This window comes from Carex rostrata, chromosome 25 (genome assembly GCF_964058835.1).
Source record: "Carex rostrata chromosome 25, lpCarRost1.2, whole genome shotgun sequence".
NCBI classification, from domain to species: domain Eukaryota; kingdom Viridiplantae; phylum Streptophyta; class Magnoliopsida; order Poales; family Cyperaceae; genus Carex; species Carex rostrata.
In genome coordinates, this window is record NC_135942.1 from 6642589 (window position 1) to 6713282 (window position 70694).

Sequence of the window (70694 nt, forward strand, 5' to 3'; positions counted from 1 at the left end):
TCTCTTTCTTTATTGAGAGGGGGAGGGGTGGTGGTAATGTGTGTTAAATAATATTTTCTTTGCTGCATATGTATGAGGTTGCCACTTTCCTTTTTCTTGCCTTAATATTTTTGATTCATTCATAAAGTTTTAACTGCATTGGCTACTGATAGGTTCCGAGGAAATTTGTAAGCAATGTTGAAGGAAAGATGGGTTATGAGGATTTTGTGTACTTTATATTAGCCGAGGAAGACAAACCATCTGAGCCGAGTCTTGAGTATTGGTAATTTTATGTTCTAACAATAATCTTTGTTAGCATATTATCAAGGGTTAATATATGATCTTCTTTATAGTAGGCTCAGTACTATGATATCCCTGAGCTCACTTTCAGTAAAAATGTTCTTACATATTTGGTTTCGCTATTCTGTGTTTATTTAGTTTGCGAGTATGAAATTAACTGGGGCTTAAGGGAATCTCTAAACATGGCCTTCTGCTAATAAAAAGAGAGAAATCCAATTATTACATAAACCTACTCATGTTGTGGAACTGACCTCTATGTCTCGTGTATTCACTTGCAGTTGTTTCATAGGACTCTGTAATTAGCTTGATGTAATTATAAAAAAGATATTTCATGTACATAACAGTAACACTTTTGATAATTTTACAGGTTTAAATGTGTAGATTTAGATGGAAATGGTATTCTGACACCAAATGAATTGCAATTCTTCTACGAGGAGCAGTTGCATCGCATGGAGTGCATGACTCAGGAGCCTGTACTTTTCGAGGACATTCTATGCCAGATGATTGATATGATTAACCCTGAGGTTTACCTTTTTTCTTAATTTTGTACCCATATTTTAGTTCCCGCCCTTTCTCTCCTACTATCTTGACACAACAAACATGCACATACATCTAAAGAAATTATTAAATTTTGGCAGGATGAGAGCCATCTCAAATTAAAGGACTTCAAGAGATGCAAGCTAGCTGGGCACGTTTTCAACATACTCTTTAATCTCAATAAGTTCATGGCCTTTGAAAGCCGTGATCCTTTCCTTATTCGGCAGGTTTGTGCTCAGATATGTGCCATGTGTTTATTTGCTCCTTTACTAAATTATGGGTAGTTCTTTTCTATTTATCTGGTTTTACAACCATTGTTTACCATTGTGTGGTTAATCCTGAATATGCAGGAGAGAGAGGAACCGACACTGACAGAGTGGGACCGTTTTGCCAGAAGAGAGTATATCCGTCTTTCTATGGAAGAAGATGCCGAAGATGCCTCCAACGGAAGTGCTGACGTCTGGGATGAGTCCCTTGAATCCCCTTTCTAGTCTTGAAAGGTCTGTCTTCTACTTTTGCCATCTAAACTCCACATATATACATCTTCTAGTAGTCGTCTAGTCTGATATTTGGATTTTCCTTTCAGAGCATTCCATGAAGCAGCTAGTTTAGATGTGTGAAGTATCTTGAGGAACCTCTTTTTGGTGATGATAAGGATGTGGTATACGGATATTGATGATGATTTATACATTACATATTTTCCACATCAGGAGTTGCTTTGGATCAAAACACCATACTGGTACAGGAGCAAATTTATCATAATCTGCAAGGTACCAAATGTTTAACAAGGTGAGCACAGTTGAATTTAGTCTTGAGAATAATACTCTTTATTTTATTTATTCGCTATTTATTTTTTGGGGTTGCACCTTTTGATTGTTAGGTATATCATTCCTTCTGTAGTGTTTTGGTTAGACAGTTGCCTTACAAGTACTTTTCTTTGATTTCTTTTTCTTTTCTGATTCTATTTATGGAAAGCAAAGGAATGTTAATTTGCTATTTGTTATTTAGTTCATTGTATTGTCCCTAGGGGAAACTAGTCTTCACTTCATAATTAAGTATACTGTGTAAATTATAACATATGCTGTTTGCTATTTATTTCATTATATACAAGTGTACTGTGTTAAACTGTTAATTAAGATCCCGTTTGGTACATGTACTTGTTTTTGAATAAGGTGAAAGAAGAAATTTTCTTTCGCTTTATGTTTACTTTTGAAATGTTTGGTATTAGCTATTTTGTAAAAAAAGTACTAAAAAAATCGTAATTTACCTTCTTTTTTTTGTATCATCGTCATGGTAATACAAAATACTATTATTTTATTATTATATTATGACAGGAAACTATAATATAAAAATTATTAATGCATAAAATTAAGCCAGACCAATTAAGCATTGTTTGTTATTTCAGCTGATTTTTTTTTTCAATTTGAGCCTCTCGCTAATAACAAAAGTGAATAGGTTCACATCACAGAAAATTCCAATTTTAAATAGGTTCACATGACAGAAAATTTGTTTGGAGTTGATAATTTGAATTTTGCATTTGGAATTAAAATGTGGCTTCTTTTTAGTATCATGCAGACAATCTTTTTCTATATCACCAATCAACAAACTATCCTAGTGTAGGGGTGCAAACGGATCGGATACGGATTGGATAGTGCTCAACCTATATCCGTATTCGTATTTTTTTTTTGGATAAGGATACGGATCGGATATTAAATGGATACAGATACAAATCAGATATTTTCGGATACGAATACAGATACGGATATGATTCGAATTTCTAATTCAAAATATATATCTAATTAACTTGTTACACTATTACAAAATATATATCTAATTAACTAAAATTCACCAACATAAATATAACTTTAATTAAAAATACCAACACAAAAGATCATCTTTAAAGATATTTTAATACAAAAGATAAATAGACACAAAAAAGATTCTCTCAAGTCTTAACATATCCGGATATTCGAAAAATTAAAATATCCAGATCCGGATAATTATCCGTATCCATATCCGATTCCGAAACTCAACCTGTATCCGTATCCGAATATCCAAATCCACAAAAATTCGGATACGGATCTGGATTCGAACGGGTAATATCCGACCCGTTTAGTGCTTATTAAATTCCAAATTCATTAAAAAAAAATGTAGGTTTTGGAAGGTCAGGTAAACCCGGAACCAAAAAAGAAAAGAAAAAGGAAAAAAAAGCTGGCGGTAATAAGAAAAATGGGAAGTAGCAGGGTCAAACCCCTCACGCTTTCATAACACATATCTTTATTTTCGTTTTTAAAAATTCAAACAGTCAATCAAAGAAGCTCACATGATTTTCATATTAAAATCTACTTACAAATTAAATTATTATTTTACAAAATCACTGTTTTTGAATGATACAAGACTTTTTTGTAAAACACTATTTTTGTATCTATTTAAATATAGTAAAATTTAGTCCTCAATACATTTTAATATGGAGATTATATTGAGCAGTTTAAATCAACTATTTAGACTTTAAAAACTAAAAACGAAAATAAAAATGTGAGACACGAATAAGACATAAAAGACACGAGCCCTTTTAAATCCTACTCACTATTAATCAATGATTTCTGATGCTATGAATAAAAGAAAACGGAGGATAATGAGACCACCAAAATCAGAAATTTCTATCTCAAATGCAACATTCCTCACTGCATCTTTCTAGGTTGCTTTCTGAGATTGAAGAACTTGGTGCTTTAATTTCTCATGGCCCATTTGATGTGCTATAATAATCACCAAGTCAGTGCACCTATTTTCTGTTATCATAGTTAGCTATACATAACACAATTTAATTACCTATTAACTAGCTCAACTGAAAAAAAAAAAAAACTAAGGCAGTGCACCTATATAATAATCTAAAGAAGAACCAAAGAACAATTTAAATGCTCTATAAAATACCCAGTAAAATTTGTCCTCTTTTCATATATCCTGCCAACCTGAAACTTAATTTGATCAAAAGCGAATAATGAGACAAGATATGTTGGATTTGCTCAATCTAGTGATAGCCTCCTCAGCTAAACACTCTGCTGCCTTTTGAGCATCCTCTATATGGCCTAACAAATGCACTGCTTCTTGGTACCCTAGCACCTGTATGTACACAATATCAAAAGGCAATTAATACTTAGTATTGTAGTTTTTTTTGTCTCAAGGTTTGAATACAATTTCTTGTGGAATTTACTTTTTTCTATTCTAATTTAAAAATTTTGTTTTACCTCCCATATGCCATTACTAGCCAGTATGATAAAGCTGGTATCAGGCTCCAGATTTCTAGTTGTTATCATCAGCTTTTCCTTTGGTTCCTTGTCTGCTTCTTTATGCACAATGCACGGCATCGGTATTAAATCTACTAATATATCATGTTTTAGGTTTATTTCAAGTTAGTTTCAAAAGATAAACTAAAGAAGTAACAGGGAATGCGGTAAAAATCAAGTTAGTTTTATGTTTAATTTGATTTTTAATGCTAAAATTTATTTAAGAATCTCCTAATACGACGTTGGAATGGTTCTGTTATGTCATAAAATATCAATGTTTTTTGAAATGGATATGATCACCTGACACCGACTTGAGTGTACCAACCGGAGTTGCTGTACCGCCATTGCATAGTATAATTTCAAATCCACCTGAAGTTGCTACCACAATCTTTCTATTGCTTGACAAAAGCAAAGTGGCAAACCCTCCATTTTTATTTCCCTGCTTTGCCTTTGATTTTTTGTAGGCATTTTTGATTGCTTTTTTTGTGCTTCTCCTAATTTTGCTCTGACAATGTACAAGTCAAACTGGTACCAGTTAACAAACTATAAAAAAGGCAGGTATTGGTTTTTTTTGCATGCAAGCACCCTTATAAATTATCACATTATTTGGAAGAAAATCAGGTGGTGCATATATAGGCAGCTAGAATAATACCAGCTTTAATTGTCAAAAAAAAAAAAAAAAAAAAAAAAAAGCAATCTCAAGAAGTTGAAGATCAAAAGCAAAACAAAAGAAGTAAAATTTGGTTTCAATTAATTGGGTTATGAGAATTTATCACAAAGTAAAATATCTAGTGAAGAATAAACTGCATGCAATGGAATTAAAGAAAGAATTAAGAGAGAAATTTCTAATGGTTTACAGGGGATATTTTGGGGTTATCTAAGATTCCATAAAAACTCATCCCTGACAAGAAGAAGAAAAGAAGAAAAGAAAAAAAGAAATAATAGCAAAAGGATTAAATTTTGTACCTCATTAAGATTCTTGGTGCTGGAAAGAAGAAGGGACTGGAGATGACCAGTACTGGTGAGACCTTCCATTTGTTGATCAAAAACACCAAACAGGCGCATGGATATGCTATCTGTCTCCACCTTTTGCGCCACCACAGATCCTTCACAACCGTCCTGGTTCTCTACACAGTAAAACCCATATGAAATTCTTACACCTCTCCTACTTTTCTCCATCTCATTCTCACCGTGCTTCTTCCTCTTCCAAACCAACCCCCCGACCTTAAAGATTTGCATCATGATTTCCAAGAATAAGTGAGCTTAGATTACTAGAGATTACACTGGGCAAGAAAAGAAGAAAATATAGTACCTTCATCAAATGGCGGAGAACCATGGAAGCCATAATTAATAGCTTAATTTGTTTGCATGCTTTGGTTCCTACTTCCTACTCTGCTGCGCTGCCACAGGATATCTTAATTTATTGACCGAAGAAAAAATAGGGAGAATAATTTAAGGGGAGTATTTTGGGCTTATTGTTTTCTAATTTTGGGCTTATTGTTTTCTATTTTGGGCTTTTTGTTTTCTCATGAGACTTGAATTTGCCACGTGGCACTCACTCCGTCGCCAGCGCTCATTTCACATGTAACTGCCCAAAAATATTTCCTTCTTTTTATGATTTTTGTAACTGCCCAATTGTAAGCAAGAATAGAGTGGGCCCGGATTGTTGAATCCATTTTCTCTGAGGTAATAGAATATCTGTGTTTAGATCAGGGCTGTTCAATTGGCTTTAATAGTCGTGCGGAAAACACAGATCGGCTTTAATAGTCGTGCGAATTCTGATTGAACGGTCCAGATCCAAACAGAAATATTCCGTTACCTTAGGTGATATGAATTCCATTAGCACTATTGACCTCTCGTGACTGGGTCGCGCTGTTAACATCTAACGGTAAAATTAAAGAATTCATATCACCTTAACTCAAATTTTGAGTTTGAATTCGAATTTGCTTTGATACGAACATTAAAAGAACTTTGAACACTTTAGAATTAGTCTGAATTAGTCATTCTAAAAACTTCCGTTTAAAATGATTCTTAATTAATAATAGAAATCCGTTGTTCCTTCAACGCTTATAACATGGTCATTTTTAGAACTTTGAATTAAACATTGGTTATTATAAAAAAAAAATCTTAGTTAAATTATTCAAAATTATTGAGTGTAATAGAGCCATAAAATATCCAAAATTATTCAAAATCAGCTAATATGTTGAATTAAATAGAAAAAATATTAACGATCTATTTATGACTCTCATCTTATCATATATTTGTCTCTTTATAAATTGAGATATCAATTATAAAAAAAAATTAAAACAAAAGCATTGAGTGCTCATGTCAAGGAATATATGTTAATACTTTATAATGATATAATAGTATGCTTCGGATTTTTTAAATATTTTTTTAAAACGTAAACATAAAGAAAATTAATACACACTTATAGCCGCACCATACCGATTTTTTTATTTATATCCATAAAATAAAAGGAATTTAAAAAAATAACCAAACGGGTTATGAAAATCGAAAAGTATCCAAACCGGTTAACGGTTAACCGGACCCAAATCAAATTTCCGGTTAACCATTAACCGGAATCATTGAAATAATCCGGTTAACCGTTAACCGGACTTTTTTTTTTTAATTTTTAAAGGTGGGGGTCATGCATTGGGGTGTGGGCACGTGAAAGAAGGTCTGGTTAGCAGTGAACTGGTTTTTTTTTTTTTTTAAATAGAAATTTTTATTTTTTGTATTAAAATATTAGAAATATTGAATATATTTCTTTGAAAATAGATGAAATACAATATAATTTGATTTATTAGAAAGACTGCAACAAATAGCCCGGATCAATATTTTTCAGATCGGATTTTTCGCGGCTGTAAGAAAAATTAATATATTTCTTTATGTGTTATTGAAAAAAAATAAAAATGCTTAGATTCCGAGTTATTGATCCCGGTTCAAAAGTCACTTCTAAGTAATCTAGAAAATATTATGATATTTCTAGTAGATTTAATTTATTAAAAGTTGTATCTATTTTGAAAAAAAATAAAAACTTCAATTTATTTAATGATTGTTATTCAAAAATAATTCTCAAAATAGATATAACTTTTAATAAATTAAATGTAGTAGAAAGACCATGATATTTTCTGGATTACCTAGAAGTGACTTTTGAACCGGGATCAATAACTCAAAATCTAAGCATTTTTATTTTTTTCCAATAACACATAAAGAAATATATTAATTTTTCTTACAGCCGCGAAAAATCCGACCTGAAAAATATTGATCCGGGCTATTTGTTGCAGTCTTTCTAATAAATCAAATTATATTGTATTCCATCTATTTTCAAAGAAATATATTCAATATTTCTAATATTTTAATACAAAAAAAAAATTATATTTAAAAAAAAAAAAAACCGGTTCACTGCTAACCGGACCTTCTTTCACGTGCCCACACCCCAATGCATGACCCCCACCTTTAAAAATTAAAAAAAAAAGTCCGGTTAACGGTTAACTGGAAATTTGATTTGGGTCCAGTTAACCGTTAACCGGTTTGGATACTTTTCGATTTTCATAACCCGTTTGGTTATTTTTTTAAATTCCTTTTATTTTATGGATATAAATAAAAAAATCTGCGCACCATATCCTCTTGTAACAAATAATAGTTACGTTCGTACAGTTTGAGTTTTGATTTTGTTTTGAGTAGTATAAAGAGTTTGTAAAAAATACATTAATATAAATAAATTTTGCACGTTAAATTTTTAACTTATTGATTCATATAAAATGATAATTTTTTATGTACATGTAGAAAAAATAATATATATTACATTAAAATTTTTAATTTATTGACTCATATAAAATGATAAATTTTTAACATAGCTATAAGGATTATAAAAAATTAAGAGTACATTGAATTTGAAATTAATTAATCCGATAAAATTTGAATTCGATATTTATTTGAATATATATATATTTTATTTTTTTGATAAAAGTGGATAAACCACCGATTTCTTATATAAAGAAACCTATAATGTTATAGGAGTCGGTATCAAATATCTGGTACCAGATCCTATAAGAACAAGCTACAAATGTAAAACATATATCTAAAACAATACCAACGACAACATAGCATCTAACCTAGAAAACAAAGATCTCCAACTAAACACACAAAACTATAATATTGCAAAACAACCCTTTATAAGCATAAATCACCAAAATCAAAACCAAACTGAGGCTACTCTTCTGTTACTTCACTTTGATGCATGTTTTGGTCGGATCCAACAATAGGCAGCAAACCCCTGATTACCTCTTCCTGCCCATGCTGCCCCACCTGTAATGATGTATTCACATAATATACCACAATTTGATTAATATTAGTAGGAAGCAATAAAGATAACTTCAATAGTGAACTAGAACACTTATTCTTCACCCAAAAATACGCTAAAGCTATAATTTGAGCCCCTACTAATTTGGAATTTGTTGTAGCCCCTTGAAAACATAACTTATTCCTAGCTAACCATACTGACCATAACACAGCTCCTCTAAGTAATTCTACTAAGAGCCTATCCGTCAAGGGAATATCTTTGTCAATAAACCATAATTCATCAATAGTTGAATAATCAAAAGAAAAATTGTTAAAATTCGCTATCCAATTCCAAATACTTCGAATAAAAGGACACTGCACAAACAAATGATCTATAGTCTCATCTGCACCACAAAACACACAAGACACATCCCCGTGCCATCCTCATGTACTCAAAGTCACCCTAGTAAGCACACTTTTTTTCTTAACTAACCATAGAAAAATTTTGATCTTAAAAGGAATATTGACCGTCCACACAGTATTGTAATCTCTATTCCTAATTCCTCCAAACTCCAACCACTTGTAAAAAGAGTGAACCGTAAATTTACCTTGACCATCCCATCTCCAAAAAAGTCTATCATTTCTATCCTTAAAGATTCGCACCTGACCTAACTGATCACACAGCTTCATCCATTCTTCCCTAAAATCCCCTACCAATCTTCTTCTAAATACCAAATTTACAGTACCCTCAGCACATGCATCGGCCACTGAAATGGTAATATCTACAACTATTGAAAATAGTTTTGGAAATAAATTACATAAAGCACAAATCACTTAACCATCTATCATACCAAAACAATATATCAACTTCGTTATCAAGTTCTTTGCTAAAACCTAAGTCCACTGTATGCTTACGTTTACACACCCCCGACCAAAAAGCAAACATAATAGTAATACAACATAACAAACCATACTTTAATTTTAGAATGCATCTAATACATCTATTTTCGATTTCACATGAAGAAGGTGTTGTCTTTAAAGTAAAAAAACAGGAGTTATGTCCATATTAAATTATCAAAGAAATAGTTACAAAAATGTTTGTAACAAAAAAATAAAAGTAGTTATGTCAACTTCTAGGACCACAGAAGATGATGTGACAAAATTCTGATATTAGATACGAGTAAGGTTATAAGTGCTATGGGTTGCATAGAGAACTACGGTGCTACAAGTCAATATTCGAGTTTTCAAAATCCTAAAAGTCGATCCGAACCGTTCATCTTATTCTCCATATTAATATGTGTTTGGAGATCAAATTTTACATTTTTTGAAAATTTATTATTATTTTTTTAGATAGATAGAAAATCACTTGATCTAAAATTTTTTGCATCATTCATTTATTTAATTTTCTACCTATCTAAAAAAAGTAGTAAAAAATTTTCAAAAACAATATAAAATTTGATCTCCAAATACATATTAATATATATTAATATGGAGAACATGATAACGATTTGAATCGACTATTAGAATTTTAAAAACTCAAATATTAAACCGTAACACCGTAGCTCTCTGTACAACCCATAGCACCGTATCATTAGGTATTCTTCTCTGTGCCAGATAAAGACTGCAACCATGTCGGGCCAGGTGTACATGAATTAGTTCATCTCAGTTCTGTTCGTAGAAACCTCCAAACGCAGAAGGCCCCAAGTCCAGCTCGTACGAAATTACATCTCCCCAGTCCCAATTGGGAGTCTGTGTTGCCTCAGGTACCTGAGATACAATTTTAAAAAATGGACGATCCAGATTAATCCATCTGGCCGAACTCAATCCGGATCCAGTTGGAACTTTACGGGTCTGCTTTGAGATTCGTGAAACATAAAAATAACGGTCCAGATTTATGGCTTGTACCTCAGGTACCTGGGGTGATACGGATCCAATTTTGGTCGTTACTCTTCCCTTCTCCAAACGCATCTCTCTCTCTCTCTCGAGAATCTCACATGATCTTTTCATCTTTTCTTCGCATGACCATTAGCAAAAAGCTAACCCTAGATCCGAACTAGCAGATCGAACAAGCTACCTTTCTCCTCGAACCACAATAACTCGTTTGAAGCGCTTCTTCCTTGTCCGAGCTGATTGGAACGGAAGCTGGGGCCTGTCGGGTCCTCTGGACCTCCGTTGTGGTTTGTAGCCGACTCGTTGACCTTCTCTAGGTTATCTTTGTTCTTCCGAATTTGTTTACTTAACAATCTTTGATAACTTAGTTGAGTACGTATTGGGAACAGCTTGTTAGTGTATTACAACGATTAGGCCTAAAGGGAACTATGTCTTTTTGTTGAAATGTCCATTAATGTGCTTAATTTGTGAAATTAGGAAATCATGATTGGTCAATTTCATGTTCTAATATAAATTGTTTACTGGGAGTTAATTCAAGCGGGTTTAGGGTCTGGGGGAGTCAATGTGCTGGATTCACTATAGTAGCACCTTCATTTTTCCAATAGTCAGGGATACTTTCTACTTTTTAATTAAATTCTGCTTGTCAGCCTTGATGTTGGTAATATCTTACGGTAAAACAAAAGGGTTTATGCTACCTGAGGATTGAATTGGATTATTATCATCTTTTGAACATTCAGAGATAAAAGTTAGAAGTTGGAACTTTGGGAACCAAACAAAAAATGGACGATGAATAATTTACTCAAGAAATATGAAAAAGAAAAATTGACCCATATTCATCCTGGAAGGCTCAAGTACTTGAATCGATCTGTGTAGATACCTGAACCAATAATCTGATAAATTTTCTTGTAGTTCTACATGGCTTCAACAATATCTACACCAAGAGGCATATCACAATCAGGTCGTCTTGGATCGTTGGATTCACCACAGTCATGGCCATCAGTAGTTCCTTTCAATGAGCCTGAAATTGACAATATAAGTAACACTGATGAAGGAGCGGAGCTGTTGTCTGTTTCCTGGAACCAGGATTACGGATGCATTGCTGTGGGGACAACCAGCGGATTTAGGATCTACAATTGTGATCCCTTTAAGGAAACATTCAGGTGCTCTTCATTACGGGATTTTGCAATTTAGGCTTAGTGTCCCTCTGATAGTGTATTTGCAAGTAATGTCAGGTGCTTTTATATTTTTTGCAAGTATCATCAACTATTAGATTCCATTGATGGACAAATATTTATTCTACTAAAGGTGAACTACATTTGTGCAGCCTTGGTGATCCTTCTTTTTTCTAAGGCCTTACAAATGTAGGTTGTGGTTTTCTTTCTTGGATTAAGTTCTGAACACTATATTTGTAAGTGACCAGAAATTGTGGAGTATTACTGTCAAATGGGAGATTTTTTTTAACCTGCTTACATGACAAAAATGTGGTTATAATTTACAAGATTCATATAGGGAACTATGCATGCTGGTTTTAGCATAATAGCAAACCAGTACTGTTTGCCTAATTACCCAATTGTGGAATCATTCCAACAGGAGGGACCTGCAAGGTGGTGGATTTGGAATAGTTGAGATGCTGTTCCGTTGCAATATACTTGCCCTAGTGGGTGGTGGGTCCCATCCACAGTACCCACCTAACAAAGTGATGATCTGGGACGATCACCAGAGCCGCTGCATTGGTGAGTTTGTGTTCCGCTCTGAGGTCCGTGCTGTGAAGCTCCGCCGCGACCTTATAGTGGTTGTCTTAGAACACAAGATCTATGTATACAACTTCACCGACCTTAAATTGCTTCATCAAATAGAGACTGTGGCAAACCCGAGGGGTCTGTGCTGTCTCTCATATGACCCCAACACATCAGTTTTGGCATGTTCTGGGTTGCGCAGGGGAGAGGTGAGAGTAGAACACTTCGGACTGAAGGTCACTAAGTTTATCAGTGCACATGATTCGAATATTGCTTGTGCAACTTTGACTGTCGATGGGCTCCTTCTTGCTACTGCGAGTACTAAGGGAACACTGATTAGGATTTTTAACACCTTGGATGGAACCCGGTTGCAAGAGGTAAATTTTTTATTTTTTATTTTGCCCTTCTATTTTATTTTGGGCATTAAATATGCAAAGTCCTAGTTTATGAGCAAGTAGGGATGAATTGTGTAATGAAAGGATTTATCTTACTAAATTATCTTGTTATTGTATATTGTATTATTGGGCAGCAACTTATTTTCTGTTGATTTAAGGGCTTATATCGGAAATCATCTATTACAGGCTTGACGGTTAAGTAGTTGTCTGAAATTGAGTTAAGGCCTGCTAAGTGGATTTGAATGGTACTTGGACTTAACTAACTCTAGTACCTTTCTCTAATGATTTTTTGAATGACTAAACTCCATACAGGTAAGAAGAGGATTGGACAGAGCAGATATATATAGCATTGCACTGTCTCAAAACGTGCAGTGGTTGGCAGTGTCAAGTGACAAAGGAACGGTGCATGTTTTCAGCCTCAGAGTCAGAGTAGCTGGAGATGATGCATCTAACCATAATGCAACTCCTACCATGGCTCATTCTCCACAGATGACTCATCAAAACTCCTCCAGTTCACTTGACGCTCTCATGCCTCAAAATACCGGGACCAATACCAGCTCATCCCTGTCCTTCATGAGAGGTCAATTTTTGTCTTAATGCATTTTTTCGTATTTGAGGAAAATTTTGCTGGATGGATGTCTTGTGCCTGAAAACTATTGGTCATAAAAAGGCAACACCTCAAAATATTAAAAATTCTTGTGTCAATTGTGGGGTACAGAGGTAAGTACCCTCAATTTAGGGATCTTGTATGCTCTTTTCTGTTTTCAATGCTATGCCGATAGTTTTCAGCTGCATACCAGGCAACTTTTCTTTCTCACATATTTAATTAAGAAACTTTGGATGTCTTGTTTGATTAAAAACTTGTAATAACTAATTTGAAATTGCAATCTCTCTTTTACAATATGTTAGGTGTATTGCCGAAGTATTTTAGTTCAGAATGGTCCTTTGCACAGTTTCACTTGCCAGAAACTACACGGTATAAGACTGCTTTTGGAGCTCAGAACACTGTGATGGTCATTAGCATGGATGGAAGGTACATTTTATCTCAATTTTACATACAACCCAGTACATTCTTCTAACAGCGCTTTCAAATACTCGGCCAAGAACAACTAGCCATTATTCTAAAAAATTACATGATGTGTGCAAGACTCCCCACCCTGAACCTCAAAGAACCCTTTCTGTTGTCATAATCCATTCAAATGAATGAATTTGAAAGTATTGTTACTTTGAATTCAAAAGTACAGAGAAAGAATATTAGCTATTCTACCCGTAGTGACAAATGAATTATTCAGGTTCGGTTCGGCGAGGTTAAAAATTCGTGATTCGGGAATAATTCGGGTATAATATGGGAATGATTTGGAATTATCCGGACCAGAAATCTCAAGTCTTGCAAGAGAGCCAAAAAAATTAGAAAAAAAAAAAATGTTCTGGAAACAATCCGGGAAAAAATTGCGAATAATTCGTAAAATTTGCAAATTATTCGGGTTTAATTCGGTCAACCGAATAATTTGGCGTTCGGTTCAGCATCTCCCGAAAAACGAATTATTCGGGTATAATTCACGAATTTGATTCTACCCTTTAGGAAACATGTGAAGTTACAGGTACCTTTCAAACTATATTGACTCCATTGATTCATTAAATTTTATTGGTTTATTATTTAATTTACAAGTCCATGTGTTTTTCCACCTCCAGTTTCTACAGATGCTCTTTTGATCCAGTGAATGGTGGGCAGATGGTCCAGAGAGAATTCATCAGGTTTCTTAATTCTGACATCCAGCGACCAAAGCCTATGCCCTGATATAAATTCAATATCGGATGCATTAAAATCCTTGTAAATAGAAAGCTGAATACTAAGTTTGTGTACATATATATTGTGGTTGTGGATAACTGTAAATTACCTGCATCAGTTTATTGACTTGGTATTTAGGTTCTGGGAACTGATTTAAAAATCCATTTGGTTGTTTGTGGTGTCTTTCATCATCATCTCAGGTCTTTCTAAGATGCGAGTCAGGGGCTTAAGTTTGACAAATTCAGTACATTATCGTATCAACTGATTCACGTTGGTGATACACGACGTAGTGATTAAAAATTCAAGAGGCAATATTTCGGCATTTCAATGTGCAACTTAGTGTAAATTAAAATCGATCTAACGTGTCAAGAGAGCTCAGTGTTTAGATCTACTTCAGTTCAACGTTCAATTCACAGGTAATAATCAGTTCTTCTTGATAATGATATGTTAAACGGGATACATAAAAATGTAACTGTCAAAGTGTCAATACATTATACATTCAGTCAATCTGTCGCTCTCCATTTTAATTGAACCGCGTGAAAACTTCAATTAATTTAGATGACTAGACCGATTGCTATAAGTGGTGTTACTGGGTTGATAAGACGCGTTTACTAAAGATCAGACAGTGCGAAGTTAAAAAATTGATTATGACATGTGGTTCTGATTCTGAATAACAATATATTGCTATAGAGTAGAGTATGACTAATATAACATCAGTGTCATTTCAATCTATATAACATCAACTTCAAAACTTATCAAATTAAGTTCAAATGGTGAATTCAAACCGTTCAAACTAATTTACTTTATGAGTGATGCGTTTACATGCAAACTTTTTATATTTTCAAGTTATTTTAGTATCAAATCAAGCGGCAAAAAATTTGAAAAATGAATACATGTAAACGCACAACTAATAAAACAGATCGATTTTATTTTTACATAAAAAATATGGAGAATCTTTTATTCATAAAAAAATATTATAAAATAAGAGAAAGAAATAGTAACTCAATTTTTCGGACTGTAGAAAGACTGGAGGAAAATTTTCCATTTAAAGTATTTTTATTTATATAAATTATTATAAAATAAGAGAAAAGTGTACCTCAGATTTTCGGAATATAGAATGACCGGAGCAAAAAAATTCCGATTCAAACAGAAAAAATTCCTCCGTTCTTTCTAAAATCCGAAAAACTGTGATACTCTTTTCTTCTCTTATTTTATAATAATTTCTATGAATAAAAAAAATCTCAACAATATGGTCTAATTAATTAAATCTTCGTTGCTCTTTTTTTCTTTTTAAAAGCTTGCTAACGCTGTCAAGCACTCTAATCTGGTTCGGTTCAGATGAAAGACCAGATCAGTGTTGTAAATAATGGTATGCGGCCGTTGGACAGACTGGGTACCGCCAAACAATTAATCGGTATCTCTTACATTAATCAGAATTATGCGGAAAATTTAACGTTTTTATTAAATTTATGTATATATATTAAAATTTATTAAAAATAATTAATTTAACTCATTAAACTTATCGAATAAACTTAATTTCATTATTATAACATGACACTACTCTTGTTTTTTTTAACGCATAAGCACTTTACATGTGTCAGTAACACATTTATTTAATGAAAAAATAAATTCAAGAGTTAAACTTTTTTCAAATACTAATAACATATTATATGAAAGAAATAAAACATTCCAACATAAAATCACTAAATTTAGTTTATAATAACAACTTAGTTTCATAAATGAATATGTCGTACTAATTAAAAAAATTACATCAGTAATTAGTAAGAAAAATATATGATAAATAAATAGAAGAAGAATTAATCAACTTTAAAGTAAGTAAGAAGAAAAAACATATATAAAAAATATTGATGTATGTTCAAGCACAAACAAAACTGCAATACATGATTTATAAAACTTATTATCACACACTATCACATAAAAAAAAAAGTCAATGTGAAAAAAAATATTTACTGAAATAAATTCAAATAAATAGAAATAAACAAGAATAAACGGACGATTAAAAGGAAAAACGGCCAATTAATCGGAAAAATGACCGATTAATCAGAAAAATCCGCAAACAGTCATCCGTTAAGTGTATTCATAATGGTTTAGCAGCCGTTAACGATTAAATAGCCAATTAAACGACCGTTAAGACCGTTTTTTACAACACTGGATCAGACAAGCATGTGACCCCGAAAAATATAAAAAAAAATCAGTCGGTTTATGCAGAAAACCAATGAATCATTCAAAGCATGTGTCCCGGACGGATTCAAATCAGCTGAAATCCCAGATGCATGAACAATAACCCTGAAATTCTGAATCCAACCGTTGAACTGTTTCGAGATGCGTGCACAAAAAAATCAGTTGTTCCGAGATCCGTGCACAGAAAAAGTTGAACGGTTGGATTTGGAATTTCAGAAATTTCAACGGTACTGTTCATGTATTTGAATTTCAACTGATTTGAATCCGTTCCGGACTCATGTGGCTCATTTATTCTTTTGAGGAGAAAAAGGTACTGAGCAAAGATTGTAGTTCACAATTATATACAATTATTTGTATTTTTGTAATATTTTTTTTTTAAGCAATCACGTTTGAGCATTATTATTTTAAAATATTTTTTTAAGCAATCACTTGTTGTACGGTAATCCATCAGGTCAACTCTAAAGAGCAGCACGAGACAACGCATAAGACTTTTATCATGATTTTTAATTATAAAACTTATGGTACAATGAGATGCACAATTTCAAATTACTTGGAAAGTTAGGTAAGTAGCTAGCGAGAGAATGAATTAAAAAAATAATAATAACTACCGTGCGATTGCCCGATTTATGTTTAGTCAATGAATTTTGTCAAACAATTTCACGAATAAGTGAAATAATTTCGCTACATGCATTCAGCGCAGGATCGGTCTTGAAAATTTTGAAATTCATATTAGAAAAAAATTTGAACTCTTTATATATATAATTTTTTTATTTTTATTTTCATGGGTCACAATTTTTTTTAATTGATTCATGTCCTTATATATACAATTTTTTATTAATATGCTTTATATATATAAAATTTGAACCTTAATATTTATTTATTTTTAACATATACAAATTAATTTTTTTAATATATAAAAATTAAAATTTCTTTTGGACCTCTTTGGATTGTTGGAGCTCTAGGCCATCGTCCTGGGTACCCTGCACATGAGCTGAACCTAATTCAACGAATAAAATTGTCTGAAGTTTATTGTATATATTATAATTGAAACATTTTTAAAGTGACATAACCTATAGCTAACTAATGAAGAAATTTAAAAAAAAAACTACAAGACGTAACAAACATATCGATTAAATTCATTTAATTGTCTTCATCAAAATGATAACGAATTAACCAAAACTTTCACCATGATAAGATATTTAGGAGTAAAGGTAGACATTTACAAGCTCTTACATTCATCCACACTCTCAGCTTAAAATTATGACACGAACGAGACTTTTTTTACTACACTAACTCTTTCAATAATACATATGCAATATATTGAAGGATATCAAGTGCATCTTTTAGTCTCGTTAATTTGGAAGCATGTCATGCTTGAGAGATTGAAAAAATGTTAAAGCCTATAAATATAATTCTTTACGCTTAAATATCATATAATAATGGAAGTTTTGGCTAATTCGTTGTCCATATGGAGGAAGACAACTAAATCAAAATTAATAAATTTAATGAAATATTCTGTTCATGTGACTCACATACTCATGATATTAATTTTTTTTTTATGAATGGTTTTTTATTTTATATTATATCTTTCCATTTGTTACTAAAATTAAAATTGTAATAATTGCACTCTATTTTTAGTGAAAGTATCAATTCCAAAGTCAAATCGTATAATGCTATTACAAAAATTGTTTATCTGAAAATAATCTTCAAGATAACAAGTTCTTCTCACAGAAATTGTTTATCTGAAAATAAAAATCAAATCGTATAATGTTATTACAAAAACGAACTAAATAAGTCTTAGAACGTACTATCTCACAAATCGCAATTAATGTACAAAAATTAATACATTATCATAAATAAAATTTCATGTATGTTTAATGATTGTTTTGAACTCAACTATTTTTTTTTTTGGGTATAAGTGAAACTAACAAAAAAATAAAAACATAAAAACATAGAGGGTTTTTCAATCAAGAATTTCACTTACTTACTGAGATGGGAATGAGATTCTGTGCTCTTCAAATCTCTACTATTCCTTGCTCTTCTTTCTATCTCTCTCCTCTTCTTTAAAGAGAGATATAAAGAAAGGGTCCTGCTATGCACTTGGAAAAAGCAGTAGATCGTGATCCACTGGGATTGAAAACTATGATATCATTGACGACAATCCCTCCTGCGTGGAAAAAATAATCGAGGTTTATTGGATTAGGATTATGGTGGAATTACAAGTAGGTATGAAAAATTTAAATTAGTGGAGAATGATAGGTTTTAGAACATGGTAGAGAAATATTGCGGCGGATATATTAGGGTTGATGTTTCCTTTGGAATATATTGACTATTTATAGATGAGCGATAATAGGTTTAACAATATAAGAATTTGGCGGCGGATTTTCTAGGGTTTGGACATCGATCTCTACTTTCTAAAAGAATGCTAATAAAACATAGGCAGTAAAAGGAAATAAAAAGATTAGGGTTAGATTTACATAGCTTCTAGAATAATCGATACAGTCGGAGATAGATTTTTGTGGGCCTACTATATATGCATGAATAATAGGTTGTTGTGGGTAGTCTAGAATTAGAGTAATTGACACATCTGGTGTATGTTGGGTTGGGCCGATTTTTTTTCTAAGCGTGAGGCTTGCCACTTATAGTGTGATTTAATTCAGATTTGGACAACGTTTGTTGTTCATTAGGCTGGACAGTGCAAAATTTGTCTGAGAATATATATATATATATATAAGGTCTGTCTAAATTGCTGCTGGCAGCATTTCGGCAGAGGTGCTGCCGGGGCTATATTTAGCCGTGTGATGTCCAAACAACAAATCCAAACCGTTAGATGTTTAATCTATATTATAATCTACTTGGAGACCAAATTTTACATTTTTTGGAATTTTTTTACTATATATTAAGCTGGTTTGAAAACCGCTGATTTCAGTAAATTTCTGCAGCATTGAAATCAGCGGTTTTCAAACCAGCTTAATATATAGTAAAAAAATTCCAAAAAATGTAAAATTTGGTCTCCAAGTAGATTATAATATAGATTAAACATCTAACGGTTTAGATTTGTCGTTTGAACATCAAAAAATAGAAAAAACAATGGTAGCACCGCCGGCAGAAATGCTGCCGGCAGCAAATTAGCCACAGCCTATATATATATATGCTCTTTTTTATTTATTTATAAGCCTATTTACATAAATTTTAACAAGTGACAATCAATTCAAATAAACTCATCTCTTGAAATTTCTTTATGGAACTTTTTACTCATTTACTTACCTATTGAACGATGTAGGTTTAGTTATAATATTGATACACTTGTCTATTATTAGATTTTGATTAAGTCAAAATGTATTTTAATAGGTGTCAACAATTGTCTTCCTTCTCCATATATATTTGTGGAATTTCATAAAATGCACATTTGACTAACTATCTCAGACATTTTATTTGAATTAAAGGTTATGTTCTTAATTTGTGTTTTTATAAGGGGTAGGTTATATGCTTCAAAAATCACTGATTAGCTGGTAATTTGGTTGAAAATCTCTCTTTTTTTTCAAAAAAAAAAAAAAAAAAATTGAAAGGTCAAGATAAAATCTTCATATTGAAATTAAAATATAAAAAATATTGTAAGATTTATTATTATTATTTAGATAGAATAAAAGTCATCATTATTCTCGGATAGTCAATTTTTTTTTTAAATTAATGAATTTTCTTTCTGTCTAACAGTTAGTACGAAAATAAACAGTCAATAATAAAAATATAAATTTGCATATACTCATTTTTTGAAAGAATTTTGGTATTAAGTTTATGCTTCGTTTGACAACAACACAAGTAAAAAAGTACAATTTTTTAAGTTATAATTTTGAAACATGTATTGATTGAAAATAATAAGAAATAGATCAAATTGGTTTGCAAACAACGTGCTATCTGATTTTGATTTTCCAAAAGTTCAATAGCAAAAATCTGCAAATTAAGTTTTTGTTTCCAGATAAATTTTGTAAATTTCGATAGAGCAAAATTATTTATAATATTTTAATTTAAAATTTAAATTCGACAAATATGCAAACATAAATCTATGACCAGTCAATTTGATCGAATCCTTAATTTAAAAGTATCGCTTTGAAAAATGGTGGATCCATGACCCTAGAACTCCACTTGGTAGCAGGTCATCCGATTAGATTCGGTCTTTTTAAAAAGTAAAAATAAAATATTATTGAGTCGGTCAATTTTTTTATGATAGTGAATGTGTTCTTATAATAATTATAATTAGATAGTTCAAATCAGATTTAATACGAATTCTGATAGTGATTTTAGTCGACTGGTATAAATATCATTTTCCCTTCCATCACAATGTTGCCACTGCATACCTACTTTTATTATAATACAAAGGGTGTATGCAAGTGGGCCCATAAATATATCTCACACTTTACTAAGCCACAGAAGATCTCTGTAAGACTGTAAGGTCAAGCGCAATCCTCTGAGATATCTCAACTTTTGCGTGACCGACGTGTCCGGTGCCTATTCGGGGGTGATGTAGGGGGTCAGTATTATGTGTGCTTCGAGATTCGTGCAGAACGTATTTAAACGGTTGGGATTTTTCATAAAGTCACGCAAAGTTTGAGATATCTCAGAGGATACGAATTCAAGCGGAAGTGCGCAACGTGGACGGCAACAGTTTCCTCTTTTCCACCCGGAAATCATAATATCTAAGGTAACTCAAATTTTGAATTTAGATCAGGACTATTCAATCTTTGTCACGATTGTGGCAATTCTTATCGGACGGTATGGATTTAAAATCAAAATTTGAGGTACCTTAGAGATTGGACTCTTCCGGTCCGGACAACCATTATTTTTCTCCTTTTTCGCATTTCTTTCCACAATACACGGTAGAAACTAGAGCCCGCATCGTCTGCATTAACTCAAAAGAGCATTTTTGAGTTAACGAATCTCGACCGTCTGATTTTGAACGGAACTAATCGGGTCACAATCTATAATTCGGGAGGTCTTTAATATTAGCGTAGATCTAGTCAGCACGGGCTTAAAGTAGATCGGACGGTCCAGATTCATTAACTCAAAAGATTCCTTTTTGAGTTAATGCAGAGGATCCAGTGAATTCCGTACGAGGGGAGAAGACCTGAAAGTCTGATGAAACATTGAATTCGCTGCCACCGTTTCTGTTTTCGAGTCAATTTCGCTTTATCTTTTCGAATTTTTCTCGTTCTCGAAAAAGAATCGACGTGTACAAGTAGTGGGTCTTGTGCGAAGTCTTTTCCCAAGCACACATCACATCCTTGCTGAATCCGTGTCCCCCCAGGTACCTGAGGTGCAATTGATAAAAATAGACGGCCCAGATTAATTCCATTCGGGTCAGCTGTTGAGGCTGTAGGGGATTCACTTTGAGATTCGTGCCAAGTTTAAATGAACGGTTCAGATTCACCACTTGTACCTCAGGTACCTGTGGTGATACGGATTCATCCATGCTCCCTACACCGAAAGAGAAACAAAAAATTAAATCATATAAAATACCAGGGATTCGCGCGAGGGAGGGAGATTCTAGACCTATCTACCCTTCTTTCTAATATCCCTTTTGCTCGTCTCTCTTCTAAGTTCTAACATATAATTCTTAGTTATCCCCTCCTCAAATTAAGAAATAATCTGTCATCTCTGCAAGCCTTTCAGTTTGTTTGGAGGTAAAGTTTATGCTTTTTTCTTTCTTTTCTTTTCTTTTTTACGTCTCCATTGGAAAAGAATCTGTTTTACTAAAGAAAGCATATAACTTCGTAGTAACAATACGACTAGTGCATTCACTAACTTGTGTTCTTATTTCTGCCTTTTTGTTTCACCTTGTAATGACACTTGGGTTTCTCTTTCAAGTATTTTCTAGAAACAGAGAAGAGAATTCGGTAAGGGAATTGCCATTGATGGGATCAGAGGAACCAGAGGGATTTGCGCTTGCCCCCTCTTTGGAGGCGGCGAAGTATGTCAAATCAGAGAATGGAGAGTTGCTGACAAAACCATTCCTTGATGTGTGCAGACTTCTCTTCCCTGTCATTGGTACGATCTTTGGTTCCAATTTCATTGTTCCTTTTTTGAATTAGTAATTGTATGATGATCATGTTTGAATTTGTGGTTGGGTAATTTTTTTTTTTTTTTTTTGACAAAAGTGGGTTACGCCCACCAGTTTCATTAAGAAACTAATACTGTTTTTTACCAGTTCCATGGTCGTTATTGTAGATTCATTATTCTAATTTTTGTTGTGTATTAAACAAAGAATAAATTACTCTTGCTAGCCATGTAGCTTGCTTGTTGATAAGGATTTTTATTGTTATCTAAAAGTTAGCTTTTGAAGAACTTTTTTGGCAGATTCCCAAATTTGATCATCAAGCAACTTATGTATCATATTTCATTGATCAGGATAGTTTTGTTTGCCAACAATTTTAGTTATAAATTAGAAAAGCTGGTCATCATAGTAGCTTGTACCAAATTAACTGCAGTTTTGTTTTTTTCTTTGGATTAGAATGATATTTGTTTTGTCAGATCAATAAATTATATGTAGCACGGTCTCTCTTGCAATAACTATTCAATGCTGACATAGCTTGTACCCATTAATCACATCTTAAATTCAGCTCTTTTTGATATTTGATAAATTAAAAATTATAATTTTTTAAAAGAAGACCTGAAAATTGGTTCATTATTATGTGATAATTAATTTTTCAAAATTTGAGGCATGATTCCACCTTCCTTTGCTTTTGTTAGTTGGTACATCATATTTTGTACATTTTTAAATTGCTATCCAGTTAAAAATTTAAATTAACTAGCCAACATGATACTTCTCTATGCAATTGTGTAAACTCAATCATTATAGTGATTATGCGATTGATGAAGATTCCTTTATCTAGATAAGCTTGGACCAACTTTGTCTGCTGTGAGGTGTGATGTAGGAAGCAACCTATCGGTATGAGCTCAAAAACACATTTGCTCTAATAATTAATAATTTGCTCATGTGATGATGCTATTTAGCAACAGTTGTTTAAATGGTACTTTTTCAGAGGCTGGATGCGTTATACACTTCTGATCCTTTAAGATACACATACCTACAAAGTATCGTGCAAGCAGAGATTCAGGCCAAAACAGCCAAGAAACCATCCAGTTGCAGTAATGGACTGCTCTGGTTAACAAGGTAAGACATCGAAAGCATATGTTGCTTGGTTTTGAAAGGTATTTTGTTGCATAGAAGTGGAAATGTACCTCAGATTCAAAAAAGAAAGATTTAAGAAATGTACTTCAGATATAATAAATAAAGAAAAAAAAAATTTCTTCTCCATACAATTAAGTATTACAGTAACTATGTCTGTGCTGATATATGCTGGTTATAATCTGTCTTATTTGTCAAATTGCAAAGCAGTTCCTCAATCCTCAGTGCTCGTAATTCACAAGTAATTTATTTGGACTTTTCAAATTGTTCCTGTCGTTCTTTAGCTTAACAGAATTACAATAAATTATTCTGGTGAAATAACAGAAATGAGCTGACTATGTACTTTGAACCAAAAATTTAAGAAACTAGACATATAGATTCCACTTCTACAAGGATTTTGTTTTGCAATTTTCTGGAGTATGCTGAAGTGAAATCATTCAAAACATCAAGATTTTGAATTGAGTTCAGTTTTATCGTCCAAATGATTTTTTTTACAATCTTTGGAGGAAGGATTCTCCTATTAGTTTCTTGCAATTTGGGGAATTCAATTAAATTTCTTTTATGCAAAATTTTCTTTAGAACAAACATTAATAGTTGCAATTTGGATCATAAAAAGCTTGGTTCTGTTGTCAGGGCAATGGATTTCATGGTTGAGCTTCTGAGAACTGTGGTAGCAAATCCTGAATGGAGCATGACACATGCATGCACCATTTCTTATAACAAGACTCTGAAGAGGTGGCATGGCTGGTTGACAAGTTCTAGCTTTATGGTAAATTATTTTTTGTTAGGGTTCAAATAGCTTCACTTTGCTTCCAACCCTTTTGGTCTACTAGGATTAGTTATTGCTGTGATAATATGCTAGTGTTACACAACTGATGGTATAAAGTATAAACAGCCAATTCTTTGATTACTGTACACTTTTGGTTGGATTAATTACCAGTATGTATGCAGAAGTTAATTGCTTGGCTGCAAGCTTCTCTGTGTTTTTTTTTGTATGGTTATCTGTGCTTGTGTGCATAGTTTAGTGCACATGTCAAGGAATAATTTCAGAATTGTGGCTCCTTGTGTGCAAGGATTGATCTGATTAATTGCACAAATTATGAGTTTTTGCATGGTTCTTTATTGCAGCGAATCTGTACAAGTTTACAAAATTGAGTAAATTGCTATTGCATTGTACAGTACTGTTTTTTCAGAACTTCAAGAATTTATTGGATTCTATGTGTCAGAGTTTGAACAATTGAAGAATAATTGTTTGCAGGTTGCACTGAAAGTGGTTCCTCATAGGACAAAAGTGATGGAAATATTGGGAGGTCCAGATGCAAATACAGAGATTCAGAGGTTTTGTGCAGAATTTGTTCCTCTGTTGGAAGCAAACCATAAGTTACTGGTAAGTTCTTTTTTTTTTTTTATTTGTAATTTACTTTCAGCTTTTAAAGAGACTTGCAGAATTTGTTCCTAAGGATTTAAGATTGTGAGTAAATAATTTATGATCATTCAACCGAAAAATCTGACAGATCAACTTCAAGTGACCAACTCATAATAGTTGATATGATTTTCGTCATGGATGATGTGTTTACATTGCATGTCAACAAATTTCAGCATCTTGTTTTATACCAGATGAACTTCCAAATTATACAAATTTGAAATGTAAAAGTGTCAACTCGTGAAAGGATCAACATGACCAATTAGGTAAATCATTTAGTATTTTTAAGATCACGAGCCTGCTCAATTTCTGTTTGTTACCTGTTGGTTGTGAATTTAGAATTGTCCCAAGTGATATAGCCTGCCCAATTAAAAATGAAGGGAAAATTTCTAGTGTACCCATCAAAACTTTCAAAATAGCCAATATCCCCATCAAAACATTGAAATTTCTTATTTCCCCATTTCAAATTGAAATCCTTTCTTATCTCCCCATATGTTGATTAATTCTGAAAATTTAAATTAAAGTTATAATTTTAATTTATTTTGAAGTTTAAATGTCTATTTTGCCCTTCTATTTGGAACTAAGATCTCCTTTCTCCTTCATCCCATCTCTATGAAGCTCTTAAAATTCCCTTCCATGCTTCGAATGTACATCTAAAACATTTTCTTCTCCTGCTCTTGTATCTAAAACCTTTTCATCTCCATATGTATATCTACTAGTATCATACCCATGCGTTGCAACGGGGACATATTATAAGAAACAAATATATCAATGAAAATAATAATTATCCAAAAATTAAAACACATGTCAATAGAATATTTATATGATTCTGTATTTTTAATTAACTTTAATCGTGATCTCTGATAACAATTTGATGATGTGATGATTTTTTATTTTTAAGTACCAATGATATCAAATAATAGCTCGATTCGAATCTAATATCAAATATCATACAACAATTCAATATCAACATATAATATGATATCAAAAAACATAAATAAAAAATGTTATCATGTGTATGTATAGGATATACACACACACACACACATATTATAAGAAAAATATATATTCACACACACATTCCAATTTATACTATTCTTTGTTTCTAATTTAGAACACACACACACACATTGATATATTCTATATCAGAAATATATTTTAAATTGTCCACACCAATATGTATAGAAACAAAGAAAGAGAAATAAGGAAATAAAAAAAAAAAAAAGATTTTCATTGTGATCCGTATAAAAACGAAAAAAATAAGGAAACAATAAATAAGAAAATGGAAGGTGAAGTCTTCTCAATTGAAGATTAGAAATATGGAAACAAAAAAAATAAGGAAACAGATAAATATATCGCTAAATTTCAGAATTTATTCAATTTTAATTGTAACGTATCGTGTGACAGCATATGTAGTGGGCATGTTTTTAACTAAATTTAGATTTCTATACATAAAACAGATGCATTTAATCAAAAGAAGACAAAATATGTAATTGGAGAGCTGAGATCAAATCCGAAGTTTCATCTCTCAATCGTAGCCGTTGGCGGATCGGATACCCAACGTGCTTAATAATAAAATAGAGATAATGATTCGTGCCAGTGAAACTGCTCCTCATATCTTCTCTTGATCTACATATGAATATAAATCCCAATCTGTGACTCTTGACTCTCCTCTCTCTCTCTCTCATTTCCCGCTCTTTCTATCAAAAAAGGAAAGGAAACCTGAAAATACAAACTAGTTGATAGAAATGAATTGTTCTTTCTAATTGTATATATTACAATTAATGTGTCATTGGAAAAATAGAGAAAAAGGAGAGTGATGAGCTGTATTTCCCATCAAATAAAGAATAAAAATAAGGTTAAATCCATTGTAAAATTCTCATGACATAGTTGCTTGATTTATCGGGATATGGTATCTTCAAATTAATGTTTTATATTTCAACAGGAGCAAGAATAGGAAAGGAAAGAAACAAGAGCATATAAAAAATGGGGTGAAGAAGAAAGGGAATCGTAGAAGGGTAAAATAGGGATTTTAAACTTCAAGATTAAATGAAATTATAAATTTAATTTAAATTTTCAGAATTAATCAACATATGGGAAAATAATGGGGAAATAAGAAATTTCTATGTTTTGATAGGGATATTGGCTATTTTGAAAGTTTTGATGGGTACACTGAAAATTTTACCAAAAATGGAAGCCTTGATTTAATGCTAACCTGCTGACTCTCACCTTTCATTTGCAGGCTAGTTTTGGTCTTGACAACCTCAAGTCAATTTGATGCAACATGATCAATGCCATTAATCAAAATAGTTAGCCAATTAGTCTGGATTATATTTGTACAGGCTTATATTTAATTGGTACTTCATACTCTGTTAACTATGTAATTAGCAATGATTATTTTAGTTTTAAGTAACAATATTGTTATTATAATTATAAGAATTTTCACAACCAAAACAAAGGAGACTTGTGAATGGATCACATTATATAGGTGGAGGACAATTATGTCATACAAATGATCACGTTATGTGGGGTTACGGTGCGACTAGTTACATTTAGCTATTTTTTTTTCTTCAAATTTATGGTAATTTATTGAAAAAATTGCAAGGCAATTAAAATAAAGAAATGATTTGTAGCATTGAAGAAACAAATCGAAAGAATTGGAAGTGTAAAATGTAAGAACTTTGAAAAATAAATGGGCATCGATTCTTTGCTTTTGTGTATAATTAAAAAATTTCCATCAATTACTCGATTATGACAACACCGAAATTTTTTATTTACCATCTTCAAAATAAAATAAAATAAACAAACTAACTCTTTTTTCTGAAAAATTTCATATACACTAGAATTGCAGTTTAAAACTGTGGTATCAGTATGGAAGGTAGCGCAGTTTGAATATCACAATTCACACGGATTAAATTAGGTACGTAATTCGAAACTGCAGTACCAGTAGGTTAGTACCGCAGTTTCAAACAGCGGTCAAAATATAAAAAATAAATAAATTAAATAGTGTATTTTTGTTATGACGTAAATAAAAAAAAAATCGGAATTTATGGACTTAAAAGTATCCAATATAAGCCGAGCCCAATTCCATCAATCTCCAAATGGGCCTTAGAAATGGGCCTGACAGCTGTCCAAGACTCCAATTCGACCCAAGGAGGACAGCCGCCACATAAAACCCAAACCCAAGTGCGACATAATTTAGTCGCGCGAGAGCGAGGACGCGGTCGCGGTATTCTATTAAAGCTATCGCTTCTTCTAAAACCCTAAACCTAAGGAGGCGTGTCGTGTTTATTCATTCGTTCGATCCCTCTTCGGTGAGTTCATAATCTCTCCAGCTTAATTTCTTTTATATTTTAAAGCGGTTGTAATTTTGTCTTCAATTCGTGGATTTTAATTTTCTTTTAATTTTCTTTGCAAAAAGTGGAAAAAAAGAATTATAATTAGAAGAGAAATAAGTCATCAGGATAAAATTTATAGCCTGCTCTCTTGTTCTATGTTCAATTTCTGCACGGTTTAAAGAAATTACAATCTCGTTTTCTTTGTCTGATCTTTTTTTTATATATGTGTTCATAGTTGTCATTTAATGTAAATTCTTTTTCTTTTATTTTTTGGTCGGAAATAGGAATTTCAAACAGCAGGATGTATCTACAATTTTACATCAACGAAAATGGAGACAAAGTCTACACTACCAAGGTACCTGTTCACCTAATACTGTGCTCTATTTCCTGATAACAGTCACATGCTGCATCTACAAATAAAAATATATATGCCTTAATAGTGCCGAAGTTTAGTGTTCTAGAAAAGGCTGTTTTTATAAATTTTAATTATAGAAAATTAAAACCTCTAGCTACTGAGCCTTCTTATTACCATTTTGGTTGAAACCTGAACAAAAAAAATTGTGGTTATAATGCTATTTGAATGTTTGGTTAATGGTCAAATGATTATTTTGCCTAACTTTTGTAAGGTTATATCTAGCTTTGTTGTAGTAATGATTATTATTAATATGACTTCAAATTTAGCATGTGTGTGTTTTCTGCAACAAATATCTGTTTTATTTGCAATATTCTGGAAGCTACATGCCAAAATTTCCCTAGTATCAAGAATTGATTTAAGGTGCTTTAAATGTGTTATCTTATATAGCTTTATCTAGGTAATTAGGCAATATGGTTTCATTTACATATTGAATTTTGATTTGTTCTTGTGGCAATTTCTATGGTATATCCCTTTTCTAATGTTTATTCACCACTTTGTATTGTAGAAAGAGTCTCCTCTTGGGGCCGCAACAGAATCAGCTCATCCTGGTAAAAGAGTTATTTATGAGATGTTGTTTAAATGCCCTTGTCTTGTTTATACTTCCACAATGACGTTGGTGAAAATTTCCTGCAAATATTGGTATTCGACCAAAACTAGCGATAGTGACTGGTCTATGGGGCATCAAACCGAGCAGTACCAGTTGTTTTAGGTTTTATTCTTAGTTTGTGAGTGGGAGCTTAAAGAGCTTTAATTAGCTCCAAAATCCATTCACATAAAATTTAGAAGTACAATATGGAATGCCATTTTACTTTTCAAGATTGACAAATATGGTTATGTGTTTTTGTATTTCCCATATAATCTTATGTGACAATTCTGACTCACTTAATTGCAAATCATTGATATACCTGTTCCTCAAAACAACTGAGATAATATCATCCAGAAAAAGGATATGCCAGCCAGCTTGTGTTGTGACTGAACCAACAAAATCCTCACCATTCATCAACCGAAGTAAACAAAAAGCAAATAAAGATATCAGTGCATGAGTGAATAAATAAAATCACTAATGACAGGGTGCAAAGTATGCAGGGACATCAAGTTTGTGATATTGTGATTTCTTTTGTATCGCTAAATGCATAGTGTCGATGTTTTAAACATTTTTCTTGTTCTCTTGTTGTTGCCCAAACAGTGACAAGAGAAGTTTACTAATTTCATTGCATTTCTGAAGTATGTATATAAAATGGTGTACTAAGAAATTCTGTAATTTGGTGTGCAGCTCGATTTTCTCCAGACGACCCCTATTCCAGGCAGCGTGTTCTCCTTAAGAGAAGGTTTGGCTTGCTTCCCACACAGCAAACCCCGCTTAAGTACTGAAGGTATTGGCCATCACCACGCCAAATTCCAACGAACACCTTTTTAAAATTTAATATCATGCAGTGTTATCTTATAATATTAGAACTGTTATGAGATCTTATATGTTGTTGGGTGGTTGAGAGAGAGCGTGTTGGTGATTCTTATATGCTTTTGGTGTAGTACAAATCTATTTAAGCTTGGATTTAAAAACTGTAATGAGCAATGAACTATGGTAGTGGTTCTGTTGCATTGATTATTGTAGCTTTTTGTTCTTTTGAAGCAGTGGTTCTTTGTTACGTCCTATTCTTCTTTCGAGATGTACACTAATTTTCATCATTTTATTTTGTCTCAAAAGTTATTATATATTGTAATTTTTTTTTAGATCATTATTTGTGTTGTGATTTTATTCCAGGAGATTGTATTCATTAGTTATGGAGAAATAAAGCCGTGACCAATCTCTTAGTGTTTTGCAATTTGATCAAGTGACCTTCCAATTTTTTATCAAATGAAAGTCGTATTATATCCAAGGTTAAACGTTCGTATCATCCATTTATAAAATTTATCAGAAATTTGTATGCCAACTGGATGGTTATCAGAATTTTGTATGCCAACTGAATGGTTATCAGAATTTATCATAATTTGTATATGCACTAGTAACGTTTCAGCTTTTGAGTTTGCATTAGGCAGTGGTAATCAATATTAAACATTCTTTAGCACCAAGTTTTTGGTATTCAACTGGTACCAACTCACAACCCTGTTCGCAAATCATATGTGGTTATTTACATTTAACAGCAAAGACAGTCATCAAATTTAATGCCGGTAAAGAAGTTTAACTGCAGTGAAAATTCTGCGCCAAGATATTGTGTCTAAGAAGTAAGAAGTAGCCCTACCACTAGTCACTGGGGTGGGGTTCGTGTTGAAGTTCATTCCGGATTAACATTGACCGACTCAAATCTCATTCTACTATTGAGGTATTGCACTGGATCTGAATTTGTGTTCCCCCACCGCCATATAGAAATACGTCTAATTAAAAAATGTACCAAAACTCCCAAGTCTAGGACGAATCCATATCCTCTCCGGTATCGTAAAAAGAAATCTTTTACAATTATCATAATGACGGTCCATATTACTCAGCCGGAGCCAGAGCCGGTGCCTATTCAGGATGGCCAAGGGGGACAGTATTATTTGTGTTTTGAGATTCGTGCAAAGTTAAAAGAACGACCCGGATCAAATAATTGTAAAAGATTCCCTTTTGCAGTACTGCCGTACCGGGAGGATCTGAATTTGTCTAGGACAGGGCAAGTGGGATGAGAGAAACTGTGTTGATGAATGCACATATCATATACATAATACACCGTTGGCTCACCGCTTTGTCTAAGCGGCGAAAAATCAGGCAAAAATCCAAATGAAAATAAAGAAATATAAGGGCGAAGGGTTTTGAAGGTCGTTTAAGCAATCGACTCTCTCCTCTTCGTTGCCTGGAGATGGCAGAGCGGTGCTCTTCAATGGTGGGCGACAAGAGGCATAACGATAAAGGAAATACTATCGAGATATTTTGTTACGCTCATCTCATTGTGTTGGGTGTCGGACTGAAGTAATGGATCAGTCGCGAGTGCCATCTCTTCTTCGGCGATGGAAAGGCGAGTGGTCTCCCGTCTATGTACAGTAGGTACATCTTCCGTTTTTGGCTTGATATTTGTGTTGTTTGTGCTGCTTTCTGCCTTTTTGTCTGCCTTTCTTTTTGTTTTTCTGTTTAGAGGTGACTGTCCTAGACTAGTTGATTTAGTTTCCAGTCTGGTTTGATTCATTGTGATACGAAACTAGTCCCGGAGGACGAGATCACACGGTTTTGGTGGTTTCGGGAGCTCGACCCGTCCCGGTTAAGGGAATCTAATCCGAGTCTCGCTGATGATGAGTTCGGGACTTAGGGTAATTGTCAAGGTACTCTTACTCTAACCTCTTGGTACTATTAATTATCCAAAAGTCTGACCTCTGATCTCTTGGGATTCGGGGTTAATATAAGTGATCCTCTAACAACCATTCCGCGTTGTCAGAGTTGTCAGAGGAGTCCGCATAGAGGGTGGTGATCCACGTGGTCGCTCCACATACGCTTGCTTGTATGGACCGAGATGGGCTTCTTGGACCGGGCTTAGCTTGGATCTGTTCCGCTGGCCTGGGATGATGCGCTGAGCGGGTTTTGGGCCGTGACGGGCTAGCTAGGCAGTGTCAAGGTGTGGGCCTTATTCTTAGTCCCGGTTTGGTCCACCAAGGGGATCCGGGATCGGGTTATTCATGACCCAAACCTTATTCTTTATAAGGGCCTTGTTCACATGGCCCTATCATTAGCCCCCTAAGTCGAGATGCATCTATGGGAGATGCATTTTAGCTTGATGACACAAATTTCCTTCTATCTCACGATCGTCTTCGATAGAGATTTTAGAACTGTATACCTATTTCATGTTAGTTGCTCAACAATTCATAAGAAAAAGTAGATGTATATCATGCGACATGATTTGGAATAAGGTTCATGACATTACATTAATACGACACACGGCGTGATTCAGAATATCATTCGAGATATTACATTTGCAATTAATAACTTATAGATAACTTATCGTCTCGCAGAGACTATTGGCTACATATTTCATATAACGATACTGTTAAAGGATTTGTTTCCTAGTCAGAGTCGAAATACTAGTTGTGAATACTTCTTTGGGTACGCGTCTCGCTTGTACTTGTCAACAGTGCATGTCGGGCATATGAAGTGTTTGAACCTTAAGTCCTCGTTTGTTTTGGACAGATAGGCGATAATGCACGGTGGATGAAACGCTTCTATGCACTCACTGCATGTGAACATTAGGTTTCGTTTACCGTATTGCTTGCATTTCGGGCAAAAATCTACCTCCTCTAGTATGCCGGGGTTGTCACTTTTTTTCCTTTGCGTGTCTTGTTGATGATTGTGCCGAGTTAGTGTTCATTTTTAAGGTGTTAAATTTTCTAGTGAGGTAAAGGAAAAGTGTGTTCTATTGGTGATGTAGCTATTATATAGTGTTTTGTGACACGACATTCATTGGACGTTGTGCTGAAGACTATCATTTCTGGGCCCGGCTTTCATAAATATATAAGCCATGTCCTTCCCCGCCCCCTTTTTTATGTCGAGGCCTGAAACTTGGTGGTATCAAATAAGACAATAAAACATACAAGACCATACGATATGATATTTCATAATGTCTTACAAAAAGTGGAATGATAGACTACATTGCGTAGCCTACGACATGCAATGAAAATATACGAGACGACATGTCATTATGTCAATCTAACATTTCGTAATGACACATTACATATTTGCTAAACCTAGGACAAAGTTACGACTGGATAATTGTATTTATTTTTTCCCGACACCCATGCCCAGCAAATCGTCGGGTGTGATTTGGGGTATGAAAGTTTCGTTAGGTCCATACTTTAAAGTTTGGTTCCATTTCAAAGTTGGTGTCCTCGTAATGGTTGTCTTTTTCTATATCGGCTTTAGACCTGTATGTAAACTTGTAACCCGGGTCTTCTTTGGGATCATGCTTACATTTTAGGCAAAGCCAAAAGCTGAAATATGGATCTGCTCGACCATCTCGGTCAGGTTCATCTGCACACCATGGATGGTACCAGTAACCACATTTGTGGTATTTTACCATGTCGTCTTTGTGACCGAAGTTATCACATGTGATCCAGTGTCGAATAGAGACGATCTCGTCTTCTGGAGCGATATCAATTTTGGTCTGGTAATTGTCGCGAAGAAGCTCGTCGAAATGGCTCTCTGGGAAGGTCTTTTTGGGGGATGGAGTTATTGCTTCTTCAGATTCCAGAATTTTGTCGACGAAGTCGCCAACTTTGGTGTCGTTGTTATGCATGAACTAGTAAATCTCATGTATCAAGAATCTTCTGGCTAGTAAGTGCCATTCAGACTGCATAAACTCGCCCATGGGTTTCGATTGGTCTGCTGGAGGTGGGTTGCTACTCTCTTCTATTTTAGGAGGAAGTTTTTTGTTTTTACGTCATCATCGTCAGAGTTAAGGTCTATAATTGGATTGGTTGTTTGTTGTTCATTCATTTGAATTTCATCATTTATTAAGTCTGGTTTGGGTTCGTTAACTGGTTGAATCATTGTTACTGGATAAATTATTAAGTCTAAATTGGTAATTACATTGACATTGTGTGGTCTTTCTGGTGATGGTGGTCTTTGGGGTTCCCTGTTTGCCCCCATCTCTCTAGTTCGAGCATTTAATACCTCTTTAAGGTCAGTACAAAATTCGGTATGATGGCCCATGGCACGATGATATACACAATATTGTTCAGGTTCGCAAATTAGATTGTTTTGGATTGAGTGAGGGCCCAATTGGAGCCGCAAGGGATCACCTACTTCTCTTGGCCGTTTCATACGAAGTCTGGCTCTATCAATTCCTTCACTGATTATTTTCAATTGTTTAAAGTCTTAATGACATAGTTTTTAAGTTGGTCACAAAGCAGTGGTTGTGATGACCGAATCACCATCTTAATTAGTTCATCTACAGAATGTATGGGTTGGTGTAGTTCATCCACCATAGTGAACCATCTATCTACATAGTCACTAAAATGTTATGTTTCTTTTTGGGACAACCTTGATAAATCAGCAAAGGATGGTACATGCCACATACGACTAAACTGGTGTCAAAAACATGAAGACAATGATTTCCATATCATGTTGTTCTTTCCAACTAAGTGTTCATACCATTAATGTGCATCGTCTTTGAGAGACATGGCAAAAAGTAAAATCAAAGTTGTATCATCATATCTAAATGTGTTGTATACCTTGAAGAAAGTTGTCACGTGTTTTATTGGATAATTTTTTCCATTATATAGCTCTAATGTTCGATTTTGTTGCGGTTGTGCCGGTGGTTCTTACGGGTGACTCTACGGTGGTTCTGTAGGTCGGTTTTGGGGTAATTCTTCATATCTCACCCTTAACTCGCCTAAACAACTTTCAATTTATCCGATCAATGATTGCAATTGAATGTATAGAGTATCTGTTGGATGTCGTACACGCAACCCTTGAGGTTGAGTTGAGGAGAAGCCTGGTCCTCAGGACTATAAGACGAATTAACATGTGAAAAGCTTCTAACTACAAAAGAAACAACCTTCTCGTTTGCTCCCCTGAGCCTAGGGGCGGGTCATTATTCATCCTAGGTGGGTTCGATCTAGAGGTGGACGGACCATTTGGTCATATAGGTATCCCTTCCAATACATTGACTTCCCCAAGGTCTAATTTAAACAGTTTGTTTAACTCGTCAAAACTATCATTTTCTGGTGCAATAACCCCAACCTTTTACAAATGTATCATTTATGGACATGTTGGAGGTTACTGTTGTTATTGGTTTATCAGACTCGCATCCTAGACCATGTGTGCCTTTATTTTTCATAAGTTTCAATGGTTCTACTGGTCCTTGATTGAATTTCCCTAAACCTTGCCTTGGGGTATAGTTCCATTTTTTTGGAGTGTTTCTATCATTTTTTCTGGGTTAGGGTAAATTTTTCCAGACTTGATAACAATAAGTGGAACTTGTTGGTTGATACTAACAGAACTAGCTTCAACAGGTACAACCATTTCAGGCTCAGCCATAATTACAACAATTTTATCATTAAATAGAAAATTAAGGCACTGATGCAAGCTGAACGGGATTACCTTATGGGCATGTAACCATGGTCTTCCTAGAATCAAATTAAAGGTGGAACTTGATATCAACAACTTAGAAGGTTATTTTGAATTTTACTGGACTGATTACTACTTTTAAATCAACCTCTCCCAAACTTTCTATGTTGGTGCTGTCAAATGCTCTTATCGTCCCAATGGTTTTACAAAAACTTGTTGGGTGTACTCCAATTTTGGTGGCAATGCGTAAAGGACAAATGTTAAGTGCAAAACCATTATCGACTAAAACAAATGAAAGATGGAAACCATTACATTGAACCTTTATGTACAATGGCCTATTGTGTTTTTATTTTTCGTCAGGGAGTTCATTGTTTAAGAAGGTTATGTTTTGTTCATGTATATGACTGACAAGTTTTTCTAAGTCCTTTGGTTCTACATTAGTTGGCACATTAACAGATTGAATGACTTTTTGTAAAGCTTGATAGTGGGTTGGAGATTTAACAAGCAATTCCCAGATAGAAATTTCATCCTTTGTTTTCTTTAATTGGGACACCACATCATAACTGGATGAGTATTTCTTTGTTTGATTTTCAATGTTTTCTTTAGATTTACCATCCTCGGGTATGGGTTTTGCTGTAAGGTATGATGACTTGTAAACCCTACCAGACCGGGTCATGTTGCTTAATTCAGTGCATATAAGAGTTCGGTTCTCATCAATAGAAACCTGATTTTGATTGGTTGTGGTTGGTTTTCCTAAGACCTCAATTGTTTTTGGACCCATGACTACCATTGGTTTGAGGACTGGTTCTCTGACTCCTAGAACCTCAATAGGCCTTTTGTACTGTATCGGTGTCATTTGGTTTCTTGGTCTTACCCGTAAAACTTCAATGGTTCTCGGATTTAATTTCTGTTCAAAGTGGTTGACAATACCATTGAAAGAGTATGGATCAAGATTTTCACATTCAATAACATTTACCGTTTGAGAGCAAGATGCTTCATCATTCTTTGGATGTTGAGGTAACGGGTTTGCCATGATATTAGCAGTTTTAATTGGAGTGCTTTGACAACAATTACTCATTTTCTCAATTAAATCATATATGGTGTGCTTTAGATTATAACATTTATCGGTATGGTGACCTGCACTTTGATGGTATTCACAAAAAACAGTTGGGTCATATCCTCGAGAACCAGAGTTTACTTGTCTTCCTAACGGAGTCACAGTTCCTTCTTGAAAGAGTCTAACGAGTATTGAACTTGGTGGCTCACCAATTGGTGTGAATTTTCTAAAAATCTTGATTTGTGGAAGAAAATTGAGAATTTGAAGTGTTCATATGTGTAATTGGTCCAGTTTTTGTGTTAGTATGTGCTGGTTTTGAAAATCCACCAAACCGATTGTCATTTGAAAACGAGTTCTGAGGGAAGACAATTTGTTTGGTACCGGATATCTCAAAGGTAGCATTTACATCCTCTTGACTTTTTGAGGTATTTGGTGACATGTTATTTTTTTGGTCATTTCTGGTTCGTTTCACATTGAATTGATTGGTAATGATGTTTGCATTCCTGCGACCGGTAATAACCCTTGGTTTATGGTTGTTTCTACTCGAGAACCATATTTAATTAAAGCTATGAAATTAGGATGTTCTTGAATAGCTAGGTAACCCGACATGGCAGGCAAAGATGACTTAATTATCATATTCATGGATTCCTCGTCTGTTGGCTTGGGTTTGACTTTGGCGGCCATTGCGGGCCATCTAGCAACATAGGTTGCAAACGATTCATCTTTATTTTGTTCAAGAGATTCAAGGTCGCCGCGTCGGGGTTGCATGTCAAGATTATATGAATATTGATCAACAAAAATGTTCGACAAATGATCAAATGACGCAATAATGGATAAATCAAGAGAAGTAAATCATTTCAAAGCTGAACGAGTCAAGCTTTTTTGGAAGTAACGGATAAGCAATTGGTCATTAGATTTCAACAAAACCATATCCCCACAATAAGTTCTAAGATGTGACACCAGACAACCCTCCCCATTATATTTCTCGAATTCTGGTAGTTTAAAATTTTCGGGCAATACTACATCAGGAAACAGACATAGGTCTCGGAATGAAACATTTCTAGTACCTCCTACTCGTATTTTGGTTAGCTCAGCCTCTACTTTGTCTATACGGGATTTAACGGGTCAGATTCAAGAAAATTTGGTGATTGTTCAGAGTTTGGAGTACTTGTGGACCTATTTTGGTCATGATTAGGAAGGATTTGAGTTTCAGGGTGTTCAGGTCCATGGTTCGTAGGGATTGTGTTTTGAGGGCCATTTGAGCTCATAACATTGGGGTTCATTTGAGACAAACTAGCAAATTGGGTCATCATTGTGTTCATGACTCGTATTGTTTCGCTTAACATATGCTTCAAGGATTATTCCGTATTTGGATCATTTGTTTGAGATTGAGGGAGACTGCTTTTAGGATTTTCATCGAGATTTGTGGTGGGAGACATTTTTGAGCGAGACCTAGTTAGGACAGGACTTCTCACAAATTTTTGTCTATACCGTTTTGGCTTACGTAAATTCTTAGAGTTTGACTCCAGTTGAGATTGATGTTACTGATATGATGCTTCTTATTTTCTCATGTAGAATGTCGATCGCTCAAGTGCTTCTAGTCTTTTGCCTTGCTCTTCCTTCATCGCAAATGTAAACTGCTCCTCCTCCTTCGTTGCTCCTTTTTTTTGCAGTAAATATGAAAAATCAGAAATAAAATATAGATCAGAAACTAAAAAAACACTAAGTGGAAAAAAAGCTAGAAACTTTCAAGTTAAGACTCCCCAGCGGAGTCGTCAGCTGTAGCTACTATGCTACAAGATTGACGCTCAACTCAACCTCTTAAGTTTGATATAAATTTTATTTAGAGTTGCCACCCGTCAAGAAACAGGAAATACAATTTATTTTAACTTATGATTAATGGGTTCGTGTCTTGGTTATGAATGTGAAAGATGTTAGGCACCACACTCACCTGCAAGAAAACCGGTCTTTACTAATTTCTAGCTTTCAAAAATATATTTCCACAATGGTGCAAATTACAAAATGAAGTAAACAAAACATAACAATAAAATAGAGAAAAAATCGAAATAGCTAAAAGAGAGTAAAAATAAGAATTTTCAAGTCGCGCAGATCATCGTCTTCATTGTCAGAATGACTGGTTTTTTGACAGTTGAGAGCTTGGTTAATGAGAAAATATATTTAGTATGTCTCTCATTTTTTTTATAACTCATGACACTAAGCTCTCTATTAAAATACTTCTTAAAATCTGTTTTTTTTTTTAACTCTATTTTTGGGGCTGATTTCCTTCAACTTTTTTTTTTTCTTAGCTAGGCTCTTATTGCACTTATCAGCCGTGGAGTTGAAGTATGGATATGGAGGAATATATATAGTTGCTTGATATGTTCCTGTAGCTTCCAATGTCTCAACATGCTTTATATTTGTTTTCCCTCCTACATTGGACATAGTTTGGATGTTATTTGTCTCATAAAGTAATACTTAAAAACAAAATAAATTTGTCTCCAGGTGCTTTAAGTGATTTAACACTAATATTAAGCCAACTTTGGACTTATGATTTCAAAATGCAAATGAAAAAATGACATGGCAGCAAGATTCTCGCCACATGATTTGATTGATTTCATATTTTATTTTTACCATGCAATAATTACTATAGCCTGGAACTATTACTATTCATTCATGCATATGTACATAAATGATCCTAAATGGATGTTGAATAGTTGCTATATTTGGAGTTTCATGCACTTTGTTGTACCATGTATATTTTTCAAGTAAAGTGCACGTTTCGTCTTTCGTACATATATTAGGCTCCTATTGGATGTGTTACTCATATATTTTTACTTACAAGTTTGTTTTGCACAAAATTAGAATTTTTTTTTCTTATTTTGACAATTATTGTTGTCAAAATTTTAATTAAAATATACTCAACTCTCTCTTTTCTTTTCTTTTAATTATAAGTTTATGCAACTAGGCTTAGTTATATGCATTTTCATGTTTTTACTGCCATCTATACGTTTTTACTTTTACAAGGAGGTAAATGCCAACTAGGTAAAAGTAATTTCTGTCCATTTGCTACAAAGTCAAAGATTTCACTTTTCTTATAACATTCACCTTTCTTAAAGTTTTACTTAAGCCCTGGCATGGTTTGTAGTAAGAATCAAGTTGTCAGGTTGCTTATTCTCTATGGTTGCATATATGACCATATACCATGTAGCGATATATTAGTACATATATTGTTATATAGTATATTAGTAGTTTGTTTCATTTAATGAGTGTTGGTGCACAAAAGACTAAAGCTTAAAAAACTAGAGTTTTTCCCTAATCGTTCTCTTCCCTTAATTTATTTATTATGAGATATATCTAAAATTTTAGTTCATAATTAGAATTTTCAATTGAAAGCTCCATTAAAAATTGACCTAGATAATAGATGTAAGCATTGCCTTGGATTCAATATATCATGATCAAACTCAACCTAAATTAATGTAGCTCGTAGCATGAATGCAAATTTGGGACTATAGACTAGAGAATATCGTGTAGCATGCAACAATGCATTTATTGAAGTCTATAGTTGGCCACTATTGCATATTGTTATGTCTGCCTCTCATCTCATCATATATTTTCATCAGGCTTGATTTAGCAGGATGTTAGGAATAATAGGCCATGTTTGGAAGACTATATTAAGGAGGAAGAATTAAGTTTCTCTTATTTCTTGCCTCTCATTCGTCGAAACCCTAACACATATTCTCATGATTCACACATAATATTTAAGTCCCATGTTGTAGTAAAAGAGGATGAGGTAAATAGTTCCACATACTTTTACCAATTAGATAGTTTCCACATGACACTACAAGAAATCTAGGCTTTAGTGGCATTAAAAAACGCCACTAAAAGCCTGAAAAAACGCCACTAAACACTTTTCCCGGCGTTTGGGCAAGTGCCACTAATATCAGGGTCGGCAAAAGCCTTTCCCGGCGTTTACAGACCCTTTTGCCGGCGTTTCAGAAGTGCCGCCCAAAATCTGGGTTTCCCGGCGTTTGGAGGCTCTTTCCCGGCGTTTGAAGCCTCTTTCCCGGTGTTTAAGAAGCGCCGTCCGATAGTTTTAATTCCCGGCGTTTAGCAAATTTCATCCGACATTTTGGACTTTTCCCGGTGTTTACTCCTTTTTCCCGGCATTTACTAAGCGCCGTTAAAACTCACAAATTTTTTTTTTAAAAGGAAGTCTGGCGTTTAGTAGCGCCGGTAAAGATAAAAAAAATTGAAAAAAAAAATTACTACGATAGCATACTGGATGGTCAACGATAGAGAAGAAATTAAGCCAATTTACCAATTACTTAGTACTTACAACATCCAAATATACATATAACTAATTTTAAAGCTGAAAATAAAAAAGAATACATCTTCAGAACTAATTTGTTCAAAATGAAAAATAAAAACATATAACAAGCATTAACCGAGACTAATAAATGGAAATCAAATGTTAAAACTTAAGACATTTCCTAGCTGGATTCCTCAAGTTTCACCACTGTAATTTGTCACCTGCAAAGTTTTATTTTGCCTTTGATTTCATTTAAAATTTTCATTGAATTATAACATTATAAATAAAAAAAATGTCTAAGTAATAAACATACCTAATAATTAGCGTGCATGTGCCAGAAACAATCCTAATCCAATTTACTCAACTGACACAAGAATGGACTAAGTTATAAAATTGAAATTATGTATATAGTCTAAAATCTAGAAACTATTTCAAATAGAAACTTTATTTTTTTTTTAAATTGCTTGGTAGTGGCTAGTTTAGGAACTTTATGCTTACCAGTATTTACAATGAAGTTCATGAGATGAAACACTTTCTGTGTAGTCCAACTATATTCTGGCACTCGCATATGAATTATGAATAATTGAATCTGCATGTCAAATTCCCAAACTAACTCCACTTATGGGCCAAATTCCAATTTGTAGAACAAACTCAACATATTCACATGTGCATATCACCTATAGTGACAAAACTCACTGGTTGGCTCAAAAGGTTAATATTTTTTACATAAATGACGGGACAACAAATTTATCAAGACCTTTAGGGGTAAGGCATTTTGACATTCAGGCATATGGATCAGCAATTACAAATAACGGTGGAAGACCTAAAAAACATTTTTATAAAATTACCAGACAAACGACATATTTGGAGTTAATAGCTTGGCAAGATGGCGTATAATTACATCAATTACCAGTGCATAATCTAATAAAATTAAGAGGAAAATTTAAGAGAAAACTTAATCTAATAATTTTTTTGCCAAAGTAACTTACAAGGACAAAACTGGCAAGAAATGAGTCCACAATTTGGGATGCATCAGCCAATGCAATCTGACATTGTTCAGATTGGGCTTCTCAGCTTCTCTCTTGTTTCCAATATTAGCAACCCACTAACACATAACAAACACAATTAGTGAATAATTGGTATATTAACCTATGAATTTTATTAAGAATAGGCAATATGTATGTATAGCTCTTGCTTTAGACAATGCCTCTTTTCTTCTTTTTACAAGGACAGTAAATTTTTTTGCTTGCTTCACCATCACCTAGCCTCACCACGTATCAGGCTCCCTCCATCATTCATCAAATTTAGTATGCCAGTTTACTAGAAACTCCAAAACTTAGTCTACCTATTTTGGCTATTTACTCCATGTGAATGTTGAGACTTGATATTATACACCTATTATATGAGAACTTAAAATATTTATTATTGAAAGGCATACTTGAAAAAAAATCTCTGAAGTTCACAATATGAAGTAATTTTGTCTATACCATTATCTTAAAAAAATTGATTCTAGATGTTGCAAATCAGCATATCCGTTTAAATATATTGATAGTTATCATAGTAGAATATTTTTATAGTTTTCAATTTTGGATCATAGTTGAAAATTAACAAGCAATTTTGACACACTTTTGTTTGTTTTGAATTCACAAATTGTAGTGCAATATAGTGCGTGGAATAATTAATGTGACTATAGTATATCGGTATGATATTACCATAAATAAAATATGCATTGTAGCGTCAGAAAGTTTTCGCAAAAACTAAATATATATTTTCCATTATATTTTATTTTAATTTTTTTTAGAAGATATATTTTAGAAATATATTTTTCTGCATTATATTCTTAGATTTTATCTTAATTTTGCGAGATGATATATATACTACTATAATTCATCTCAAGACCGTGGATAAAAAATAAACAAACAAAATATGACTGATACATTAACTAAAAATTGAATTGTAAACCGTACCTTTTCGTAGAAGCATGAATATTATATCCTTGATTTATCCTTGATTTTAGAATTCGTGTTTGGTGCAAACGTAATATTTGGATATATCCTTGATTTATCCTTTTCAAGATTGTACAATTTTGGATATCTACAGTCAGTGAATGGTGGTTGCCCTCCTTGAGGTGGGATTGGGGTAGTATACCCCGCCCTTGGAGGCGGAACGTTGGGTCTCGGGGTGGTCAAAGTAGTGACTGGGGGTCGAGTATTGTTTCCCGTTGGAGGGTTAGAAACCGTCCCGGGAGGTGCAGGAGGCTCGGTCGCGAGACGTACAGGGAGCTCAGTCCCGGGAGGTGCGGGAGGCATACCCAGAGTGGATATCCCCCCTGGTTGGGTATGCGCCATCTAGACCTTGGAGAGTGAAGCTTAGATAGGCCCAACAGTGGTTGATACGAAACTACTCCCGAACGACGAGACCATACGATTTTGGTGGTTTCGGGAGCTCGATCTGTTCCGGTTTAGGAAATCCGATCTGGGTCTCGCTAATGATGGGTTCGGGACTCAGGGTAATTGTCGAGGCACTCTTACTCTAACCAGTCCGACCTCTGATCTCTTGGGATTTGGGGTTAATATATGTGATCCTCTGACAACCATTCCGCGTTGTCAGAGTTGTCAGAGGAGTCCGCATGGAGGGTGGTGATCCGCGTGGTCATTCCGCATACGCTTGCTTGTATGGACTCGGGGTAGTGGGTATGAGCATGGACCGAGATGGGCTTCTCGGACCGGACCTAGCTTGGATCTGTTCTGCTGGCCCGGGATGATGCGTTGAGCGGGTTTTGGGCTGTGACGGGCTAGCTAGGTGGTGTCAAGGTGTGGGCCTTATTCTTAGTCTCGGTCTGGTCCACCAAGCGGATCCGGGACCGGGTTATTCATGACCCAAACCTTATTCTTTACAAGGGTCTTGTTCACATGGCCCTATCACATTTTCTTCTTAGCTGATGGGTGACTGTCTTGGTCCGGTCGATTCAATTCCCAATCTGATTTGAATTCAGTGCCTTCTCAATTGTGATATGCATAAAGAGCAAATCATAACTAGCCTTCTATCACTCCAATCAAGCAAAGATGATCAATTTGCGACCACATAATGCACATATCTTGATATCTCTGTGCATTTTTAATTTTGCATATACTCATTATCTAATCTTATGTAACAACTACTTTGTAACTTTTTTGCTTTCCCTCTTCAGTATAAAAAAAAATGTGGGGATGAAAGAACCCGAGACGAACTAACAACGGGTGATCACGAAAGAAAACTATTTCATATTAGGGCCGAAAAAATGAACAGGCCTATCTATAGTCTGAAAGTTGGGCCGGAAAGAATTCGCGTGGAACCAATTGCTAAATAAAATTAACTTAATTCCACAAATAAGCCCTCGATCTCCTCTCCTCTCGTCTCTTCTCCCACATCAATCGATCAAGCAGCTGAGAGAGAAACTGTGAGAAGGAACAAGGGTTAGTTTACAGCGGAGGCATCATGACGGAGGCGATGGTGAGAAAGAAACCGGGAATGGTGAGCGTCAGAGACATGCCGCTCCTCCAGGACGGACCGCCGCCGGGAGGTTTCGCGCCGGTGAGGTACGCCCGGCGGATCCCTAACAGTGGACCCAGCGCCACCTTCATGTTCCTCACCGCTTTTGGTGCCTTTGCCTGGGGCATGTACCAGGTCGGCAAGGGCAACGAGATCCGTCGGTTAGCTACATCATCACTTTCCAATCTCTAACAGTTCTTTTGTTCTTTTTATTAATCGGAAATGTTTAGCTATGGGTTAATAGATGTCGATCTGTCCACATTCTTCCTTTCTGAGAATCTGATTGTTGCTACTGTAATTACAATTAGGACTTATTGTTTGTCTTGTGGATGCCTTATGGGAAATGCATAAATACTTGGAGATGGAGGTAGTTTTGTGTAAATTTTATGGAACTATTCTGATCACAACATAAATCAGCTGCGCCTTTATATTGTTGTAGTTCTTTAGGAGGTTTCTGCAGAGATTTGGTCAAAAATATTGACATAACAATACTATTTGGTTGTGCCAGTGCAGTGACTCATTATTACATGAATATTTCACCGAGACTCCTGGTATGAGCAAACATCTCATCATTCATATCAGCATTCTCAGTGTTGAATAGTTTCATAGTTGTGCTGTAGTTCCAGAAACCATATGGTGTACTTTGATGATGATGAATAGTTTATCCCCTCTTCACAAGAACTGAATGTTGTGGGGACATCAAAAACATCACATAGAGAAGTCTTCAGTTTAAATTTTACTATTATTGTTTTTTTGTCATGACTGAGGATTGAGAAAGTTACTGACGTTTTGACAAATGTTCAGTTCAAATTTGACTTCATATTCTTGAATTATTGTAGTTTTGGGATCTGCCTATATATGTATATATGGGCTCCCTACTTGTGAAATCTTCTGGTGGACATATTACATGGCTAACATTATTATTTTTCCATGTGTTTTAAACAAGTTCAGTGCTTATAAGGAAGAGAAACTCGCTGCTCGTAGTGCTATAGTTCCTATACTTCAAGCTGAAGAAGATGAAAGGTGCAATCATTTTATTCTAATTATTTTTTTCTTTTAGCAAAATAAAACCAACATTTGTTGTATTTCAAAAGTATGCCCAATGAGGTATTAACAAATAACACTCAAACCTTTTGTTGGTATGACGGCTAAGGTAGTAAGGCATTCCCGTTTAACAGTGAAATACTTTCCAACAACTTTAGTAGTCCTGTTTTTCAGTTTAGACAAACTGAATTGTGTTGTAGCTAAATATACTTACATATGGGTTTGTGAGTTGCATAAAGGCTGTATGAAGAGATTATAGTTAATATGGAATAATTACAGAGATTCCGTGCTTTCTTTGTATCTTCTTTATTAAGAGAAACATTATTGGCCACTGGCTTTGTACTCATTTGCTGTATTTGAAATCATGAGAAACATTTCATGTTATTACCATAATAGATGAAATATTGGGTCTGATTGACCAGAAATTCTTTGTATCGGCAATGATTATAGTCTTATATTGGCTGCTAGCTGGTTTTAATACTGCATATTAACCTGTCAATTTGAATTGTAGGTTTGTGAAAGAATGGAACAAGTATCTGGATGATGAGGCGAGAATCATGAAAGATGTGCCAGGCTGGAAGGTAGGGGAGAACGTGTATAACTCTGGTAAATGGATGCCTCCAGCAACTGGGGAGCTCCGGCCTGATGTGTGGTAAAGCTGCTTTTGAGTTTGAAGAGGTGCTTTTTTAGTTTCTCTCATTTTCAAACGAATCAGAGCACACCTTAAAACTTTAACCATTGTTTTTTTTTTCTGTGGTTTCTTTGTAATAATTGTCGAGCTTGTCTATTGGTACCTTTGATGATTATGTCAATTAAATGTTGCTCATGATGTCGGCTTGTAATGACCACTGGGCTTCTGTTGCTTTTGCATCTTCAGAATAATTTTGTTATACATGTACTTTCAAAGAAAGACTTTCATTTGAATCTGCACAAGATTTTTTTCGTGCCTTTTTATTTGCATATTTGCTACTTGCGTTTTTGTAAGATTGTTAAAACAAAAGACTTTCATATAGTTATGCAAGTAGAGGAGGGTTCAAATGCACTCAAATTTTTGTTCATCCAAATGCACCCTATCTTTCAAATCTTTTTTCTCCGTTTTCAAAGTTCGAATAATCAATCCGAACCGTTAGATGCGATCTATATATTAAGATGTGCTCGGAGACCAAATTTTACATTTTTTAGAATTTTTTTACTATTTATTAAGCCACTTTGAAAATCGCTGATTTTACATTTTCTGGACCATTGGATCAGCGATTTTCAAAGTGGCTTAATAAATAGTAAAAAAATTCCAAAAAATGTAAAATTTGGTCTCCGAGCACATCTTAATATATAGATCGCATCTAACGGTTTGGATTGACTATTCAGACTTTGAAAACGAAGAAAAAGAATAGGGTGCATTTGGATGCACAAAAATTTGGATGCATTTGAACCCTCATGCAAGTAATTCGTTAATCGACCCACTGCCCTAAAAGCTGGCTCTAATGCAACGGTTGAGACTTGAACCATAAAAAAAATATCTTGTTATATTTGCTAAAGCTGGGTATAAATCTGAAATTCTATTCCACAGATATTTCATCCAAATAATTTTCCAACTTGTATCTTTTTGGTTGCAAATAACGATTTTGTGACTGAAAATGAAATAAAAAACATTTCAATCTTCCTTTTTCCCACCGTTTTACCTTCCACTTGTGAGGACCCACTATTTGTCTGTCTGGTCGACAATTATGCTCTCATACTCGTTATAACATTTTCTAAGAAACGAGTTTCCACATTCCATTCGTTTATTGTACATATTAGTCTCAAATCCATATGCAATCTTGAAATAATAATTTACAAAATGCTAGCTTCGTCCGAGGATAAAAAAATACAAGTTTATGTTAATATAACGTTTTGATTTTCCCAATATTTGAAAAACTTCTATTACATCTCATTTGATAAGTTTCGTATACTGTGATTGAGTCATTGTTACATTCTCCAACAAAATGCCACAAATGGACCATACCTCCTCCATATATGTATGGGAAGATGGTCTTTTAACAGTTGAAAAATCATTTGTACCATTAAATAATATTTTAAACAACTTTGTCATCCCTTCTGTATTATTTCTCTCCGAACTAGGAATATTCATTGAAATGTTATTTCAAAACTTTAACCCCCATCAACTCTCTAATTTTTACCAAAGGTGTCTGAATAATCTTTATACCAACATGAAATTTTTTACTATGGGAATCAAACATAAATGAAGATCAATCATATAAATTTTTCATGCTGCAAATAAGGGCTAATTTCACAGAACTCGTAGTATTTTAGTCTAAATTAAATAGAAAATTGTGTATACATATAACTTTTATGAAAATTGTGTATACTTACAAATTAAATTTTATGATTTTTATAATTTTTTTTACTATTTTTAGATAGGTAGAAAATCACTTTGAATGGTCTAGACTTTTTTTTAAAAATTGTTGACGGAGGATGACAATAAGGTCTAGAATTTTTTAATAAGTGATATTTTATCTATCTAAAGAGAGAGCAAAAAAAAAAATATAATAAATGTAAAATTTGATTTAAAATTACATTTTTATATAAAGTTCATATTAAACGGTTCACATATCGGCAGTATACATAGTATCATAGCCTCCCTCACTAATATTATTATACTAACATTTCAGATCATGTCTATTTATGCCCGAATAAATGATTCAAAATAGTGGTTTCATACCACCTATGATCTACATATCAAAATTTTGTAAGAAATAAAATTCCAATTTTTTTTTTGGATTCGAAAAACTAACCCTATTTAACATGCAAATATTTATATTTTTTTGCTATTTTAAAGTCATTTTTAAATATCTAAAAAATAGTAAAAAAAGAGAAAAATAAATAAGGACCTGATCCGCAGCGAGTTCAGATCCAGTAAAGTAACTCAATCTTTGGGTTTTAAATCAAACCGTTCGATTCGAATTCGTAATTATTTATCCGAAGTGGAGTACACACATCCAAAAAATATATTCGCGAAGCAATCTCGAGTGACGAATTTGAATTGAGTTACTTTAGGAATCCGGACCCATCCGCAGCAGGATTCATATTGTCTTTGCGCCCGAGTCCAAACATCAGGAATTTGCATCCTCTGAGATATCTCATATTTGCACGACTTTTTGGAAAATCTGAACCTTTCAAATACGTTCTGCACGAATCTCGAAGCTCAAATAATACTGGGTCCCTGAGCTACCCCCGAATAGGCGGCGGACACGTCGGTCACGCAAAAGTTGAGATATCTGAGAGGATACACACTGTAACATCACATCGTTTACTGAAGCGACAAGTCCTAATCTGCACCTTCCGACCCGAAAGGACGGCGGTCACGGCCCGGATTTCATATACCTCGCAATTGTTCCTCCCCGGCCCCTGCCCGGCGTGGATCGGTCCGACGTTCCCTACCTACCCGCCTTCTCTCTCTCTCTCTCTCAGAGCCTCCTTAATCACAACATCCCTCTCTCTGAAATTCAGGAATTAGAATAGAGATGGCGGAATCATCTCATTCGGGAGGCAAGAAAAGGAGCCGGTCCGAGTCTGAAGAAGAGCCTGATGTTGATGCAACTTCAATTCAATCCATCCCACTAGGCATAATGCTGTCTATTCCTTTTCCTTTTCTCCACAAAAGACTCTTTTATGTTTTTGTTTAGTAGTATCAGTAATTTTGACTAATTTCATCAACCTTGAATTACAGAGAATGACCTTACATTTACTGATACTTCAATGGCTCTTCAGATGATGAGGGCGCAATTTCCAAAACTAGATAAGGCATGGATTTAATTCAAAAATGTTTCATAAAGAAGTTGAATTTTTGTTTATCACATATGTTGTCAGAAATGTACTGATTTAATAACATGTCCATTTTAACACGAGCTAAGAGCTTAGAATGACTGAGATTCTGACCAGTACATACTGGTACAGGTACACAAACCAAAGGGTCTCTGCTGTAGGTATGCCAGTACCTACATTTTAGATATCAAATAAGAAAAGAGCAAATTTTAAATCATATAATGAGTAAATTAAGAAGGGCTGTATTGAGGGATGGTAATCATTGAAAATAACATAGAGAGAATTCAATTGCTTTAAACACCTTGTTTATATATGCACCTGATCATATACTTGACAGGTTGTGGTACGGCCTTTCATCCTGAGGTCGCAACTGTATAGCAGTGTCAAAGACAGGACCCAAGTTGACAGAGAGTTGGAGGTTTATTTTTTCATCTTTATTCTCATATACTACTCATCTCTTTGCTTTTCCTTACTTGCATACTAACCTCAATGATGCAGTTTGTGAATGAAATGCTGCGAGCTAAATATTTCTCGAAAATTGCAATATTGATTGAAACCTTCTATTTTTTCTTATTTCTAGTAGTCATTGAAGAAAGAGGCGGTTGTACGTGTGTTTAAGCTAAACACTGGGACAGATGACAATGCCATAATGTTCATGGATGATTATTTAATACAGGTTTGTTTTTTATTTTTGTCTTATTTTGTTTAATTTTAACTCTATCGGTAAATTCTGTTACCAAACTATGTTGACGTGATTTTTGACTTGTGCTTGGATGCTACTTAATACGCTCTTTCCTTTCATTCTATGTCCTTTCTTTTCATTCATTTTTTTTTCCCTTTTACTTTTATGTGAGAAATTGTATAGACAGACAATGCTGTGAAGAGAGTTGATGTAAAGGACAGGGAGCCAAGTGAAGTATTTGGTTGGTTCAAGCAACATGTCATTAAATCTAAAACAGATGTTACCATTTCCCATCCCGAGCTGGTAAGCAATATACAATTCTCAGTCAAAGACTTATATTTGGTTTACATTAGATGGAAAACTTTTATCAATTGACTGGTGGATACAATTAGGTTAAGTGCCTTTTTGTGTTTCTTTCCTTTCTATTGTGTTGGTTCTAGGTGAGAGGTATGTTACCTAAAATAATCTGTACTTTGGTGTCATTCTATATAGCACAAGGACCTGAAAAATTCTAAAAGGACTTTAAGTATTGCATTGATTTCCAATTCTTTGAAGGGTAATATAAAAAATTAGTTCATTTTTCTGACAATCTCATCTTCCTGAGCAAAATCATAATACATTCCTTGGCTGTTCTTGTGCATTGCAGTGTTCCCTTCTATCAAATGGAGGTGATGTGACAGAGAAACATGTTACCTTACTCATCAATGCTGGTCTCCTTGTGAGTGAATATATCCTTCTGGATTAATAAATTATTTCTTACATGCTCATAATTTAAGATGGTTCTATATAAAGGTCTTTTATTACATATCATATAAATCTGTGAGTTCAATTTGTGCTGAGCTAGATAAGAACACAAATCCATTTTTGTTTGATAGGAAGCTTATCATCATTATAAACGGCACAACCAAAAATCCATGTTCCAAGTATGGGGACAATTGATTTGATTTAAACTATACTTTTATTTAGAAAAAAAATGTTTGCACTTTGCATCTTTATATCTTAGTCATACATATAAGATGAACATGCAATGAATATCATATCATAAATTATTTTTTGACAATAGGAAACAATTTGACCTTTTGTAGACTCGTCAATTGATTGATCAGAATTTGTACTGGTTTGCGATTCCAAACATTGGTTCCATATTGAAGGGTCTTTCACAGGTATCTTGTCTATGTCTGACTCAAAATACTTCTAGGGAAATTGCTGAGAAGTCTGAGAACGTTGGAAAAATCCTCAAACTTATTAGGAAAAAAATAAATTGTAGGGAAGGAAGGAGCTTGTATCCCTAATAAATCGTACAAAGTACAAAGAGATGGTGTTAGCTAATTTAGAGAAGAAAAGATTGCGGCTATCCCCACTTGACATTCGCTTCCATATTCGAGATCTTATTGGGTCGGGTCTACTTAAAACTGTCCAGAGCCCTATTGGGATCCTTATTCGCTTGTCCAGAGATTGACAGATCGTTCTCTTCTATTTAGTTTGTACCCTTTTACTTCACTATTTTTTTTAATATGTGATGTTACTGTTAATGGCATAAATTTTGGTGTTATTGTTAACATTTATTTTGTGTAATTGTTTGTCAGAGCTTAGAATGTTGACTTCTTATTCTTTTTCAAGGGCAAAAAGTACACTCAATCTGAGGATTTTGTATTATTGGAGTATGTTTTGAGTTGATAAAGAGAAAAAAAGCAACTAACTTAATTGGGAATATTATCTTGATATGGCTGAAAAAGGAAGGCCAATTAAAGGGCTAGATTTTGCCACTACCTGCCAGTACCTTTTTGTGAGGTTGGGTTCGATTTGAAGGGGGTGAGGGGGGGGGGGGGTTGGCGGCGGCTGAATTATCTGTATAATATCTTGATTCTGGTGATGGCTAATTTTGAAATACAGTTACTTGTTCAACTGTAAAACAAATGCAATAGAAGAAAGTAAACTTAGTTGATCAGTAACATATCATGGCTTGGGGCTCTACATATGATGTAGACTCCATCAGCTGCTCATTGGTGTTTCTTTCTGATGGATCCATAATAGATAAATACGTTATCTCACCACTAGATAGAATTAGGGGATTCCGCCTGATTATCTAGAGACTTCTTCTTCTATATCTTAATTTCAAGAATGGGACTTTAGAAACCAAAGTAAAGAAATAAACTGTGAAATTCTCTAATGACAGACTGTCTTAATTTGAGTGACTTTTCTATTTATTAAGGGTCATGATATATTTTAAATTATTGTAATCTAGTCTTGCTATTGATTGGTTGTGGACTTCCTATGATAAATCTTTTGTCAAAATCAAGTCACTTAAAAGAAATATGCTTAGTAGATGAATCAGCATAAGTGCATAACTGGTTTACGGGGAATACCCTCTGATTGTGTTTCTTGAAATTTCTTAACTTTATATATGAAGTACTTTGAGAATAGGCACATAAGTCACTGTCAAGGGAATTTTATTCCTTATTTGCTCTGTTTTTTTTTTTTTTTCAGAAATAATCTGCCTTTTACCATTTTTGTATTCCCATCTTCTACTGCTTAGTTGTTAGCTTTGTCCTCACATTAGGAATGTCATGGCATAGTCATTTGAATCCATTTGCACAGCTAAACTGGAAGTTTATTTTCTTTGTTCTTCTAGCATATAACAGAATGAAGTTTAAGCATCTAACCTCATGGATGTTTCTTTTTTTGTAAAATATTGCAAATGTAGAATTATTATTTTATTTACATATATTCCATGTGGCGGTGCATACTGTCTACCTTTTGAGGATCTCTTCACAATGTTTCTATGAAATTTCGAAATATAAGGAGATCGGGATGGTTTATTATGTTAGCTGGACGGAATAAACCATCTCGTCCAGCTAATTTCGTCGCCAATCACGAAAACTCACTAAAAGAAAAAAAAATCTTGGACGCGATAGTCCATCCCATCCAGTACTTTTCATAATATTTTTTTCCTTCTATTGTTCTTCTAACTCCAAAAAAAAATGAACAGTACTGGACGGAATGGATTATTCTGTCCATGTTTTTTCTTTTTTTTTAGTTAGAGAGTTTGTGTGTTTAGGAACGGGATTAGCTGGACGTGATGGTTTATCCTGTCCAGTCCAGTGAACAGGATAAACCCTTCCGTTCTTCCTATATTTCGAAATTTCATCAAATCATACCAATATTTTGATATTTTTTTATTTTCTATTAATAAAAAAAAATCAGGACATTGCCTTTTGTTTTTCTTTTTATTTCTTAAAAGGTAGCAAAGCTACCCATTCCATAACTGAAACAACCGTGTACCTACTATTTTTCTGTTAGTTTGATTGTTACTTTGTTCTCCTTTTTGGTATACTTAGATAGCTGGTAAAACCATTTCTCGGTTCGTCCATTTTCATCAATCCATGATCTCAACTGAATGCATAGTTTCTTGTAATTAATTCATTATTACATTTACAATGTAATGCTAACCGAATGCATTGTCAATTTATGATCCCTACAATTACATTACGTAATACCTATTTGTTGATTATCAATTGCCATCAGGCAGCAGTAACCATAGTAACAAATGAATTATTCGGGTTCGGTTCGGCGGGGTTAAAAATTCGTGATTCGGGTATAATTCGGGTATAATTCGGAAATAATTCGGAAATAATTCGTTTTTGTAAACACCAAATCAGTATAATTCGGGTATAATTCGGGAATAATTCGTTTTTGTACACACCAAATAATATACTAAAATACTAAAGTTGTAAAAAAAATATTGTTTCGTTCATTTTAATTTTTTTTATTAGTGTAAAAATAGAATGCTAATTACAAATCGATCAGTCATATTCCATCTATTGTTGAATTAATATTGATTATCACTTTTGAGGCGTGAATTCCCATAAAAAAAAATTGGGAACATAAACCGTGGAGGAATTCATAAGATGTTGCTTGGTTTTATAGTAATTTGATCAAATATCAAGGGCAAATTTATAAGTAGAGGTGTAAAAACAGGGGCCAGTGCATAGGGAGTCGGAGTAGGCCTGCTTTTTTGTCTTTTTCTAATTTTCCTGTCATGATAACTTTTCTATTTTTTCTGCCGCATCATGCGAATGCTACGCGTTTAATTCGTAAAATTCGCGAATTCGACGAAGTATTCGCGAATAGTTCGGGAAAAATTCGTTTAGCCGATTAAAACGCGGATTCGTTCGGCTCAGTCTTAAATACGATTTATTCGCGAATTATTCGCGAATAATTCGCGAATCATGTTACTATGGCAGTAACCTGCAATTGATAGTCTTATCCAATCATTTATCCCTAATTACTTTGCTTATTGATCGACAATGTCTCCATTCTTATATTAAGCACGTAGATATTCTGACCCGCCAATGAGTTTGATTAAAAGATAAAATTTCGGATTGAATATCAGCCTTCTGATCAAATATTCTGAATCTATGCATTTTTCTTAATGTGTTTTTAACGTGTAGAATCTAAATCTATTTAGCCATGTACTCACTACATGCAAATTGTATCATCTTTCTAATTGGTCTTGATTTCTTTTCATTTTTTTAAATGTTATTTAAGATATTTTTGATTTGATTGATAATTGATTGGTCATGTTTTCATTTTTTTTAATATCATTTAAGGAATGTTATTTTGTCTGAGATTTTTTTTTAATGAAAATATATCAAAAGATAAAAAAATATATGACATTTAACTTGTCATTTAGACTTAATTACTTTTTTTTTTTATGAAAATATATCATTTTGTATAAGATTTCTTTTTGTTCTCTTATAATACGTCCTTGTTGCAACCTATGGCACAATATTAGTATATTTCTTGTAACTCCTGAAACTTATTTGTTCAAATGCTTAGAAACTCAAGTTATTCTAAGGTGCCACTCTAATTTTAAAATTCATCCACACAGATATGTTTATTAGTCAAAGTAAGATTTCAGTCTCCCACAAAATACAAGTCAATAGCACAGTAAATTTCGACTAGTATTTTTTTTTGTATGCTGACCTAGTAATCAATTATGAAAATCAACGCCAAATTACTAGTTGGTGCAGTTATCTAGTCGCATAAATATATATGAAGCTATCTATTGTTCTTCGATTTGGCCTATGTCTAGGTATATATTTTTCTTTGTACTGATGAACCAGCTTCTATCACTTTGTCTGGTCTTTTTGGAGGGCCTTTTTTTATTTTTATTTCTTTTACTTTTTAAAATTCATAATGGAGTTATAACATTTATGCAGGAAATATGTTCGAGTGATGGGAGAAATTATGTAACATGCAAGTGCAATAAAATTAATTCAAATTAATTCAAATTAATTCTATTAGTAGTAGTACTAGGATGGGTGACCTCGGGAAGTCCTTGTGTTGCTGATTCCGGTTGGATTTTTTTTCTAGCCTACTCTAACTTGTTTGAAAATAAAGACATTGAAGAAGAAGCAGCAGGCCCATAGGCAATTCTATTAGTACTACAACCAATACCCTTGGTACTACGGTGGTGGGGTCAGGGTATTGGTACGCAGTAATCCTTGCTTTGCATAATTTACAGTGTAATGTTTGCAGAGTGGGTATGGTAATATATTATGATTGACATGTGCTACAGATTCATATTTTTATTTTTATTTTTAAAGTTCAAATAGTCATTCAAACTGTTAAACATAATTTCAATATAAAAATGTAGTTGGAAATCAAATTTTACATTTTTAAGAATATTTTTACTATTTTTTAAATAGAAAATAACTGCCTTCAAATGGTCTAGAATTTTTAAAATTAAGTAATTTTCTATCTATCTAAAAAGTTATTAAAAAAGTTGAACGGTTCAGATTGACTATTTAAATTTTGAAAACAAAGATGTGAGTCTATAACACGAGCCGCTCTGTCATGTTTACATCTTATTTTCTTAATTAGCACGGTTTAGCCATCCAATTGTGTTTCATGCAATTATATCATATTCCAAGTTTCATCACATGATGCTGACTTATTTAAACCTGGACCCTACCAAGTGGTAAGGCACGGGCCAAATATATATACTACTCGTTGCAATTATATATGTATCAAGCAATTAAATTACTTGCTTTGTCTCGTTGGGCATGCGCATCTCCTGTCACTAATCGTTGTTTTATTATTATCTTATATTACTTGGCCAATATACTTCCATATAATTAAGGTATGTGGGTCAATGTCTAAGCCTAAACAAATCTTGTAGACAACCGTTTCACCACCTTTACAAGGTATCTATCTGTACACCTATCTAGCAATTCTCTTTGCTTAATTTCAGCTAGCCATGTAATGTGTAATGCATATTTTGATCATTTTTGTAGCAACAATTAATTAAGAGTTTAGTTTGATCAGATGCAAAAGCACGAGCTTCTTTTTTGGGCCCATGTACTTGTGGGATGTTAAAACGGAGATTAGCTACACTAATTAAACATATGTGAAATCTGCATGGAACTGATCATCCTTTATAAATTATTATGCAGGTTAAGTACAGGAACTCGAGGTTTGCTAAAATCTTAAGTTCAATTTAAATTAAAATATAAGTCACACACATAGAATTAGGGAAGTGATCCTATAAATTGATCTTTTAATTTTCAACTTTGTTTGGGACATTGATCTGAGAAAATATTATTATGATTGTCATGTTATATATCCCTCTTCAAATTTAAGTATCTCAATTGAAGTAATATTAAACAGTAAATAAAGTCTTAATTGGTTATATTTTAAGTTTTTAACTGTCAACTCTGAAACACTTGTTAATTTTGATAAATTGTCAATTTCCTTATATAATTACCAACCAAACTATATAAAAATATTAGAGCAGAACTAGGATGTTCTTAAGCTCACAGAGCTCTTTGATGAATTTTGTTGTCCCTAACGACATCTAGAAAAGGGTGAATATGAGGCTGTTTAAAACTTCCAGTTAAGTATTAGCATATAAAAGCTAAATCTATATGTAAGTGTGTGTTAATGTGTAGTTCTTGGCGGAATCGAGAACTTGTAAATTAAAATATAGGGAAAATTGCTGGCGTGCCCATCTAAACTTTCAAAATAGCCAATATCCCCATATAAACTCAACTTTCTTTCTTCTATCCCCTTTCACTTATTTTATCTTTCATTTAATCATTTTTAAATATTAATTGACTTGAATACCCTTTAGTTAGAAAATCCAATGCCTTTTCATTTCACTTTTCTTGTACAACCGTTTAAAATGAAAAGATATGGAAGGCCGGTACAGGTACTGGTACATGATTGCGCTCTAAAAGTACAACAATTAATGGTACAAGTGCTGTTAGAGGAGTTCCAAACAAGACCTAACAGTGCTTAGCTAGTGCACTTTCAGTCTAGCTAGTGTAAATATAGTCGCTAATTGGCTAATTCTTGCCACTAATCTTTATAAAATGAAAAGATCTTTGGGTCTTTGGGGGTGGGTACCTTTCTTGGATGTACTGGCACCGGAAAATTTGATAACTCTAGTGAAATATAATCTCAAATGTTGCCAAGTTAAATTGTGCCTTGCGTGATTACCGAGAGTTGATATTTATCTTGACTTATACACTAGTTTTAGCTGCTTTTGATTCCTCTCATGCGTACCAAGAGTTTGTATTCCAATTTTTTATTTTGTTGGAACAGTTGACCCTGTTTTACTAAAGATGCTAAAGAATGAAATTAACCCAAGAAAAATGAGCATAAGAAACCTCATTTTGTTGGCTGAGGCCAAGGAGAAGAAATGGGGATGGTTTTCTTCTCCATCTCACTTAATTTACTTGATTGTATTGGCTTTTGAGAAACTTGTGTAGGGTCTTGGTAATATTATCCCAATGGTGTTGCAATGTATTTGCAATTGATTTTCTCACTAATTATTTTTGAATCGTGTTTTCACATCTGACTTTATCAGATAGATTTAAACATCTCTATACAATTTTTTGCATCTTGTGTGAGGGAGAGAAACGAACATGAGGGAAAATGGGACAGAAAGAGGCGATGGAGAAAGAAAGAAATATAGTGGACACCTCCAGTTATAGTTCAAGGATATATTGGTCAATTCATATTTTAAAATGATTAAATGAAAGATAAAATAAGTGAAAGGGGATAAAAGAAAGAAAGTTGAGTTTATATGGGGATATTGGCTATTATGATGTATTTGTGGGGATATTGGCTATTTTGAAAGTTTAGATGGGCACACCAGCAATTTTCCCTAAAATATAATAAAGTACAATAAAGTAAATAGATAGAGTTAGAGAAAGTAACACAAGAATTGATAATGGAGTCGGCCAACTGAAGGACGTCTCTAGGGCATTGCAGCCAAAACTAGGTGTGTTTTTCTATTACCTAAGAAGAAAGGAATACAAGTTGAAACCGGTGAGACAACACTCCAATAGTCCAAAAACAGAAAGGTGAGCACTACAGGCTCAAGCAGAGAAGTGAGCATACAAGGCTCAGAAGCAAGCACAACGGCTTGGAGTAAGTGAGCAACAAAAGACTCTAAGTCCAGGAAATCACTAACTTTCATTCTAATTTCTTAGTGGTCAATTTAGGGGAACTATATATGAGGTTGAGAGAGTTTTTAGGGTATTATCTGTCAGCTTAGACAGACGACATAGTCCACTATTTATAATGGGATTCAAAGGATTTGCCAACGACTTTATGCAGATCATAAGATCTACTGAATAAAGGATTAGCATATTTTTCTTGTGCCTAGTTTCCAGTATTGATCGACACGGTTAATTTGAATTTTGAAATTTGTCTGCAACCTTACAACGGTTAAACTCAGGCGGTCATAATCTTAGATCTACTTTACCATACTTTTGGATATAAATTAAAATTGAGAAAAAAATGGTAAAATATGATCTTCATAATCTTCATGATCTTAATCTCTATGATCTTCCGTAATCTTCATAATTTAGCATCTCATCAACATCAAATATTCCAAATGGCTCGTGTGAATCAACCATCAGATCATCATGTATCAAATCATTCCTTATAGCTTGAGTAGATCATGTCTTCGATTATCTTGTACAACTTGTTGCGTCAACTTGTCATGATATGTATCTTTGACTTGCTTTGACCTTCAGACATAACAACTAAACATGCATACATCTCAAACAAAGAACTGTAAAATTCAATATTTATATGTTTTGTAAATTAGTCAAACAGCACAGAAGATTACTTACAACAACAATTTCCCCTTTTGAGGATTTTCAAAACATATACCATTAGCAAGTAATTATTATTTTCCATGGATGTATATATCGAGTCCTAAATACAACAAATCCTAAGTCATAAAATACATACTCTAAGAGTTGATTCATGATCAAGACATATTTGTGAAAAAATTACGTAGGGTTTTGCCTTGTTTTCTCACATTTATGTTTAATTTATTATTGTATTGACTTAGTATTGTCCAAGTTTATGTTATAATGCAGAAACCATATTTTGGGGCTATTTTACATTATATGTAGCAAGAATCAAGTCGATAAAAAAAGCACAACATCAGTTCTACATCTCTGTTATGGACCACATAGAGTGATGCGGAGGTGATGCTCATTACAGACAAGAGATAACCAAAATCCAGCGAACCATTGTATGGTTACGGACCGTACCACTTTCATATGGTCCGTAACAGCAGACACCCTTTAGTGAATAACTGCTCCAGCTGTATTCAGATCAGATCCATTGGACTGAAGAATAACATAATCTTAGATCTACTTTGTATTCTTCTTGTATAGTTTAGTTGTGAGGAGTGAAAACATATCATTTCGTAGCTAAACATCTTGTTCTTAGGGCTAGGCTATAAATCTTATTACTCATGATGCTTTAAGATATATTTTGTGTTTGATCATTGTTTAGTCTTTTGTGGTTTGATATCTTTTGCACTTTATATTCAATCTCTCTCGATTTTGCTTTGTTATTCTAGACCGCCACTATGATGGCCACACATGGTAGATAGTCACGTTAGAATAACCAGATTTGGAAAGTGAGAATAAAAATACTAGACTATTGGGGGAGATCTTAACCGAAGAAGCCAATAATCGGATCCACAAAAGTATACATGGAAGTCTCAGTATTCGTAGACGAATGTCGCATTGTCTTGCCTTATTGGGAACACCCTATAAGATAAGCCGAAGGACCTGGTCAAGTGAAGGTTATGGGCTAATCACATATCTACTTGTACTTCTCAAGTCAAGCCTTAACTGGAAGGCTTGATTGGTAGTGTGACTGAACCACGAAAGCGCTAGTCACTGCGATAGGATTAGAAACCCTCACATACATAATTGAAGACCAACCCAATCAAACTAAAGTAAGAATCAAAGCGGATTGTAGTAACAACGGTGTACCGAAATCCTAGGAATCCACATCTCCTTTTAACTACTCTATTTTATCTTTCGATCTAGAAATAAAAAGTGCATCTTTGATTCAACAACAACTCTCAAGATCTGGTTTGTCTAGCCCATTAGCGGATCACGATTTGATTACTCAAGATGGATAATCTTATTCTCTGCGGATCGACACTCGATTATACTACTCGATAGGATCACGCGCTTGTGATCTGATCAGAAGTACAAATATAAATTTAAAAGCGCGTATTACATTTACACTCATTAAGCTTTTTGGCATCGTTGTCGGGGAATAACAGTTTATTTGTGCAAGGCCTCGCGAAAAGCCCTTGCATTTGACCATCAAATCCCATTTATTTGATTTGACTAGATTTTTTAATTTTTTTTTTCTACTTTCTTTATTTTTTCTTTTCTAGATTTACTAAGTTTTTTTATTTTTCTTTATCTCAGGATTGTCCACACTACCCGGATCATCCGTACGAAGATTTGAAATGATTGCATGTAAGAGAAGATTGTTCACTTCGAATTCACCAACAAAGACTACATCAAGTCCTTCCTCTCGTGACACTCGTGTTGTTTGAGCAATAATCTTTTTCGCCTATTTGACTAATTTGCAAAAACATACAATTATTGAATTTTACGATTTCTTTTATTTTTGAAAGATATGTCATTTCAAGTCAAATTAAATTGCATTATGGAATACTTGGACTGAAGAAATCATGAATACAATTATCAAGAATACAAATTGTAAAATCAGAAGCTTGGTAAAATATGTTTGAGGCTGTTTACACAGGGATCAAACATTAGTAACGTTTGTAAAATGTTGTAACGTCTTAGGCCTGTCAGAAACGCTGAAGTAACAGTTTGATCAAACTCAGAAACAGCTTAAAACGTTGTAATGTTTTATAAATGTTGTAAGTTTTAGGACTGATAGAATTGATGAAGCACAGCTGTACATAATCAACTTGAAACGTTGTAATGTTTTAGGAATGTCAAAACGTTAAATACATCTGTATCAAATTCAAAATTCAAGTTATAAACGTTATAACGTTTGAAAAACATTGTAACATTTTAATTAAATTCGAGCTTCAGAAATTCCTATTTTTGATCAAGTTTTTACAGTAGAAAACGTTACATAACGTTTTACAATCGTTGGTAAAGTTTTACTAAGCTGTTAGAAAATTAAAACCCTAAATCGCATTTTGAACTAAAACGTTTTGTAAAACTTTTTGTAAAATGTTGGTAACATTTTGTAAAACGTTGGTAACGCTTTAGGTGAAATAGCTCATTTTTGAGCTGTCTCTATAAATAGGGTTTTGGGTTTTCTTCCCAAATTATCTTAGCCGACCCTAAACTTCCAAAAAGCGATTTTCTGAGAGCTTAGCTTACTCCATTGTTGTGAGAGCTTAAAACTTCAAAATCCCTAAAACAACCTCAAATCCACTTCACTAATCTTGAGTTAGATTAGATTAGAGTGATCTATTGAGTGTTTCTCTTGAGTATCTTGAACTAAGAGACATTGTTCTCATCTCTTTGAGTTAGCCGATTGATTTCCCGCTTGGTGTATAAGGGCTCAACGATTCACAAGTTGTAATCCTTTCATATTGGGTAATAGAAAGGTGCACCACTTGAGGTTGCGAAGCCCCGGAGACGCAGGCCTTTATTTTGTTGAACTCCGTTAACATCCCGCGTGTCAAATTTCTCTAAACTCATCTATTTACTTTCAATTGCAATTTAATTTCAGTTTTTGAGCAATTAGAGGTGCATTATAACAAAGTGGTATCAGAGCAAGTTACTCGAATTAAGACACACTTAATTGGAGTTAGATCAACTTGACAAATGACACCCTATAGATCCGTGAAGGAACCCCTAATTTTTGGTACTACCACCAAAAATTTCATCCATTGGAAGAAAACCATGATTAATTACTTGAACATCCTTGAGGTATGGAATGTGGTTGAAAAGGGTTATACACCAACATTTACTACCGTTATTACCGATAGTACGACCGAAATTAAAATTGAGACTCCTGATTCTAAACAAACCAAGAAAGACAATGATAATGCAACCAATGCCATATTTAATTTGGTTAGTGAATCGGTAGCCTCACTCTTTGGTAGTGCCTCGAGTGCAAAAGAAATGTAGGATGCTCTTGTAAACCTGTATGAGAAAAATACTGAAATTAAACGAACCAAGATAACTGGTTTAAAAGCAAATTTGAAACCTTTAAGGTTGAATATGGCGAAAGCATAGAGGATATGTATAATAGACTTATGCATATCCAAAATAAATTTACCGAATTGGGAGGACTGCTTTCTAACAATAAACTTGTATCTATTGAGGGTGATTCTCATGAGGGATAGATGGTCCGGATTGGTGAGTGCCCTTGAAGCAATCCAAGGCACAAATGACTCATTCACACCGGATGACCTCTACGCACACTTCCGGAGCTTTGAAGAGGAACTACGACAATCCGGAGAGCTAAAACAAAACTCAAAGTCAAAGACCGTAGCTTTCCTAGCTCCTCAAACACCTGTCTCTCAAATGATCAATTTATAAACAAAATTGATCATGAATCATCCAAAGATGTCATCTTTTTATCCAAAATGTTCCAAGGGATGCTTGATTTTGAAAGAAAATACAACAAGGAACTAGAAGAGAAAAGCAAAAGGGTAATGTGTTTTTATCCAAACATGCTTCAAGCTATTTCCACAATTGAAGAATATGCATGGTGAAATGCAACAAGACCGAAAGCTAAGGAAAAAATATGAAGGGTACAAAAAGAAGAAAATCAAAGCAATACAAGCCTTATTTTCAAATAGCGAGGCGGAGCAATCTGACATAGAATTAGAGAATAAAGAAGAGACCAACCTTGCATTGATGGCAAGTGTAGATGAAGGTCCTTCGAAAATTGACATGGACTCGATTATTGCAAGCAAGAACATCACCGATGAGACTACCATCAACTTCCTCATGGAGCTTGCTAAATCAAGGAATGCCAAGAAGGGAGATGATGGAGTCGAAACCTCAACAAACTCCGCTAATGAGGTACATTCAACTCTTAGTCTTGATGGTTATGAGACCGAACATGAATACGTAAATGAGAATGAGGGTGGTGAAAAGTATAGTGGAACAATTGATGATGCAAATTGGATAATCACCAATGAGACCAACAATGACTTGTATACCAATCGGTTAAAAACCAGTGATACAAGCACTTTCACCAATGAAATTCTAATGCAATCCAATGATGAATCTAGGTTGCAATCTCTCCTTGATGAGTCAAATAGAACCTTGGTTGAAAAAGAATGTATTATTCAAAAATTAATTTCTAAAAATGACATGTTAGAATGTGAAGTTAGGAATTTAAGAATGTCGCACTTAGGTGAAATAGGCATTTTAAAAGTTAAAATTCAAACCTTAGAGACCAAAAATAGGGCATTGAGATTTCCTAGTAAATTTTCAAATGTCACTAGTATAGATCCTTACTATGTGGATAACTTGATCAACAACCAATCTTATCGCAAAATGGATAAAATTGGTCTTGGATTTGAGAAGGGTAAATCCTCATTTGAATCCAACTACATACATGACCCAAAAGGAAAAGGGGGAGATACTCAAATTTCAAGCACTAAAAATTCTAAACTTAAGTTCAATTGTGAATAATACTCAACTTATCAATTTTTTACCAAAAAGGGCAAGACTCCCTTGAGAAAGGAGACACCCAAAGTGAAGCATTCTCATGATTAAAATGCTAAACAAGATCAAAAGTCACCAAATTATGTATTTAAGTACAAGTATAATAATAAAAACTATAAAAACAAAAATAATTTTTAATCCAAAGGGTCAAACAAAACTTATTTTAAAAGACCGAATGGATGGTTTTATGAACTTAAAAATAAAAACGCTTTACGAAACCAAACTCAAAGAAGGAGTTCGATAAGAGATGTTCGCCAACATCATAACAAACCTAAGAGTATTTCATCTAGTGTCACACTTAGGTTTTGTGATACGAATAATAGGATTCATGAGGTAAAGAAAATACCAAGCCATTTTCAAGCAAGGTTCTACTACTAAAGAACAATCAATTACATTGTGTAATTATTGTTGCAAAATTGGTCACACCTCTTTGGAATGTAGATTTAGGAATGCAAACAACAATCAAAATATTGTTTGGATTCCTAAAGCTAAACTAGCTTAGGTTCACACTCAATCTCTCCTAAATTATTATAATTGCCAAAATTTGAGGGGGAGATTAAAATAAGGTATATGTTAGTTACTAACTCAACAATAACTAATATATACTTTGTAGGTGTGTTTGATTACAAGTCAAAAGGAAAGTGCTTGGATCATTGATAGTGGATGCTCGCATCATATGACCGGTGATAAATCAATTTTTAAATTCTTGGAGCCATATGATGGAGGTACGGTTACCTTTGGCAATAATCAAAGAAAGAGCTCTATTATTGGAATAGGCTCAATTGGTAACCAACACTTGACCATATCCAATGTATACCTTGTTGATGGGTTAGTTATGTGACTCGGGATATTATGCTAAATTTAATATTAATGCTTGTCACATAGTTAGGTCTTCGGATGATGCTTTAATTTACTCGGGTAAAAGAAAGAAAAATATTTATTACTTGTATTTTACCCATTTTGAATCTGGTGAAACATGTCTAAGTGCCATATCAAGTGGATCTTGGCTATGGCATCGTAGATTAGGTCATGTTTCAATTGATACCATTAGAAAGTTGGTCAAATTAGACCTTGTACGTGGTTTACCAACACACAAACTAGAACTTGAAGGACTTTGAGATGCATGTTTTCAAGGTAAACAGACCAAAAGTAGTTTTAAATCCAAAGACATGGTCTCAACCGATCAACCCCTATAATTACTACACATGAATTTGTTTGGACCAATTAGTGTACCTAGTTTGGCCAAAAAGAAGTATGCATATGTAATTGTAGATGACTATAGTCGCTTTACTTGGGTTTTGTTCCTACAACACAAGGATGAAGCAATTAGTAGCTTCATTGAATTTTGCAAATGTGTTGAAAATAAAAAGGAATAAAAAATCATTAGGATTAGAAGTGACCATGGGGGGAATTTGAAAATGTAAAATTTGATCAACTTTGATCTAAAAGGGGATATAAGCATGAGTATTCGGCTCGTCGCATACCTCAACAAAATGGGGTAGTTGAGAGAAAGAACCGAACCTTAGTTGAGCTTGCCCGAACCATGCTCAATGAATACTCCTTACCCAAACACCTATGGGCCGAGGCGGTAAATACGGCATGCTACGTGGTAAATCGCGTAAGCATAAGGGCCATATTGAATAAAATGCCATATGAGCTATGGAAGGGGTATAAGCAAAAGATATCTCATTTTAGGGTATTTGGGTCTAAATGATATGTTCTTGATGAATCCCCCAAAGTAACAAAATTCGATTCTAAATCAATTGAGGGAGTGTTTGTAGGGTATGCAATGTCAAGTAAAACCTATAGAATTTACATTGCATCTCAAAAGGTTGTGATTGAATCTGTACATGTAAAATTTGATGAAGGTGCTAATCAAAAGGTCGAGAAAGGTATTGAAATTGTAGGTATTGAAGTGCCAATACTTGACATGGATGAAGTCGAGGCAAGTACCAACATGATTGAAGATCAACCCGAACAAATTCAACCCAAGCAACCTCAATCCGACATAGATGCAACAAATGTTGAGGTGGACCCATTAGTTGATGAAATACAAACCAAAGAGGCACAACCTCCACAAACCGAGTACCAAATTCCCGAAGACCTAAGGGAAGTATCATCTCATCCTCTTTCTAATGTAATTAGGGATTCTCGGGAAAAAGGTTAAAACAAGGTCCGAATTAAATCAAATGATTGGCCATTATGCATTTGTATCTCACAATGAACCCAAGAATTTCAAAGATGCAAATGTAGACTCTAATTGAATTTGTGCCATGCAAGAAGAACTTGCTTAATTTGAAAGGAACAAAGTTTGAAAACTTGTACCTAAGCCAAATGATAGAATGATTATTGGAACCAAATGAGTCTTTAGGAATAAAAATGATGAAGATGAAAATGTCATTCATAACAAAGCCAGGGTAGCTCAAGGGTACAAACAACAAGAGGGTATCGACTTTGAAGAAACCTTTGCACCCAAGGGTCGTCTAGAATCCATTATAATGCTTTTAGAATATGCACTCTATGGACTCAAACAAGCCCCTATGGCATGGTACGGTAGACTAAGTTCCTTTCTAATTGACAATAAATTCATAAGAGGCGAAAATGATATAGCTCTTTTCACCAAGAAAAGAGATGGATCACTTTTAGTTTAGTGGTGTAAATTTATGTAGATGACATAATTTTTGGTTCACCTAATGCGGCACTTGCCGATGAATTTTCTTCTCTTATGAGTAGTGAATTGAATTTCTTCTGGGGACTCCAATTCAAGCAACTCGTGGATGGCACATTTGTGAGCCAAACCAAGTACGCAAAGGAGTTGATCAAGAAGTTCGGGATGATCGAAAGCAATACAAGCAAGATGCTTATGGCAACAAATGCAAATCTTGACTCGGATCCGAATGACACATCGGTGGACATCACTCAATACCGAGCTACGATAGGTAGCATACTCTATTTAACCGCTAGTAGACCCGATATAATGTTTGCAGTAGGTCTATGTGCTAGGTATCAAGAAATCCCAAAGAATTGCACTTGAAAGCAGTTAAAAGACGAGGTAATAAGGCATTTAAAAGACAAAGAAAATCCCAAAAAATTACAACCCTAATACAACACTCCAATTGAAGGTGTTTGGAGCACTCTAGTAGTGTCTCCAAATGACAAGGTAATAAGCCATTTACAACCCTAATACAACACTCCAATTGAAGGTGTTTGGAGAAGTATAGTAGTGTCTCTAGATGACAAGATAATAGGGTATTTACAACCCTAATACAACACACAAATTGAAGGTGTTTTTTGCAGTCTTGTAGTGTCTCCGTATGGCGAGATAATAGGGCATTGAGAACACTAATACAAGACTCCAATTGAAGGTGCATGGAACACTCTAGTAGTGTAGCGCATTTACAACCCTAATACAACACTCCAATTGAAGGTGTTTGGAGTAGTCTAGTAGAGTCTCTAGATGGCAAGATAAAGGAGCATTTACAATCCTAATACCACACTCCAATTGAAGGTGTTTGGAGCAGTCTAGTAGTGTCTTCACATGGCAAGATAATAGGGGAATTACAACCCTAATACAGCACTCCAATTGAAGGTGTTTGGAGCAGTCTAGTAGTGTCTCCAAATGACAAGGTAATAAGGCATTTACAACCCTAATACAACACTCTAATTGAAGGTGTTTGGACCAGTTTAGTAGTGTCTCAAGATGGCAAGATAATAGGGTATTTACAACCCTAATACAACTCTCCAACTGAAGGTGTTTGGAGCAGTATAGTAGTGTCTCTAGATGGCAAGATGATAGGGTATTGACAACCCTAATACAACACTCTAATTGAAGGTGTTTGTAGTACTCTTTTAGTGTCTCCATATGGCAAGATAATAAGGCATTTTTAACCCTAATACTACAGTCCAATTGAAGATGTTTGGAGCAGTATAGTAGTGTCTCCATATGGCAAGATAATAGGGCATTTACAACCCTAATACAGCACTCCAATTGAAGGTGTTTGGGGCAGTGTCTACAAATGACAAGGTAATAAGGCATTTACAACTCTAATACAACACTCGAATTGAACGTGTTTGGAGCACTCTAGTAGAGTCTCCAGATGGCAAGAAGATAATGGGGCATTTACAGCCCTAATACAACACTCCAATTGAAGGTGTTTGGAGCAGTATAGTAGTGTCTCCAGATAGCGAGCTAATAGGGTATTTACAACCCTAATACTACACTCTAATTGAAGGTGTTTGTAGCACTCTTGTAGTGTCTCCAGATGGCAAGATAATAAGTCATTTACAACCCTAATACTACACTCCAATTGAAGGTGTTTGGAGCAGTCTAGTAGTGTCTCTAGATGGCAAGATAATAGGGAATTTACAACCCTAATACAACACTCGAATTGTAGGTGTTTGGAGCAGTATAGTAGTGTCTCCAGATAGCGAGCTAATAGGGTATTTACAACCCTAATACTGCACTCTAATTGAATGTGTTTGGAGCACTATTGTAGTGTCTCCAGATGGCAAGATAATAGGGCATTTACAACCCTAATACTGCACTCTAATTGAATGTGTTTGGAGCACTATTGTAGTGTCTCCAGATGGCAAGATAATAGGGCATTTACAACCCTAATACAGCACTCCAATTGAAGGTGTTTGGAGCAGTCTAGTAGTGTCTCCAAATGACAAGGTAATAATGCATTTACAACCCTAATACACCACTCCAATTGAACGTGTTTGGAGCACTCTAGTAGAGTCTCCATATGGCAAGATAACGGGGCATTTACAGCCCTAATACAACACTCCAATTGAAGGTGTTTGGAGCAGTATAGTAGTGTCTCCAGATAGCGAGCTAATAGGTTATTTACAACCCTAATACATCACAATAATTGAAGGTGTTTGGAGCACCCTTCTAGTGTCTCCATAGGGCAATATAATAAGGCATTTACAATACTAATACTAGACTCCAATTGAAGGTGTTTGCAGCAGTCTAGTAGTGTCTCTTGATGGCAAGATAATAGGGAATTTACAACCCTAATACAACACTCGAATAGTAGGTGCTTGGAGCAGTATAGTAGTGTCTCCAGATAGCGAGCTAATAGGGTATTTACAACCCTAATACTGCACTCTAATTGAAGGTGTTTGGAGCACTTTTGTAGTCTCCAGATGGCAAGATAATAAGACATTTACAACCCTAATACTACACTCCAATTGAAGGTGTTTGGAGCAATCTAGTAGTGTCTCCAAATGGCAAGAAAATAGGGCATTTACAACCCTAATACAACACTCCAATTGATGGTGTTTGGAGCACTCTAGTAGTGTCTCCAAATGACAAGGTAATAAGGCATTTACAACCCTAATACAACACTCCAATTGAACGTGTTTGGAGCACTCTAGAAGAGTCTCCAGATGACAAGATAACGGGGCATTTACAGCCCTAATACAACACTCCAATAGAAGGTGTTTGGAGCAGTAATAGTAGTGTCTCCAGATAGCGAGCTAATAGGGTATTTACAACCCTAATACTGCACTCTAATTGAAGGTGTTTGGAGCACTCTTGTAGTGTCTCCAGATGGCAAGATAATAAGTCATTTACAACCCTAATACTACACTCCAATTGAAGGTGTTTGGAGCAGTATAGTAGTGTCTCTAGATAACGAGCTAATAGGGTATTTACAACCCTAATACAGCACTCTAATTGAAGGTGTTTGGAGCACTCTTGTAGTGTCTCCAGATGGCAAGATAATAAGGCATTTACAACCCTAATACTACACTCCAATTGAAGGTGTTTGGAGCAGTCTAGTAGTGTCTCCAAATAGCAAGAAAATAGGGTATTTACAACCCTAATACAACACTCCAATTGAAGGTGTTTGGAGCACTCTAGTAGTGTCTCCAAATGACAAGGTAATGAGGCATTTACAATCCCAATACAACACTCCTATTGAATGTATTTGGAGCACTCTAATAGAGTCTCTAGATGGCAAGATAAAGGGGCATTTACAATCCTAATACCACACTCCAATTGAAGGTGTTTCAAGCACTCTAGTAGTGTCTCCAATTGATAAGGTAATAAGAAATTTACAATTGTAATACAATACTCCAATTAAACGTGTTTAGAGCAGTCTAGTAGAATCTCTAGATGGAAAGATAATGGGGAATTTACAACCCTACTACAAATGTTTGGAGCAGTATAGTAGTGTCTCTAGATAGCGAGCTAATAGGGTATTTACAGCCCTAATACAACACTCTCATTGAAGGTGTTTGGAGAAGTCTAGTAGTGTTTCCATATGGGAAGATAATAGGGCATTTACAATCCTAAAGCAACACTCCAATTGAAGGTGTTTGGAGCACTCTTGTAGTGTCTCCAGATGGAAAGATAATAAGACATTGAAGGTGTTTGGAGCACTCTAGTAAAGTCTCTAGATGGAAAGATAATGGGGCATTTACAATCCTAATACAACACTCCAATT

At 34.3% G+C, this 70694-nt stretch overlaps 7 protein-coding genes across 12 annotated transcripts in view; 6 read left to right on the forward strand and 1 right to left on the reverse strand.

Annotated features, from left to right (window-relative positions):
* Positions 1 to 1890, forward strand: part of LOC144576192 (serine/threonine protein phosphatase 2A regulatory subunit B''alpha-like) — a 6335-nt gene extending 4445 nt beyond the window's left edge. Inside the window, exons 9-13 of the mRNA XM_078326481.1 lie at positions 153 to 262; positions 647 to 803; positions 918 to 1043; positions 1167 to 1316; positions 1403 to 1890. Of these exons, the coding sequence (XP_078182607.1) occupies positions 153 to 262; positions 647 to 803; positions 918 to 1043; positions 1167 to 1307 (534 nt within the window). The 3' untranslated portion in view covers positions 1308 to 1316; positions 1403 to 1890. The remainder of the gene's footprint in view (positions 1 to 152; positions 263 to 646; positions 804 to 917; positions 1044 to 1166; positions 1317 to 1402) is intronic.
* A 1831-nt stretch (positions 1891 to 3721) lies between these two features.
* Positions 3722 to 5568, reverse strand: LOC144543602 (Protein phosphatase 2C family protein). Of its 2 annotated transcripts, none has more exons than XM_078291924.1 (5): positions 5413 to 5568; positions 5067 to 5324; positions 4401 to 4605; positions 4062 to 4195; positions 3722 to 3936 (listed from the first exon to the last, which is right to left on the reverse strand). In XM_078291924.1, exons 1-5 carry the CDS (start codon positions 5443 to 5445, stop codon positions 3802 to 3804), a joined length of 765 nt encoding a protein of 254 aa, XP_078148050.1. In that variant the 5' UTR covers positions 5446 to 5568; the 3' UTR covers positions 3722 to 3801. The 2 variants fall into 2 exon arrangements, with proteins under 2 accessions (XP_078148050.1, XP_078148052.1); XM_078291926.1 differs by having other exon boundaries at positions 4062 to 4192; positions 5413 to 5567.
* Positions 5569 to 10323: 4755 nt separating this feature from the next.
* LOC144543788 (autophagy-related protein 18c-like) lies at positions 10324 to 59325 on the forward strand. 2 transcript variants are annotated; one of them, XR_013508075.1, is made up of 7 exons: positions 10324 to 10591; positions 11184 to 11434; positions 11865 to 12387; positions 12718 to 12985; positions 13315 to 13438; positions 14098 to 14284; positions 59314 to 59325. XR_013508075.1 is itself a non-coding variant. In XM_078292189.1 (6 exons), the coding sequence occupies exons 2-6, from the start codon at positions 11190 to 11192 to the stop codon at positions 14201 to 14203; spliced, it is 1266 nt and encodes a 421-aa protein (XP_078148315.1). In that variant the 5' UTR covers positions 10324 to 10591; positions 11184 to 11189; the 3' UTR covers positions 14204 to 14370. The 2 variants fall into 2 exon arrangements, 1 of the variants encoding a protein (XP_078148315.1); XM_078292189.1 differs by lacking the exon at positions 59314 to 59325 and having other exon boundaries at positions 14098 to 14370.
* On the forward strand, positions 21887 to 27430 carry LOC144543789 (glycolipid transfer protein 1-like). Of its 3 annotated transcripts, XR_013508076.1 has the most exons (8): positions 21887 to 22074; positions 22269 to 22438; positions 23284 to 23339; positions 23434 to 23564; positions 24213 to 24348; positions 24838 to 24966; positions 26948 to 27020; positions 27245 to 27430. XR_013508076.1 is itself a non-coding variant. In XM_078292190.1 (7 exons), the coding sequence occupies exons 2-7, from the start codon at positions 22306 to 22308 to the stop codon at positions 27278 to 27280; spliced, it is 621 nt and encodes a 206-aa protein (XP_078148316.1). In that variant the 5' UTR covers positions 21887 to 22074; positions 22269 to 22305; the 3' UTR covers positions 27281 to 27430. The 3 variants fall into 3 exon arrangements, 2 of the variants coding, with proteins under 2 accessions (XP_078148316.1, XP_078148317.1); XM_078292190.1 differs by lacking the exon at positions 26948 to 27020; XM_078292191.1 differs by lacking the exons at positions 24838 to 24966; positions 26948 to 27020; positions 27245 to 27430 and adding an exon at positions 24759 to 24827 and having other exon boundaries at positions 21909 to 22074.
* Positions 24838 to 30401, forward strand: NOP10 (nucleolar RNA-binding Nop10p family protein). Of its 2 annotated transcripts, none has more exons than XM_078292195.1 (4): positions 24838 to 24966; positions 28625 to 28695; positions 29261 to 29303; positions 30029 to 30401. In XM_078292195.1, the coding sequence occupies exons 2-4, from the start codon at positions 28642 to 28644 to the stop codon at positions 30124 to 30126; spliced, it is 195 nt and encodes a 64-aa protein (XP_078148321.1). In that variant the 5' UTR covers positions 24838 to 24966; positions 28625 to 28641; the 3' UTR covers positions 30127 to 30401. The 2 variants fall into 2 exon arrangements, with proteins under 2 accessions (XP_078148321.1, XP_078148319.1); XM_078292193.1 differs by lacking the exon at positions 24838 to 24966 and adding an exon at positions 28171 to 28316.
* On the forward strand, positions 44519 to 46656 carry LOC144543790 (NADH dehydrogenase [ubiquinone] 1 alpha subcomplex subunit 13-B). Its single transcript, XM_078292192.1, has 3 exons — positions 44519 to 44840; positions 45631 to 45702; positions 46235 to 46656. The coding sequence occupies exons 1-3, from the start codon at positions 44626 to 44628 to the stop codon at positions 46377 to 46379; spliced, it is 432 nt and encodes a 143-aa protein (XP_078148318.1). The 5' UTR covers positions 44519 to 44625; the 3' UTR covers positions 46380 to 46656.
* LOC144543844 (Serine/Threonine-kinase) lies at positions 49023 to 51865 on the forward strand. The gene is made up of 8 exons (XM_078292279.1): positions 49023 to 49344; positions 49451 to 49524; positions 49883 to 49963; positions 50129 to 50221; positions 50411 to 50530; positions 50874 to 50945; positions 51313 to 51390; positions 51495 to 51865. The coding sequence occupies exons 1-8, from the start codon at positions 49245 to 49247 to the stop codon at positions 51684 to 51686; spliced, it is 810 nt and encodes a 269-aa protein (XP_078148405.1). The 5' UTR covers positions 49023 to 49244; the 3' UTR covers positions 51687 to 51865.
* Positions 59326 to 70694: the final 11369 nt, after the last annotated feature.

What these genes read in the sequence shown, in the direction of transcription:
- LOC144543602 (XM_078291924.1), bottom strand. Translation starts at nt 5,445, where the DNA reads ATGGCTTCCATGGTTCTCCGCCATTTGATGAAG. An exon ending in TTCTCCGCCATTTGATGAAG is followed by an intron (nt 5,325 to 5,412) that starts GTACTATATTTT and finishes CAAATCTTTAAG; the next exon opens with GTCGGGGGGTTGGTTTGGAA. An exon ending in GCACCAAGAATCTTAATGAG is followed by an intron (nt 4,606 to 5,066) that starts GTACAAAATTTA and finishes GTACATTGTCAG; the next exon opens with AGCAAAATTAGGAGAAGCAC.
- LOC144543788 (XM_078292189.1), top strand. Translation starts at nt 11,190, where the DNA reads ATGGCTTCAACAATATCTACACCAAGAGGCATATCACAATCAGGTCGT. An exon ending in CCCTTTAAGGAAACATTCAG is followed by an intron (nt 11,435 to 11,864) that starts GTGCTCTTCATT and finishes TCATTCCAACAG; the next exon opens with GAGGGACCTGCAAGGTGGTG. An exon ending in GTCATTAGCATGGATGGAAG is followed by an intron (nt 13,439 to 14,097) that starts GTACATTTTATC and finishes TTCCACCTCCAG; the next exon opens with TTTCTACAGATGCTCTTTTG.
- LOC144543789 (XM_078292190.1), top strand. Translation starts at nt 22,306, where the DNA reads ATGGGATCAGAGGAACCAGAGGGATTTGCGCTTGCCCCCTCTTTGGAG. An exon ending in ACTTCTCTTCCCTGTCATTG is followed by an intron (nt 22,439 to 23,283) that starts GTACGATCTTTG and finishes TCCTTTATCTAG; the next exon opens with ATAAGCTTGGACCAACTTTG. An exon ending in GGACTGCTCTGGTTAACAAG is followed by an intron (nt 23,565 to 24,212) that starts GTAAGACATCGA and finishes TTCTGTTGTCAG; the next exon opens with GGCAATGGATTTCATGGTTG.
- NOP10 (XM_078292195.1), top strand. Translation starts at nt 28,642, where the DNA reads ATGTATCTACAATTTTACATCAACGAAAATGGAGACAAAGTCTACACT. An exon ending in ACAAAGTCTACACTACCAAG is followed by an intron (nt 28,696 to 29,260) that starts GTACCTGTTCAC and finishes TTTGTATTGTAG; the next exon opens with AAAGAGTCTCCTCTTGGGGC. An exon ending in AACAGAATCAGCTCATCCTG is followed by an intron (nt 29,304 to 30,028) that starts GTAAAAGAGTTA and finishes TTTGGTGTGCAG; the next exon opens with CTCGATTTTCTCCAGACGAC.
- LOC144543790 (XM_078292192.1), top strand. Translation starts at nt 44,626, where the DNA reads ATGACGGAGGCGATGGTGAGAAAGAAACCGGGAATGGTGAGCGTCAGA. An exon ending in AAGGGCAACGAGATCCGTCG is followed by an intron (nt 44,841 to 45,630) that starts GTTAGCTACATC and finishes AAACAAGTTCAG; the next exon opens with TGCTTATAAGGAAGAGAAAC. An exon ending in CAAGCTGAAGAAGATGAAAG is followed by an intron (nt 45,703 to 46,234) that starts GTGCAATCATTT and finishes TTTGAATTGTAG; the next exon opens with GTTTGTGAAAGAATGGAACA.
- LOC144543844 (XM_078292279.1), top strand. Translation starts at nt 49,245, where the DNA reads ATGGCGGAATCATCTCATTCGGGAGGCAAGAAAAGGAGCCGGTCCGAG. An exon ending in AATTCAATCCATCCCACTAG is followed by an intron (nt 49,345 to 49,450) that starts GCATAATGCTGT and finishes CTTGAATTACAG; the next exon opens with AGAATGACCTTACATTTACT. An exon ending in CCATTTCCCATCCCGAGCTG is followed by an intron (nt 50,531 to 50,873) that starts GTAAGCAATATA and finishes TGTGCATTGCAG; the next exon opens with TGTTCCCTTCTATCAAATGG.